We start from the raw sequence: 66,565 nt of genomic DNA, 5'->3' as shown, positions 1-66,565 counted from the left end.
TATTATGTTGCCCCAGAGTATTTTGCGCAAAACAAACTGAAAGAAAGTGCAAGAGAAAGAAAGGCAAAGAAAAATAATGTATTATTGTTCAAGTATAGGAGTATTATTGGCAAATATGAAACACCTAAATGGAATGCTGAATGCTGATGTTTGATGTTGGCAACCCCTAAGCTTGGAAGCTGTGTGGCGACACTTGCCGCAAATCAAACCGAGGCTGCAAACTGACAGAATGTTGTTCGACATTCGAGTTTCGACTGTGGCAACAATTAAGTTTCCACATGAACAGCATTTAATGTGCAACTGATTTTCAACATCTGTTTTCATTTTTCGACTTCCTCGTGCAGAAGGCAAGCCAATGAAAAGGAAATGATGTAGACGACGACGATTTTGCCTGACTCTGTTGGGTTGCCATCTAAATTTGGACTTGAAAAAGTGTCGGAAAACATAATTTTGATAGTCAGAGAGCAGAGCACGTGACGGCAGCGTCGCACTTGGCTCAGTATCTTTACAGTGGCGTTAATTAGCCACAGCCACTTGATGTCTGTCTCTCTACAGCTGCTAAGAGTGAGAGAGCGTGAAAGGGGAGCAGGGCCATCAAAATTCCCTACTTTAACAAGGCAAGGGTTACACTTTCCCCTCTCTTCCTCTCTTCACCTGTGCTCCGTTTATGAGGCACGTTTTCAGCTGCTGTTCGCTGGAAAGAAAAAAAAAACAGAAGTCATAAAGAATAACAACAACTGGCTTTTTAGGCTGGTCAGGGCTAATCCTTGATGCATGTCTGACACTTTCCACTGGCGGCAGCGACGCCAGCATCTGCGTCGACTTCGCTGTCGACGTCAACGACGGCGACAAGTCGCCAAAACACTTTGGCTGCTCATTAAAATTCATCCACGCAGATTATTAACATTTGCATCTAATTTGCATTTGTAAGATACATGGCCGACAATTATGTGGATGCCGCACATATTGAAGAAGGTGGAGGAGACAAGTGGGGCAACGGCAGGAGGCAGGAAGCAGGAAGGGAAATCCTTGAGAGGGAGGAATGGAGATGGCGACGAGTCGGCTCCAATGTGGAAACTTATTTATGCATGCGTTTCTACAAGCAAAATGTCGCCGGCAACAACAACAACAACACTGCCACTAACAGCAACACTTACACCAATACTAACACCAACACACATTCGCACACACACACACATACACACACACGCTGGCAGTTGCATAAATTATGCTTGGGGTCGACAGTGGAACGAGGCGTCGGTTCAACGAGGTTAAGTGTAATTAAATTATCAAATTATTGCCAAGTCTTAGGTTGCAGTTTATAATCTGGCACATCAGCGTTGTACCTTCCCTACCCCATTCCCCGCTCCCGATCCCTCTTTCCATCAACAAATCTTCTCCAGCTTCATCAGTCTTCAGTTCAGTTTGTTTGTGATATAAACAGGCATTAGGCAAAGTTTCAATTAGTTGGCGTTAAGTGGACTCTCAACGTCGAACGTCTCCATAACTATCGCCTCCTCCAGAGTCGATGCAGCAAAACTTTAGTTTCATAAATTCAGATAATTCAGATAGTAGAAGCAATGGGATCATCGCTTAACTTGCTAAACCACTTGAGCTAACCACATGACTGGCCAATTGTTACGGTCAAGTTGACCCCAAAGTGTTATCAGCACTTCGTTCAGCTGCCGGTTGCTTGTAGATACACCTAAAAGATACATATTCAAATTTATATTCAAAATTAATAAGAGTTAATTATAATTTAATATGCTGTTCATAATAGGCTCAAGTATTTTCTATAACTTCAAGAGACAATTAAAGCATGAATAAGGATAATACAACATTAATTAATGTCTATTGTGTTTAATATGATCTAAGTGGAACCAAAAACGTAAACGTAATCGTATTGCTAGTAAAAGGTTTGTTTTCTCACTTGCCTGTTGCACTGAATTTAATTTTGAATATAGATTTTATATATTGCTATTTGCTTCTTAACACAATTATTCATCAAATCATTTTAGGAAAGGAAGTTATGCAAAAAGGTTTCATTTCTTTGTTTTTTTTATAGTTTCAAATTGTAATTTTATAAATAGTCCTCACTTTTGGCCACCATTTTTAATCGAACGGTTTTAATATAATATTTTAGCCAAATATTTTTGCAATTAAGAAAGCTTCAGTTAAGTGTGCTCGACTATGAGATACCCACTACCAAATTAATATACCTCAAAAATATTGAAGAAGGTTACATTTGGTATATTAGTGAAGGTTATATTTGGTATATTAGCTAATTACTACATTCATAATATACCATAAAGTAGACAAATATTATAAAAAGGATGTTTTGTTTGTTTTCCATTTGTGTTCCATTTGCTATTCAAGTGTTTTTTTTTTTAATTATATATAATTATAGATGAAACAAACTACCTTATGAATACCATATATATTATATAAATTTAATACAACATCCTTTACTTTTTAACCAAATTCTTAAAAAAAAAAAATACAGACTCTTTTTAAGAAATGTTTTTTCAAAGTCGCACAAATCTTTTAGACTTTAAAGTCTTTAACAATGGGCTGAAAGTAGATTTGCAACTTCCTCACTTGACTGCGTCTCAGACAAACAAATGCAGGATTGACTGGAGTAAACGTTGCTGATTGGCCTTAAGCTCTGGCCTTTCACATAATCAACAGAAATCTGTTGAGTAACTTGAAACATTTGCAAATTTGTCTTCGACTGACCGCAGCATGAAAAGTGCGAAATAAACTGATGATTTTTGCACATTTCCCAAAGACGTAAAGCACAATAATAGATTAAGACTGTAATGAAAATTTTTGGGGCCGGATTTCGCCGGAAGGGAAAGGGGATCAGGATGTGCATAAGCACACAGACAGGACGATAGGCTTGGGAGACCAGCAATTAACACACTCGAATCTACGGATCTCGAGTGATGCAAGCAGCATAGAGTCTGGAGCATGCAACATGCTGCATGGAGCAGCCATCAGGCAGCACTTTGATAGTTAGATAAACAAATACGCAAATACAAACACAGACAGACAAAGGAAGCTAGCAAGGACGTGCGGCCGGAAACAGCATTTGATAAGGACACACACTCACAAACTAATAGTTTGCGATGAGGAGGAAGAGGAAGAGGAGGAAGATGGCAAGAGGAAGACGGAGAAGGGACAGAGATAGAATGCAATTCAATGCCAATACAAATGCAAGGTAACATGCAAATTGACAGAGAGGACACGACAACACAAACACAAACAAACTCGACACACACACAGAGGGAGGAAGAGCGATGCATAGAATGAGAGCAAGACACATGAATTGCATTAGTTGCAACGGCAACTGGGCGACAATTTGACATTTTACTCGTACTTTGTTTTTACGCATTTCGCAGAGACAAAGGGGCGGCTTCCTGCATGGGGGTGTGGCAAGGGATTGCGCTATGCAAATAGAGCCGAATCTCAAGCATTGTCTTTGGCAACGATAAACTGTCAAATTGCAGCAATTTAACGCTTGATAAGCAACTTCTGGGGGACATTGCCGAGAGTAGTTGACAACTTTTGATGATTATGCGGTGACCGAATAAATCCGGTTCTACCTATTGTTGAACTTCCCTCTCCCTCCTTTCCCTCCTGCAATGCAATGAACAAAGTCAAAAAGGGTTCGTTAAAAGGTGCATGCCATGTAAAAATAAAAAGGGGTAAGAGTTCTGTCTCATGTGCGATGCGATTTAAAACATTTCCATCACCGAACTGAATTCAGACATTTGTAATTATGAGTAGAGTTGGTTGACTGAGCTATTTAAGCGATTTGCTTTATTAAAATCCCAAAGCAGAAAAACAAACAAAACATTTTGCGAATTGCAAAGACGAGACACAAAAACCAGAACCACCACCAAAATTTATATTATACTCGTACTTTATATATATAGATGTGCTACGTGAAACAACAACCACTGAAAAATCTGCTCAGGTCGCGCACATATCGTTGACTCCAGAGCTAAAGGTCCTTTCCGTCTATTCGACTGTCTGTCTGTCTGTCAGATCGACCGACTGTCATAGCGAAAATCTGTTACTCTGTCACATTCGCAGCTTGCCGAAAATTTCATTCATTCACTCATTCATTCCATTACATTTCGTTTCGTTTCGTTTATCCCTTTTATGGCTTGTTTGGGGATTTTCATTATTACAATGACGTCGTCATCTCATACCCAAGAAGAGAGAGAGAGACAGAGAACAGAGATCCAGCCCAGTCGGGCTTTGTTGCGTTCCCCGGGATACTTTCTCCTTGTCCATGTTTATTTATAACTAGCAATTGTAATTAGGATTACTTTTTACTTATTTGCACAGTTGTTGTATCGCGCCGCATCGCGGCAGCATAAAAAACATATTTCTGCATTTTTACGTTCTGCGCATTAAAGTATTTGTCCAGACGGCTTAGTAGGCAGCCAGCTTCTAGTTAATAGGATGGCTATTATACGAGCATGAGCCACTCGACCCATTCTTTTATCATCGAATACACTGATACTCTGTGTACAATAAGCACAGCTGATGCCTTACCCAAAATGCAATGAGGATACGAGTATCATTTCAATGTAACAAAACAGTTGCCGGATACATGGGGTATTAGCGCGCATTATGCTGGATCAGCCATAGAAACTGTCTACCTTTATTCTTTATGGATTCAACTTATTCTCAACAGAGACTTGCATTGCACAAACATATTACTATACTGGCCTTGTTTATTATTATTAATTTACTTCATCAATATTAAAATGATGCCATGAATCTTAGGCTTACTTTTAGAGGTAGCAAAATCTTCAAATGTTAGTATAAGTAAAATAAATTAGTCAAGATTCTAAAAAGTATAGCATCTCATAATAAAAATATCTAATGATTTATAACTTGCAATTTTTCACAAAGAAACCATTCCTAATTTCCGGATAAGTTCATAACTACAATAACGATTTAGATAATCTTTCGAATCTTCAAAAGCAAACTCAAAAGAATCAGAAGAAATATTATCGAGATAAAGGATATTTCCTGTATGTAACAAGCTGTGCTTTTTGAACAAAATACAATATTTTTGATGGACTAGACTAGAAACTGCATCGTTGATTGTTATTTTGTTAACACTTTACTTTACCTACTTTAGAATTTAGAAATTAACGATTATATAATTATAATTTACTAAATTTATGAAGTTACATTTTAGATTATTAAGTTGACATTCTTTGTTAGTAGAATAAATATAACTTCTGCGATTTTGACTAGTTATAACAAGCAAACTAAGTTGCATCTTGGACATATTTTGATTCAATGAACATGAAACCCCACTCATACAATTGGCATAAAATTCGTCAACCGTTCATAACAGTTTAAAGTCAACTTGTGTTTATGAAAACAAAAAATACTGACATGCAGTCTCACTTCAATTAAATGAATCTGCATTACTGTTGCTAGATTCTCTAATTTTCATTGACATCTCAATTAAAGAGTACAATAATGTGTGGAACAAATGAGATAAATCTACGCATTTATTGGATAAAACATCGCTGTTGTCAAAGGCTTCTTTAATTCGCTAGGGTGAAGCCTGAGTTCGTTTAGTAATGTCCACAATTATAATTGCTTCACGGTTCTTTTTTGGCCATCACGAATTCAATCGTCAAATAAATGGAATGTATGGCGCATAAAGATATCAATCTCCTCCCCCTTGTCAACCCTTTTTCGCAATGGTCGATAAATAAAGTCAACGACAAATAACAAATTGAAAGAACGTAAAACCGAAAAGTGCAATGGAAAATAAATAGAATAAAATTGTTAAACACTCAACTCGAAAGCCAAATGACAATTGACAATGCGACGAATTGAGAGAACTTTTCCCGCATTTTTCCAAATATACGAGGAAAAAAGGAAAAAGTGAAAAGTGAAAAGAAAACACATTTCGACCATTTTGTGTTCTGTTTGGTTTGATTTTTCGTAAATGGCTTTTGAACTAATTTCCAACGCATGCCTGACATTCAGGTGAAGAGGGGGAGGTGAAGAGGTGGAGGTTGAGTTGGAGAGCTGCCTCACTCGAGTCCGGTAAATGGATTGAATGGCCTCAATGGTTTGATGGACAGGCATTGATTCATTCATTCACGCAGCCGGTGCGTCATTCAATCAGTTCAACAATCGAAAGTGTCAATTAAAAGACAGCTACAAATAGCGAACGCCAAGTGCCTTGTATTATTTTATTATATGTATTTGATTTAAACGTTTCAAAAGCGACATGTGTGAACTTTCCCTTGCACCCGCCCTGCCGCCGCCCTCTTGGCACAATTTGCGGTCGATTTTCCACATCGAATGCAATGTGTGAAATATGCGTGAATCAAAGCAGATGTTCCTGCCCTAAGGTGGTCATTGATCCCAGTTCATAGTTCGCAGTTCTGTATAAGTGCTCTGATTAAGGCCTTCGGGAACATTATATCCACGGGCCACAGTAAACATCCAATAACGATTCCTTCAGCAGGTCCCTAGAGAAATTCAAGGATGTCCAAACTCTCTTTCTCTATTTATCTTACCAAATTTCTGTTTGTACTAGAGAACTACAATTCAATTAGCAGTTTTTCCCCTTATTTATATTGCATAAAATGGAATACACTGTTTACAGATCACATTTGATATGTCGCCTAGGGAAATATTGAATTAGTAATTCTCGAAAATAGCAACCAACATTCTTATCAATAAACTCCTGCTGCCCAATTAAATGCATTCTTTGTAATCGCGATTACTCTCCCTGACCCAAATTGCATGTAAATGAAAACAAGCTTAATTTGTATTTAAATTGTTCTTTTTGTTTTGTATATTTTTATTAATTTTTTACTCTCTTGTTGTAGTTGTGTGTTTTTTGTATTTTTCTCATGAATTATTACCCATTTTTTGTTCGTTTGTTGTTGTTGTTGTTGTTGTTGTAATCTCAATTGTCATTTGTGGTTGTTTGCGTGAGTTTAGTTTAGTATTTTGTTAATATTTCAATTAATTTGCATTGTTAATTGTGTTAGCGTTATTTATAATAATTATGAATGCATTGTTTAAATTAGAACTATGCCGCATTACTTTTGTTTTCGGTTCTTGTTTTTGTTTTCGTTTTTTTTTTGTTAATACTTGCCAACAACAATCTCAGCAATCTCAGTTTGCAATTTAAATTGAATTCAAATGAGCGAGAAATAAAGAAATTCCATTGGGGTTTTGGTTTTGTTTGTTTAAATAATTTAATACTATATTTTTGCCTTGAAATTTACACATATTATTACTCGTAATAAATGCCATTAAATTAGTTTAGAAATTAAACTAGTCTATATAAATGAACTGCCAAGCAACAGCAAATGAATTAATCCATAATTCGTCTGTGCGACTTTGCGATAATTTACAAAAAAACATTACAAGTAGTTTATTTAATTTGTTTTTTACAGTGTACACTTATGCCTCGTTCTTTTTTAATTTATACAAAATGTAATTTAAACTTAATCACTAATTATTCAATTTCTCATTATCGTTTTTTATTATTATAATTTATACAAGTCTTGTAGGTAGGTTCGTGATTTTTTTTACGTTTTTTTTTTTTTCTTTATTTTCTTTGATAGTGTATCCAGTGTTGCAGAGCTGCGGAAAGTGTTCGTCAGTGTTGTTCAGTTTTCAGTGTTGGAAAACATTTTGTGCATTGGAAATTTGGAAAGTTAAAGAACTGTGCGAAAAATACAGAAATATGTACGTTTTATGTAAAATTGTATATGTATTGTATGTTATGTTTACCCTTCGGGCCTAGACAGCTTATTATAATTATATAATTTAATCATTTAATTATGTTGTGTTTAAAAATGGCTAGCTTAATGCTTACATCTGTTTCTTTATTTAATGTTCTTGCTGTTGTTCTTGTTGTTAGTTTAAAACATGTTTCAAAATTGTTGCACAAACATTTTAAATACTTTTCTCTTTTTTGTGAATGTCTCTGTGTTCCTGTTCTTGTTATTTGTTATCGTTTTGTTATTTCTGCTACTATTTTCTACTACTTTTTGCTGCACGTGATGTGTGTTTGTCTGTTGTGGGAGTGTGTTTATTTTTATTTCTATTTCTATTTTAATTTTTATGTTTTCCTTTTTTTTAACGAACTTACTTATTTTGTATTTTTATAAAATGCGGTGTTTACACTTTAATTTTTTACTTTCTGCATTACTTTTTAACTACTACGAAGCTACTACGACTTTAACGTTTAGTACTTTTGTTTTCTTGTGATAATTCGTATGCGCATTAAACTAAAAAGGAACATATACATGATTATTTATTAATTATACATATACTCGTATATAAGTAAGTATATATGTATGTGTATGTATATTATATATATGTATGTATGCATATAATTATTTATATTCATAGTATTTGTTTTTTGTTTTTATAGTCAGAGTCATTTTTGTCGGGTAGTACGATTTGCATTAAATTAAAGTTTAGCATTAAGAACTGAATATTCATTTTTTCTTTTTGTTTTCCTTTTGTTTTTTTGTTTTTATAAGTAGGTAGTTAAATATTTAATCACAAATCATTGATGAAAACTTCATTTTAATTGGTTTTAGGCGACGACGCTCTGCACGCTCTCTTGGTCCGTTAAATTCCGTTACAATTTTATCATCATCAATCAAGGTCAATCATCAATCGTTCAATCGTCGATCGTCTCTTGATTGCTCTACATAATTTTTTGACGCGGCATTTCCATCTGCTGCAGTTAGCAAACAATCTACGTTTAAGTATTGTATCTCATGGATACTTTTCTAGGTTTATACACAGAAATTTACAGTGGGGATCTCTCAAATGGGGGGGAGGTCACAGAATATATACGATAGTACAGTTATAGGATAGCATAATGTGGGGATTAGGATTGAGGATATTACAGACATTTACAGTTAGTTCTCTTCTTTTGTTTTTTTTTTTGTGTTTTTGTTTTTGTTTTGGAAAGGTACTAAAAATCAGTTGAACTTTATTATATGCTAGTTACTTCATATTCTTCAATATCTTTTGCTCATACATCGCGATTCGTTTCGTTTCGTTTTATAAACAATAAGTGTTGCTAAATGCTAGATCTTAAATTCGTTTTTTTTATTTTTTAATATATTTCTTCTTCTTACGTTTTGCTCGATTGCATTTGATCTATGAGAAACTAGTGCCCATCTTTTTCTTTTTCATTTTGTTATTTTTAAAAATTCAGCTCGCTTTTCTATCATATGCATTTTTATTTTGTTCACTACCTTTTGCATTCCGATATACTAGGTATATATTTACAGGTTGTATTTTTATAAGTTGTATCATTTCGTTGGCATATATTCGACGCTACATTTTGCTTAGATATTCGACTTTAATAATTTTCTTATTTCTCATTTTTTATGTTTACTTTTACTCTTCCGTTTTGCTCAGTGGGTTCAATTGTTCGACGCATTGTGCTCTCCGCATTTGTGGGAGGGGCGGGTTCTAATACAAATTTGCTGTATGATTACTAGTACTTAACATTTTTCATATGGTTTTTGCTTCTATATTTTTTTTTTTCTTCTTTTTTGCTATTTTTTCTGCTTTTCTATTCTGTTTGTTGTTGCACGTCCGTGTAGAGCATCAGAGCTGCAATGGGAACAAAAGATGTAAACAGTCTAAGGTTATTAAATTGGAATTTTCTATGGCAAATTTGCTAGTTAAACAGCAGTAACGTAAACAACTCTTTTTTTTGCAATTTAATTGGCTTAACTATGTTAGTAAAAAATAAAATGTTGCTATAATTTGAAAGCACTAATTAAAGTTTCTTTATTTCTGATTATGGCACTTTGAGTTGTAATTATATTAGCATATTCATTCATATGTTATAAGTAGTTACAATTATAGAGAGCAAATTAAAGTAACTTCATTTTAAACTTCTGCACATTTATTTACACATTAGACACTTGCAAAAAGGAATAACTTTGCTTTTGAGGTAATTTTAATTGTGAAACAGTTTCAGAATAAAACGTCTGCTGCATAATAATAAAAAATAAATTTGATAAAACTTTTTACTTATTTAAATGTATTAATATGCGTTATATAAACTAAACAATTCTGCGCAACACATTTATTTTAACTATAAGCAACAAATAATAAAAAGTTGCTTTAATTCTAATTTCAAAAAGATACACAATATATTTCTCAGATTCAATTGTAGTTTTAGAAATATATATTTAATTGTTTGAATTAGAGCTAAACTCACCTCAAATCCATTTAATAATGGCGTTTTCATCAATGATACCACAGCCTGTTGTTTTGTGTCCTCATAACACCGTTCGCCATTGGAGTTGCAGTTGTTGTGGCCGCATTTCCGTTTCCGTTGACATTTCCATTCGCCGTATTACCAGTCAATTTAGTTGCATTTGTTGTTGTCGATGTTGTCAAAATGCCAGAAGCTTCACCGTTGGCAGCAGCAGTGCCACTCCCATTGCCAATGCCAATGCCATTGCCCGATTTGAGGGTCAAATTTCTGCTTAGATGAATCCCAACATCCTCGGCAGGCGATAGATTCGATAGCATCGGTCGCTTGTAGTCGTTGATATCGGTGTTGCTGACGTCGCGGGTTAAACGCAACGCCTTCAGGTGTTGTCGTTGTTGCTGCTGTTGATTGTCGCGCATCGAGGTGACGTTGTTCTTGTTGCCACCACCACTTGTGGCATACTTATTGTTGTGCAGCGTCAAACTATATTTGGGCTTATTGGCATTGGCATTCGCATTGCACGTGTTATTGGCAATGCTCAGATGTTGCGGCTTCTTGGGCATTGTGGTTGCTGCACCATTGTTACGCTTGGGGGCAGCAATCAAAGGATCTGTGCCGTTGCCCGAAGTGCCAGCGCCGTTGCCCGATGTGGCAGGCTCGGCTGCCGCCAACTTAAGTGAAGCTTCGAACTAGAGATTGTCTGGATAGCTGCGGAAGTTATAAGTTCTGGCTCGCTGAAATTCCGCAGCCGCAGCAGCTGCTGCAGCACTGTTGCCACTGGTATATGGATTGATCATCGGGGCTGTCGACTGTGAGTTCATGGTGCCCATGCCATCGTCACCGTAGATGCCATTCAGTTGATCCTGATTGCTGTGGCTGCTCTTGCCGCCGCCGCTGCTGACGGTGTTGGTGTTGCTGCCGCCGCTCGATGAGCCGCCGCCGCCTTTGATGGGCTTGAATATGGCTGTGGTCGCATAATATTTCTCCATGGGCGGTGGCGGCACCGTCGGCGGTCTGGGGAATATGCTGCTCAGCGGTGGCGGCGGCGTGCGTCGCACATTCACATAGCCGCCACCGGCATTGGACATTTTCGATGCCGGCATATAGTCCTGCATGTGGGGAACCGCATAGCCACCTTCTGGCACATCTGTGTGTGTGTGTGTGTGTGTTTGTGTGTTGCCCGCAGGGGAGCGAACGTAAAAGACGTAAAAGGATTTCGCTTAGTCACAGTCACAGGCAAATGGCAAAAGTTATATATATATATGTAGTGTGTGTGTGTGGCAATCGCCGCAAAAATTTATTTGCATTAGTTGCTAGCGGCGCCATATTTTATAGCTCGCAGCGGAAATGGGTGAGCCAAGGGACTTGGGGTCTGGGCTCTATTCTCTGGGCTATGTGTGGAATGAAGGAGTGTGGAGTGTGTGTGGTGGGGGGAATTTGGGGTCAAAGTATTGGGTTTACACACCTGTATAGTCTGGCGTCATATTACATTGTAAATCATTAACCGCTGCGTAGCCGTTCACACCGCTCGTGTACATATTCACATTGAAGGGCTCGTGGTAGAGACTGTTCTTTCCAATGGAATCGTTGTCGTCGACGCTGGCCTGAAATTAAATTGCGAGATGGGGCGAAAAGAGAAAGAGAGTTGGATGAATAAAGTGCAGGAAAACGCACAAATGTTTAATATAGTGACAAGTCAGGGAATGAAGATATATCTGTGCGGCATTTAGAACCCTTAAATTATTGTGTGTCGGATGAGTTTTAGAATTCCCAAAGCAAAAACTAAACTTCTTACTCGATATAAGTCTATTGATTTTAAGTTAGCAACATTATTATAGTATTCAATTTTGAGTTGTTTTCTTATTCAATTTAGCATTACTTATTGAAACTATATTTTACTTTACAGCACTGATTGTTAACAGAAAAATATATTTTTAATAACGATAATTTCTATTGTAGACATTTAATTTCAGAAATAAAATCTAGCTTAATAGTGAGACATTTATTTCATAAATAAAATCTAGCTTTATAGTAAGAATACTTTGAAAATGATTTGCAAGTATATGATTTAATGTGTATCTTTCTTCAGCTAAGTAATACAATTTCTTCTTCCTCTGTTAAGTAGTCTACTTTGCTCTACTTTACTTTCAACACTTTTTTCAATCTAATATCCTTCATAATTTAAGTTTACTTATTATGTTCTCTTCCCTTTTAACCTATTTTCTACTACTTCCTCTTAGCAGCTTTTCCGCTTAAACTATTCAACATACTGCTTATCTCTATATATTGCTTATGATCGAGTCTTGCCTTGAATTGTTATTTTTACTGCTTATTACTTTTAGTTTAAAGCGCTTTTTCGTCAATGCTGTTGACGCTTAATGCTTTCTTGCCACTTGCAACTTTAAAGTGCCGGCACTTTCTGCACTGTTCAGCACTTAAGTTTTGGCACCCACAGCAGACTGTGGCCAGTGGCTAGCTGGCTAGCTGTGGACTTCATCGAAGAGGCTATAAAAGGAAGCCGTTGAAAAGTTCTATTAAATAAAATAAATGCCGCACGGGGGCCGTCGTCGTCGTTGTCGCTGCCGCCTGGTCAAGTGTGGCATGGTTCGAAGCACACGTCGAGGACGTGGCAGCTGCACGCAACATTGAGCAATTATGTGAAATTTGAGGCAGGAATTTCAGCTGCTGTACAAGTACTATACTATATAGTACACTATATATGTACATGTGTATCGTAGTATGTGTGTGTTCTCACCTTAATGCTATTGCCATTGGGGCGATGCTTGTCGACATTGCCGCCCAGTGTGTTGGGGTTGAAGCTGTATTGGAATGCATCGAGAACGTTGCTGCCACGGGCTCGCTTCGTGCGTGACACGATGAACAGGATAACGGCGACCAAAAGGATAATTATCGTTGTTAGAACCACAATGACAACACCAATGAAGTTCGCCTCGTTCGGCTCCTGATCAATCGGGCGTGGCGCAATTACTGCAATGAAACGATTAAAAGCAAAACAAAACACCATCAACAAAGGCGGCCTCAATTTAAATTAACATGCAAAAATCGACAAAAACCAAATTAAAAGTAAATATTGTTCAACTAAATAATTACTAGAGAGTGAGAGGGTAAAGTGTTGAGCTGCTAATTGAATTTATTCAGACTTACGCTCTGGTCCATTGTTGTAAACGCTGTTGCTGTTGCTGCTGGTGGCATCGGTGGCGCCACCGTTTGCGGCACCGCCAGCACCTCCAGACGCGCCGCCATTCATTTTGTTTTTGTTATGATTGTGCTGATAGTCGTTGCTCTGCAAAGGATATTCCCGTGTATTGCTGCCATCCTGTGCGCTGCCTGGCGAATTATTGCGCTGCTCCTGCTCATCTGTGAAATTTCCCAACGCAGGCACTGTAAATGGGCAAAAAGAAGGAGCGAAAAAGATAGTCAGAGAGTGCGGCATTTATGGACGACATCAACTCAATATCATCTTTAAAAGTTGCCGCTTCAAGTTGGAAGGCACAGCTGCGCTTCTATGATTACTTTTTTTCTTCCACATCCACACTTCACTTCTCTTCTCTGTTCTATGCATTTTACAATTTCATTTCTCAGCTCTCTTTTCTTTACACCTTTCGTTCCACTTTAAATTGTTTTGCTTTCGCTACGCTTTTCTTTTCTTCTTCTTTTTTCGTACGAAGACCTCTTAGACCTCTAACGTGTTCATTTCCTGTCAACCGTTGGTTGGGTTTTTTATTCGACTATACGGCATTACTAAATGTATACAGATGTTTGATTTCCTACGACATCTGGTAGCGTATCTAATAAATATGCATGTGAGCTACATGAGTTGGCAATAAAGAGAACACGGAATTTAATCGGAATTCCAACTGTGTGGCTTTGATTGGAAATTTTACTAGTCAGTCGAAGTCTTTTAATCCATCGATTTACGGGATAAACAAAACTGCCTGTTACGATAACAAATATTAGATCTATATCATAGACAATTTGTATCTCCTTTCTTTATTTTTATTTGACTTTTAAGTTATTCATTTTTGCCACTAAGTGATTTTTTTATAAATAATCTGTGTGTAAATTACGTGCTTAGCTATGAAAGAGATGCTTAATACTGGGAATTTTTCATGTTTACTTTAAAGTTATCAACTAAATACAACTACACCCCGCTTTGGGACATTAATTGGGTAGTTTACAAAATTGGCCGTTATGCGAAAGAAATTTGAATGCCTAAAATAAAGATTTTCATCCATCGTTGCTATTTATTAAGTCTTCACATATTATATTGTGATAGATTACATTTAATGGTAAGTCAAAATATGCCATTAAATGAATTTTGTGAAATAAAGTTTGACCGTTAAGTGCATTGCAAGTATGCCGTAAAGCGAATTATGGTCATATGATAGAAATGCTTTACAAAATACAAAATTTCATTGCTCTGCTTAAATTCTTGGCTCTAGCAACATTCCTCTGTTGAATTCAGGGAATTCCGTTGGCATTGTTGTTTATTAGCTTAGATCTGTCAAGCTGAGCCTGCAGCGCCGCGCAAACACCTGCTCATCAAGCGATTCCCTTTGATCTCAAATACCGCCAGCTTATGTGAAATCTCCGTACTCTCGTCCCCCTAGTAACTACAGCATATGGTCGCTCAGTGCGGTCCAAAGTGTTGTCATTTATCTCCGCTAACATCTTGAGGGCATAACAAAACAAAAGACAACAAAAACAACAGCAGCAATAGAAGCAACAGAAGCGGGGGCAGCTTTTTGCAGGAAGCCACCCCTGAGAATGGCCCACGGGCTAGCCGAAAAATGTGCTTCCTTGAGCTGCGAGCTGTGAGCTGTAAGCTGTGAGTGGGTGACCCCGTTTCTCAGTTTTGTCGAGACAGTAAATGGCGTAATTACTGTGTGAAGTTGCCAGGCAGTGAAAGAAAGTGAGAGAGACAGAGAGAGAGAGAGAGCGAAAGAGCGAGGGAATGAGCTGCTGTTTTGAGTTATGTCGCCTTGCCTTGGACAGGACACTCTCAGGACACGCCAGGCATGCTTCTGAAGTTTTGTTGTGCTTGGCTGCCTTTTGTTTCGGCATTGCCATTGTCCTTGTTGTCGCCGTTGTTGTTCTCCCCTTGTTGTTCTTGTTGCTTCCTACTTATATATTATAAAGGCATATCTTGCATCTCTCACTGCTCTGTGTTCAGTGCTCAGTTTCTCAGCTCGCTGTGTTCTCTGTGGTCGTCATAAAACGTTTAAAATAATTAAAATATTTCGTGCCACATTTATCACACACTCTCTTCTCTTCTGTATCGTTGCCTATTGTGTTGTAGGGAACGGGTAACTTGAATAGACATAATGCCAAATATGCCGCATATCTTTTTGCATTTTTCTGTTGTTCTGGTTGTTTTTGTTTTTTTTTATTTTTTAGCTGCCCCTTTATAACTAATTCTCTCTGTGTGTACGATTGTCCCCAGGGACAATCTCGCTCTCTCATTCTTTGTTTTTTTTTTTGTGCCTTTTGTATTTTTAGAAACCTTTAAATACAACTCCATAAAACACAACAACAGCACCGCAAGCAAATCTCACAAATTGGGGTTAAATCTCTACAGTGCCTGATAAAAATATACGCACACACACTTCAGAAAAAGATGTACGTGCGTTTCTTTTGTTTATCCTTACCCTTACCCTAGATTCACGCAGCAAACTAAATAAGTAAAAATAAAAAATACCATCTAACAGCTGGTTGCCTGCCCCACTGCCCCCCGTCTGATGCCACGCCCTCCCCCTGCCCCCTGCCCTTTGGCATCGTTGTTATTGTTGTGCGTGACAAATGCTTCGTGGTATTTGTTACTCGTCATGTAATTGCTGCCTTGGCAGGCGCAGCATGTGGTGCACAATCGAGCTCTCAGTTTGAGGTTTGAGTTTGAGCTGTCGACTGTGGTTTCTCTTAGCGCTTCCAGCAACATCCTTGGCTCAGTTGTTGAAGATGACATCCGTTTAAGGATGCCAGCTACCATTATCGCACAGAAATGTGCTTTGTAACGCTGTTGATCCGCTGATGATCTTGAGTGCGGCATCTTCAGTCTTTCAGCTTAAAGTCTTCATATCGCGATGATTCTTCAAAATGTGTTTTAAGCGGAATTTCATGTATTGTTTGTCCCCTTGTATTCTTTGAACTTTATTCCCTAGTGCATTGTAAAATTCTTTTCGGGGTAGTTGTATTATAACATACACGTATTGAAAAATATATTTCTTTATTCGCTAGCAAGCTTTTCTTCCTGTCTTTTCATTTCAACTGCCATAATTATTTGACTATGAAATCTCAGTTTGGTATGGATTTATAACCGACTTCCTGCATAAATCCATTAAGCCTATAATGTTGGCCCCTCGCTGCCTCTGCCTCTGGCACTGCCTGCCATCTGTATATCGATGAAAATCCCCTATTCATGCGGCACGCTCTATTTGACTCATCAATCAAATTGCAGTTGGCAGACTGGCAGTTTTATCCCCTAGTCATTTTCACACCTACCGCACATGGATTTTCCTATTTCGGCCAGTCAGGCAAAACGACAGAGAGAGATTCCGAACTAGAGCCACACAACCCCCAATGAATACAAATGATCTTTGGTTCAGTGACCGACCCAATCGATCCTCCGATGTTAACAGCATTGTACCCTAGACATCATCCCCTAGTCGAGAATCAATGTGCCATGAAAATATTGTCTAAATATGTCGCACATGAATGGAGGGGAGCATCAACTCCTAAATCTTTGCACTTGGTACAATTTAATCAGGACTGCGACACGCTTGGCATTCAAACGGAAATGCAATGCATACCAGAGCAATGTTGGAGGACGCTCTTCGGGGGGTGGAGGTTGCAACTACCCCTAAACTGTAGATGCTTGTTTACTTTTGCATGTTTGGGCCTGGGCATTTTATATTGACTTTAAATCTCCCCGCCCAGCCCAAAAGCGAACCCATTCACCCAGCACACGACACGGACACGAGTTGCCTACAATGCAAAAATAAAAAAAAAACAGATAGAAAAGAAAAGAAGAGAGATTTTTCCTCTCGGACCGGTTATCTCGCCTGTCTAGTTCTGCATTCTGTCTCTCTATCTATTCGCTGCATTGTTGTTGCCCAAATGTTGGAAAAATGTGTTCGAGTATTGCTTTCCCTGTTTTCCTTATATTTTTTTTTACCCCCTGTCGCACACTTGAAAGTGAAATCAAGCTGAAAAATGCATTTGCAGACACATCTGCAGTTTACTGCTTGCAATTTACTTACCAGATATAAAACTGATCTCGGATAACATAATCCATTTGACAGCAAAGTACAAATTGATTTTCAGATATTTGCCCACGCGATGATGCAGCTTAATGGTCACATCGCGAGCATGATCCATTATCGTATCGGGCATATAGGAAAACTGAACGGGTTCGCCGGAAAAGTAACGTCCACCGATGCTAAAGAAGACCTTCGCATGCACGAAGACCTAAAATAAAAGGGAAAGAAGAGTTGGGAGGGTTAATATGGTTTTAAATATACCCCAGATGTAAAGTAAATTATAATCCTCGCGAGATTCTCGCATAAATCACTCACCTGCACATCCTTGGTGTACATGTTGTTCGTATGCAAAACGATGGCACTGAAATTGCGAACCGTATCAAATTCGAACACAATTTCAACGGGTTTGCCCAACAGACCGGGCGTATCATTTCTCCAGCCAATCCATTCGTAACCTGCAATACATAAAAAAGAAAAAAAACAGAACAAATAAAAGAACCATCCATATGAAATGAAATGAAATGTAGCGCTATTTGGTTTGGAAGTTTCCCCAAAATAAAAAAAAGGAAAATAACAAAATGAGCGAAAGAGAAGTAGGAAATCAATAGACCAACCCAACGGCCGCCACATATGCAGAAGAGAAGAGTGGCATGTAAAGCTATTTAAGCCCCCCAAGTCAATGGCACTTTGGGGTGAAGTTTCATAGACCCAAAACAAACAAATGTTCACGAACGAACAACCAACAACGAACAACGAACCACCCTCCGGTGCTGCTCATAACTAGAAATTATGGCCAAAGCGACATTTAAGCCATTTCTTTCCACTGTTTTTGTTTGCATGGCCCTAATTTGCTTTCACAAAAGGTGGCGGGGAGGGCGGCGCATAAAACAAGGAGGAAGGCATTTAAGCTAGGCTGCACAAGTCATGCAATATTAACTGTGCTTCTAAATAGAAATGGAAATAGAAATGTTTAGCTCTAACCAGATATTATTACAGTTGCAAGTTAAGATGTGTAGCCACCAAAATTTTGGGGCAAAGTTGAAATCAATAGCGAAAATCGATTGCTTTTGCTTTATGCAATGCAAATAAGCCAGAATGCCAAAAAACGTAATAAACATAAAGGAGATGGCTATTCAATTGTCTGGGGGGTAATTTCGGGGCGGGGGGCGGCAGACAAACTTTGCTGCAATGCGATTGCTTTTTATGTGTCTGTCTCTCGATAAGGACCTCGACGACGACTGCATGTCTAATTGTCTAAGGGAACTTTTCTACTTAAATTCGCAGAGCGCAAACTTTTCAATAATTTCGATTATTGGCCATTTGCCAAAAGCGAGAAATAGCTAGAAAAAAAAAGAAACGCAGCCAGCCAGGGAAAAATAAGCTTAAACTTGTGAGCATCGACAAAGTTTTTGGAGCCCAGGCGCAGTTCGCAGTTCGGAAATGAATGCCAGTGTTGCCATAAATTATCAAATATGCATAATGTTTACATTTTTACAGCAGCAGCAGCAGCAGCAGAGAGCGCATAGTTTGCTGGAGCTTGGCTTTTGTATCCGGCCAAGTTTACTGCGACGCCAGCAAATAGTCCAAAGTTATTATTTATTTTGTTTATTGTGTTGTGAGGCAAATTATTTGCTAGCCAAAAACTTTTGCCTCTGCTGCCCTTTGCCTCAATGTTCAATGAAGTTGGGCATCGCCTTATGCTTTTTCTGTCGGTGAACTTTTGTAATTATTTGATGTTAATCAGTTTTTTCGATTGCCATAAATCTTTTGCGGGGCACTTTTCGCCAGTTCTCTCTCTGGCTGTTCTCGCTTTTTGCATTCGAACCAAACCCAAAATAAATGGCGAAAGTTTATATTGAGCGGAGGGGTTTTTTTCCTCGAGTGTTTTGCTCTAATGAGCGAGGTAGTCATAAGTGAAATGTACACCGCATTTGCATTCATTTGTTTATGTTTATCGAAGGCTAATTCAAGGTAAGAGTTTCAGCTTGGAAATAGGATTAGTCACCCAGAGAGAAAAGGAATAATTTTGTTTAAACATCCTTTAATATCCCTAATATACACTATAGCAATAACCCGATTATGAATTAGGAAATAATATAAGTTGCTTAAAACACCCATTTTCTCCTACATTGTTGAATTGAAACATTAAAATATGTCATAAGAGTAATGCAATTTAAATTTCAAAAATAGTATGAACTAAAGTTTCCCATCTGTATTATTGTATTTCAAAGCGACAATTGCAATAAATAATGAAATAAATATCTTAAGTCCATCCTAGCATAGAAATCGTGATTTTATTCATCGCTACGTGCACTTACCTTTGCCAAAGCCATGAATATCGGTGCGGAAATTGTCCTTGCCCTTCTGGCCATCCACCAATTGACCCAATCCATCCACGTAGCGGTCACCCTGCTCATTGCCATCGTAGGTCTTGTCCGATAAATCGACTTCCATGCCGCGCTGCACTCCCTTCGGTATGCTGTAGGAAACGATGCCTTCTGCAAATAACAAAATGAATATCACAATTTTAAATAGAGCGACAGAATTCAAGGAATACAACAACTGAGTGAACAACTGAGAACTAAACTCGAGAGTAACATGAGCCACACACACACACACACACTCATTCATCACTTCCGTCTTTTTCCCTGCTTTGTCCCTGGTTCACATCCCTTCACGTCATGTCACGTTTCGTGTCACGTGACGCAGACAAACGAGTGACAAAGCGAGTCTCGCATTTGAGTTGGTATTTGTTTTAGGTTTTTAAACTGCGGTAAATTTAAAGTTTTCCCTCCTCTTCCCAACTAACTGTGCTAAGTCGGCCGCAAGTTTTGGGCGTAAGAGGGCGGGCGAGGAGTAGAAGGGGAAGCGGTGTTCGGATATTGAGTTACTTGAAACATAATTTCGTTTTGCGGCCACTTTTGTCTTTTGTCTGCCATTTGGTTTCTGTGGTTATTTTTAGCAAAGTGTCTGCTTGGTGGGCTTCGAGAGGAGTTTCGGGGATTTGAGGTTGTTTTTGGGGGAAACTGCTGTAGTTTTTCAATGTCAAAGTCACAGAGTGTGCACACAAAACTGAGTCATGCTTTTGCGGTCTGAGTTTACAAAGTGTTTTGATGTTCCTCCTCTACTATATACAAACTCGATTCGCATATGGTAAAGTTTCGCTGGATTCAAGTTGAAGGATACTTTATATGCTGCAGTTCGGTGCTTTGGCCAAGCGAAATACAAACAAACAAACACCTGACACTAATTACCAAAACTAAGTGCGTCCACCTATAAAACAATTACATTTAGATCGAAAAACAACAACAGCAAACTGTTAGGGTTGCCAGGATACTTGAAATAATTACATACTGTGCTCAAACAAGCAGTTGTCGCTTTTGTGGCGGGAGTAGAAACTAATTTACTGCTATTTCTATTTACACAATTCGGGCACGTGGTAAACATGAAACACGAAACACGAAACATGGGAGCATAGCAACATTGATACCATTGACAGCAGAGCACAGGACAGGACAGGACAAACAGTCAAAAGAAATTTCCAATAATTACCAAAAATCACATAATTACACATAATTAAGGTGCAACCCACGCGCCACACGCAGTGGCATAGATAATTACCATACAAGCATTTCCTATGCTTCAATACGTTATATTCGAATACACAAATGTATCAATCACCTCAATCAGTCAATCAATGGGCGGCACTTTTATTATTATTATTTTATTTTTGACAGTTTACTAGCATTCTAATGATTATTTAATTTATTTATAATACCTGGTTAGCTGAGCTCCAGTTTTTGTTAAACAATAAAATAAATGTATTAATCGACATCAATCAGTCAATCACTTGAAAAAAATACCAGTTTACTTTTGTCAATTTTCTAGCAGTCTAATTATAATTTATGTTATAGTCAAACTCAACTAAGTAATACTTAAATATTATAATACACACGTGCATCAATCAACGTCAATCAATAAATCTTGAAGGAAAGTTTATTTCTGCATTAATTATTGTTAAATTTAATTACAATAATGGTTAAATATATAACACTTCAATCCATCAATCATTGACATTTCTTTATTTACAAGATTATTTTTTTCAGATTTCTAACAGGTTACTTATTTTTATGTAATGTTCAGCGGAAGTATGCGTTATTTTATACTACAGACATGTATCAATCAACCTCAATCAGTAAATCAGTAGACAATAATTTTGTCACCAAAAATTACTTTTACTTGATTAGTCTAATAATATATCATATTATATTTATTTATAACACAATGCTCGGAGGAAGTACATATTTTGTTACATGTATCAATCTGTCTCAATAAGTCAATCAATGGAAAGCTTATGGCAGTCTCATATTTAATTTATTTATAGCTATGGTCAAATATCAATCAGTCAATCAATGGACAACACTCTTATTAAAACAAGTTTATTTTTGCCAGCTTTCTAGTAGTCTAATTACATTTTAATTTATTTATAATGTGTGCACACACTCCCTACAAAAAAATATAAAAGGCAGACACTTAATTACTGAAATTAGGGCAAAGTCCTTGTCTCGGACACTTAAACAGCGAACATCAAGTCCAGAGATAAGCCCTCAATGTGCCACTACACGATATATACACGATGAGTGTGTATGTAAGTATATGGACAGTATAAATGGAATATGGGATATTTAATTAACTGCAAAGACATTTAAGGCAGCGCGTTTTACAATTGCGTTGCGACATCTTTCACGCAATGAAGGTAATGGCATCAAAAGGGGGGACACATCAGACATCAGACAACTGAGGACGACTTCCACTTAAGCCTTGTTATTCGCGTGCTCACATGCGATTTTTATTTGCGTGTCGAGCGTAAGAGACAAAATGGAAACTGCCAAAAAAAAAAAAAAACAACCAAGAAAAAAGAGCAAAACAAAGTCCTCGAAATGCGTGCAGCTGACTCAAAAACGAGGAAGAAACAAGCTCACAACTACATATGAGCAGAACATACATTCTATATAGTCTGTGGATACGTTTGGGGGCCGAGACAGAATCGGGCAGTGAGCAGTTACAATATATAAAATGTAATTTGCTTCCTTTATTTTTCTGCTTTCTTTATGGTTTTTTTTTTTTTTTTTTGTGGCCTCTTGGTCACGCGACCATTGACAGAAGAAGGGGAAGGGGAGACGCCAACGTAGTCTGCAAACTTTTGCTGATGAGTCAAATTGAGCAGCAGTTGAATGCATAAATAGATACTTAGACTTTAGGGTAAACTACATAGTTAGTTGTGAGTTATTACGTTCCGTGCAATTTCACCACATTTTCCACATCGATTTGGGGCGCACACCAAATAGAAATCAGACGGAAATAAAAGAACGAAGTTTAGAAATCAAACAGTGGCAGGAATGAGTTTGTGTGATTGAAGGCTGAATTCCAAAATCACATCAAACCATGAAGTTACCAAATAAGCGCAACAAAGGTGTGACAAGTGCTAATTCAAGTCAACATCGTGTGGGTGTTAAAAGCACACACACAATGGCCATGAAAAGCAGCCCACAGATCGATATTTAGTTAGAAGCGAACAATACTTTTCATTATAGTAGCATTTAATTTGATTTAAGCTGCAGTTTAAGCTAAGACACCTACTCAAACCCAGTCAAAACTTTAAATTTTCCACAATAATGGTAATATCTCAGCCTAAACACCCATAAATTATGCAGAGCAGTCATAAATCCAGAGCTTAACGCTAATCAGTTGTTGCATTTATAAAATGCACTTTAGCATATGCTTCCCAAGTTGAATCTGATGTCGCTAAAAATTCCAATTCCAATCCCAATTCCTATTCCAAGGGCTAAGCTGTTCGTTAAATCGAAACAAATTTGTGTTTAGCTCGGCTGTGTGTGGAAATCAGAGTGTGTCACTTGCCTCAAGATAATCTGCAGCCATGACATGACGTGACCAAAGAGTCTCTCCTCTCGCCCCAACCACAATTTATTCCTCTCTCGATTTAAGCCCTATTTGTTTATGATTGCGACTTCGACGACGGCGGCGGCGCTTCCAGAGCCAAAAGCGAACCCAAAACTGGGTGCGGTCTTTCGGTTTAGTTCCATGTAGGTGTGTCTATTGATTTGCATTTAAATGCGGGGAATCAAATGTCAAATGTCGACTCTTTGCTATGCTCTTTGACCAGTGGCTCAAATTTATGGCCACAATTTATAAACAATTATGAGTTCGGTCTCAAATTTTCCGACTGCGCATCGATGAGATTAATGTGCGGCATTAAATCGAATCCAAGTCATCAACTTGACTTCGACTCTACTATATTGATTTCTTTCGGACAGTCCTCTGTCTGTCTGGCACTTGTCTAGACCTCAGACCCATGCCATGGCATCTTATCTCTCGCTTAATTTGCATATGAAATGCGCTGTTCGTACATCTAAATTCCCCATGACATGGCGCCCCCATCACCACATTTGGTCAGTTTGCATGTCTAAACCGTCAACTACCCCCCAACATGGGGCGTGTACATAGTTTGTGGGTCCCAGACCTAGTTCCAGAATTCTATCGCACAAATGGCGCCAGTTATCGGGCCTCCCCGCAATATAACCCAACCACACATCCACATTGCGTTAATTTACGGAATAATTTCCACTTCCGCGCCTCGTTCGCTCCCAGTGGGATCCACGAAACCTACGAAAAACGGGGGGAGTTACTATGTCTGGGAATTGTTCTGGGGTCTCTCTGGTCAAACAAATTGTCATTAGGCGTGCTGCGTTCGTGTTGTTGTTGTTGCTGTTATCGCTGCTACCTGCAAATTATAGAAAAATTTGTTTGGCCAGACTAAGTTGTAGTTGTAGTTGTACTTAGTAGTTGTTGTTGCTGTTGTTACTTGACAATTGCGTGCAAACAGCGTCAGACGACAACGTGGAGGTTGTTTGCCGTTTTGCCTTGTCGTTCGTCTGCATAGTTTCTCAGGCAGTCTGGATTTCGATTTGGTTTCCTTCTGGCATACGTGTATACGTGTGTCTGCACGCGATATAATATGAGTATATAACATTTTACTTGGTTTTTCTGCTTTTATTTCAAGTACATTTCGCATGTTGCAACCGAAGAACGACAACTCCAGCTACAACTGTGACTGCGACTGCGACTGCCACTACAACAAGTCAAGCGTTGCGTGGCCAAATGTTTAGTCGGACAGGGTGAGGGGGAGGGGAAAAAGGTCGCTAAACATAGGCGCAGTCGCGTTGTTGCCATGATTGGATTATGCGGTTTGACTAATACGCTGCCCATAACGTCATGTTATTTTCAGCTGAACAACTGCGACAAGCTTGCATGCCAAGAGAATCAAATGATTGGCGAGAAAATTGCACAAGTTCACAGGAATTATTGAATAATACACTTGCGGTAAAATTCTAAAGGGGCCTAAATTTTAACTACTTTATTTAGTCGGCATTAAACTAATATATGAAGTAGTTTCCTTAATTTTATTAAGTTGAAGTCTAAAAATCTTACTTAACGACCAACAATTAAAACAATAAAATGACATTAAGCTGATCAATTTTTTTTAACCAGTTGAATAAGTTATTTTTAAGTGAGAAAGAGAAATCTCACTTACCGGCCTCAACTGGTACTTAACTAAATCACAGGACCCAAAAAGAAGAAAGGATAATGTACATATTTTTTCTTAATTTGTATTGCTTTAATTTTGAGTGGCCGTTAAGTGAGCAAACTATGCCCGTAATTTAAACTGGCTACTTAACACAGTGCATGAATTAAATGCAAGCCAAATAAAGCTTGCTTTATGCTTCCTATTGAGGAAATACCATACAATTAACTCATACTTAGTAGCCGAGCTACTTTAGTTACTAACTTAACTCAAGAGCATTCTGCAGCCATCTTGAGTTAGCCTTAAGCTATGCTAATGCATAGCGCTAAGGTTTATGGCACTTCAAGGCACGTCTGTCCACTAACTAGACACTTAAGCCGCTTTGGCTTGTCTAATAGATACACCGACCACAGAGCAGCCAAAGACTGCAGTCTCAGTCTTAGTCTCAGAGTCAGTTCCAGGTCCAGGGCACTTCTTTGTGGTCGGTGGCCGGTGGTCGGTGCTTTTGGCCCCTTGCGACTCGATGATAAATTAACGCTGACACTAAAACTCTGTTAGCCTTTCCGCGCTATCATTGCTCATGTCTAGTTTTTATCGCACTCGTTTAAATTCGCCCGCAGACAGACCGATGTATGGACGGAGGGACAGACTGAGATTAGGATGAAGATGGTGAGATGGATGGAGGAGCACTTACCTTCCCAGGGGCAACCGACGATCTCGGCACGCAGGCAGATGGTGCGATCGTATTGACCATACGGATATATGCGTATCTTTGAGGCAAATATAATCGGTTGCAATGCGTTCTCCACCTCGCTGTAAGTGTTGATGTTGCCGGGCAGAATCTGTGTATGGATTAAACAAGTTGCGAATCAAGTGTTGTAGTCGAGAGCTGCTTTTTTTTGCTTTTCTTCGCATTAATTGCTTACCTCTTTGCCTTGTGTGTTCTTCCAGCGTTGCCATTTGTCAAAGCCCGGTCGCCAATACTCAAGCACATAGGCCTCGGTGTACTCTTGACCCTGACCCTTGCCGAAGCGACCCTGTGTCCGTATGGCGGTTATCACATGCGTCTGCAGTAAATCCACTTGCAGATACTCCTTGAGCGCATTCGATACCATATGCTTGGGGCACCAGGCACCGCCATTATTATCGGTTTTCAGTCTGCAACAGAACAGAAAGGAAGAGTTGAGTGTGTGTGATATAGAAAGATGCAACGACAACTTTATTAATTAGCCACCGTTTGCGAGGTAGCTCGAGGAGATTCGCCAGAAATTTTTATAAATTAATTGACATTAAGCGTTCGGCACCACACGACGTCTACAGCCTCCAACTCAGCTGCAGCCACAACTTGAGCCTCCGGTTGAAGTCAGTGGCAGCTTCAGAGCTGTGTGGAGCATCAGCTACAGGCTTAGCTACCGCCAAAGCCACTGACATTTGTGGCCCCAAGTGTAGAAGGGGGGAAGCTGAAGCCGAAGCCGAAGCTGTTGCCGTAGCCTGCAGCTTGGAGCCTGCTCTTTCTGTCTGTCTGTCTGTCGGTCTGGCAGCTCGTCTCGTTCGTTAAGCTGTTGCGGTTTTAGACACAGCAGGATGTTGTCTATGTAATTAAGGATTAATTTAAGTTAGACACACTGGACGCCAGGATGCGTGCGTGTCTGTATGTGTGTGTGTGTTTGTATCCTTCCCCTCCTTGGACTGCTTTAATCAATTCCTGCTTGGCAGGCCTCCTTTGCTGGTATTGATATGTTAACCACTACAAATACGTTTTTCGGTTTATATTTCAATTAAGTTTTACATGCTTGATTGCATTTTGGGGCCTTAATATTTGCCCATTATTCATCGGCTGTGACTAGGCCTAGAAACCATTCTCCTTTGGCCACATCTTGACTTGGCCAGTTTTCTGCTGCTGCCTCGTCGCAAATTGCTTCATTTTGTTGCCAGCAGCAGCAGCAGCAGCTGTCTGGTTTTTTTTTTTTTTTTCTCCCCCTTCTCAGTTGGTTGCCCCAGGTGCTTGGGCTGTGCCAGCAGGTTATTGAATTTGATTGCAATATTTATTTAGTGGCCGACATGCGTTTAATGCATTTTTGCAATTTGTTATTGAGTTTTATGCGCATGGCGTGTGCACCGAGTGCAATTAGCAATGTCTTCCGCTTCAATTGCGTTATTTTTAAATATTCATTTTATATCAACGTGAGGTCCTACAAAGTGCTTGTCAAATCACCTGAATTATGATAGGGATGCAGGAATTATTTCATGATTATCTATTTTATTTTGTCACTTGCTATGGATTGTGACCCATTTGATCACCTATTTATAGGTATGCAAATACGCATATAGGATAAAATGAATATTTTATGCAACCACAGGATGCTATTATTTAAAAACTCTAAATTAATTATTATATTAATCTTTTAATAAATTAATAATCGAAAATAAAGAACTCAAATTGTATTGAATAAATCTTATGTGAGCAACATATTTATGAAGGAATATGAATCATTCATTTTCAAATAAATATGTTTACATAGCCACAAAATTAGCAACAACATTAAAATTCTATTCACTAAATCTATTCATCAGCAACCAAACAAATATTCATTGCAAAATATGTTTGTATAAACACGTAAATTGCTTTTCAGCTTAAATCATTTGGCTCAATTACAGTTAAAGAAAACATTAGAAAGTCTATTGAACGCCTTTAAGAATTGAAATTTATGCATTTCAAATTGTTTTTTATTGCCTCACTTCGTTTTGAAGACACCTTCTTTAACTATTCTGACCGCAAGCTATGTGGTCCAGTAGGGCGACGCGCACTTTCGAGGCGAACATAATAATCATTACCAACTGCAATTACTTTCAAGTGCATAGATCAAAGTTGCTTTATTAAAATAAAAACGAGGGACGCAAAGACAGAGAGAGAAAGAGAGGACGTGAGAGTCACAGACAAGTTCCCACAGGCTGGCAAAAAAGGTCAATTTAATCATCATAAAATTGCTTAGATTTCTTTTCTCTCCATTTTGCTCTGAGTATCTTTTCTGTTTCTTGGCCTCGTCGGCGTCTTCGTCGTTGCCTTACGACTTGGTCTTGGTTGCTGGGCAGTAGCCCAGTTGGAAGTGCTCCAAAAGCAAATAACCCAAAGGCAAGGCGTAGCAGGCAACAGAGCAGAGCAATGAGTGAGTGAAAAAAATCAGGAGAGATGTAAGAGAGACTGAGAAAAACGTATAAACATCATTTAAAATGCTAATATCCGCAGTTATGTGCATTTCAACTTGACTTTAATTATTGTTATTGCCAAAGTTAACAATCTGCGCCATCGTCGGCTGCTCATTTCAGCTCCACTCTGATGAACTGGCTAACTGCCATGCTGCCGGGCACTCGACTCCAACTCCAACTTGGACTTCGGTTGAGACTGGCTTTGGTTTCTAATCAAGCGCCGCCTGCTTCATGCTTAGCGTATTTTTCTGCATCGCCTTTTTTCTTGTTGCCTCCCAATTGGTTGTTTTTTTCTCCGCTGTTTTTAATATGTAAGAGGTTGTAAATTTAATGGCCTGACGGCCGTTTGCTGCTGCCTGCGAACTGCGATGCTGGGCGAGGTAATGAAAATCAAACAGCGCCAACTGTCATTAAACTAATCTTTGTAATTCAATAGCTGCAGCAGACATCAACATCACAACATCAACGTCAACATCAACATCGACATCATCAGCGTCAGCGTCAACGTTCCATGATCGCATCCTGAGGGCTGAGACACCCCCAAAGGGCCAGAGTCTCAGTCTTTTGGTCGGTAAGCAAATGCGCGTGATTTGTTTTAAGTGCATGTTTTGTGTAATGAATTACTTAAAGTTCGAGTTTCGAGAGTTTTTGGCGTCTAGTTAGCTGCCTGGTTAGCTGAGAGTTGAGTGCCGAGCACGGCAGCCACAAATTATAATGCTGCCTGCACTTTTGAACTTTGCTGCAGCTTGATTGGACTTGGTCGATGCGGAAGCAGGAGAAGAAGAAAAATAAGAGAGACAAAAGAAAGTTCCATCAAGTTTTCGTGTGCTCTGTGTGTGGCAGTCAGTGGGTTAAGTCAACATCATGAAGTTTGGCAGTTTTTGGTAAAGGTGAAAGGCTTTCGGTTTAAGTGCTCAGCACTGTTTGGCAAATTAAAGGAACTCTTTTCAGCGTTCCAAGTTGTAAACGTCAATGCAACAAGCAAGCAGATTAATATACAATCAAGCATGGAAATGTCTCCCACACTTAACTTTAACTGAACGCATTAAAGACACCTTTTTGGTGTAGCAAAGTGTGTTGTAATAATAAACATATTGACCACTAATCCATTTCATTTGCCATTAAGTTTTCAGTCACTTAGCAGCTCTCTTAGCGTACGCTCCGCACTAATCGCAAATCACCACATCGCCTGTCAATCGAAAGCACTTTGCGCAACAAAACGACAACCCCACAGCAGACAGTCGACAGTTGGCAGTCGGCAGTTGGAGAGGCCAACCACAAGAAGGAGGTAGATACTGCTTCTATATAGTATACCAGCAGAAATCGACAATCGCCCATCGACAGACACGACCTTTCAGGTGAGTCAGCCAAAGAGTCAAAGCGACTAACAACAGCCCGCAGCAGTCAAAGAAACAAAAAACAACATATCAAATGCCCCCAATCCAAACCCAAGTCCAATTCCGAATGAAGTACCCCCAGTCTTTTAGTCTTTGTCTTTAGCACAAAACAAAAAAAAAAAAAAAAAATTCCGCTTAATCTGAAGAAGAGAAAAAAGCTGTTCGTATATATATATATTTTGTTTTGTTTATCTCAACGTGCTCATCACGCATCGTTTTGTGGTTTTACTTTAGTGCCGCCATAAAGGGTTAATGTTAATGATGCCTTTGTGGTGTGTCTCACTGTCCCAGTCTTCTCTCCTCTGCTTTGGGGCTGCTGTAGATGCTGCTGATGCCAGTCAGCCCTGCACTTGAGTGTTTTTTAAGTGCATGTCTATAAACGCAGACAGACAGCAAATTATTACAGAATACTGAATACTGAATACAAAAGCGAGAAGAGATTCTCTCTGTGGCTTCGATGTTTGCATTGATTTTCGCCGTAACTCACGTGGTAATTGACATGTTTATGGTTTGAATGAGTGCTTTACTTTATTGTGTGCTTTGCTTTGCCAGCAGCAGTCGCCACTCGTGAGTATTTAGTTAACTTCAGTTCTGTGTTATTCTATACTAATTATACAGCAATCTAATAGAGTCTGATGGTGTCATCAATCACGTTTCATGAGCCAATTGCAAAACTTCCGCCCCAAAATCTCTTTGACCCGCATTTCCTCACACTTTCCTCCGCGCCATAAAAACTTCAATTCAAACGAAATACAAAATGCGTCAATAAAAAAAGTAAACAAAATAAAACTTAAACCAAAAACTAAAACTAAACTTGTCTAGCCAACAAAATGCACTCCAACCGCTGCTGCCCTTTGGTTGAACCGCCTGGCGAACCGGTTTAGTCGCTCTCTGCATTGAAATTGCATTTAATTAGTGGGGTGGGGAGGGACTGAGATGAGATGGAAAAAAAAGGGCTGCCGACTTTAGATATCGCTGTCAGAGCCATTAAACGGTTGCCCGAGCAAAGCCTCTTGCATATTCATGAACAAGATTCAGATACCGCTCGAGATTCAGATTCAGATTTCCCCTAAGAGAGTCTCGTATCTTTGAAAGGGCAGCAAACAGACTATTTTCAACGCTTCCCAACACTGATATGCAAAAAAGTTTTTCCCCCCATTAAGTTTTTGTTTCTGATTTTGGTATTTTGATGGGGCAACTGTTTGTGTCATAACATCAAACTTCTTTTCTCTTCTTTTGCTTCTTGTTTCGTTCGATTGTTTTTGTTTGTTGTTTGTTTTAGTTTTCCAATCGGTGGCTAAGATTTCGATTTTATAGACTTCGTCTTATCGCTCTAATGAAGTTGTCTATAAAATTAGCAATTAAACGAACACGCACTGCGACTTTAATGATAAGCCATCGGACCGGGGGCAACTATGGGTTAAGTGGTTGGGCTTTAGATTAAGCTGCAAACTCAAAAGCCAAAGTGGGCAGTAAAAGCTCCAGATAAGACTCGACTTCAAAGTTGCCTCCTGACCTGAGTTTCCTGCCGTTTTGAATTCCACAATTTACATTCAATTCACTCGAAATAAGTTGCAGCTGCAGACTGAATAAAATTGCAATTTCTTTCGAAAAGAAATACAAATTATGCTATATGACAATTGAGAAACTCAAGTTATTTGCAGGTATAGATTATTTAGAAATGTAATTCCTTTTAGGCATTTTAGAAGAAAAACAAAGAATGCAAATTGCATGATAATCCTCTTGGAGAATTAAACAATTTCAACATATTTTTATTTAATTATGCATGACATTTATAACGAACTGAACAAAGTTCTTGTTGTCAGTTAAACATTAAAAAATTTATTTTCAAAAATATTATAATTCTTTTATACTCTAAGAAGTATTTCAAATGCATATGATTTGCTACACAAATTGGACATTATTGTGCAATTTCTTTTGGGTTTTTATATCAAAAACTGTTTAGAAACTCTTGAACTCACCTTGCATGTTGTGGCCCAACAAATCCCGTGTCATGGGCTGAGCTTGCTGTGATTTGAGCATCTGTAATTGCGCCCGATTCCATGCCCAGTGGCACATTGCACGTAGCTGCAAATAGATCAAAATCAAAAGAGATTAATATGTATATTTATTTGGCATTTGAAGAGGGCGCAAGGCACAAAGTAAATTAAAAATTTCAAAAACGAAAAACGTTAATTAATGATGGATGTGCTCTTTGTGCAACAACATCTCTCTCTCTCTCTCTTTCGCTCGCTCAAAGTAAATTTAGAATCCCCCTGGATGCTGCTGTCGCTAGTGCAACGCCCATCAAATCTATCAAAATAAGTCAAGCGTCAGTTTGACTTTTTTGACATTTGAAATGTGGGCAGGCAGCAAAGCCCTCCCCGGGGAGGCAGGGGGTGATGCTCGAGGAAGGTGAATGGGCGTGTCTTTAGGCCTATCACTTTCTCAGGGATCTCAGAGACGACGAGTAAAATAAGGCAAACACTTAATCATTGGCAAAGTCAAGCCAAACCGGGCAGAACGTCAACTACTTTACTTAATTTATTGCCAACCGATTGCATATCCAGATGGGAGTACAACTTCGCCAGCCTTTGATATGAGTTGCAGTTGCGAACTTGGAGCACAAGTTGGAGTAGAAGTTGGAGCCCCCGCCTCGACTGTCTATCAGGACTGTCTGACTGCCTGCTGACATTTTCGCCAGAATCAACACTGATTTGACATGACTTTTGTTGCGCACAGGCACAGCATGGACCAGCTTCCAGTTGCCAGTTGCACGTTGCAAGTTGCCAATTGCCAGACGCAGAGAGTGAGAAGAGATTTGCTGCAGTTTTGTTCCTGCCTTAGGTGCGTGCATTCGTTTAGAAGTTTATAAATAAAGATACACACACACACACAGAGTGAACCTGGACGCAGCTCTTTGCATTCGCACTTGATTGGATTTGATAGCTAGCAATGCTAATGTGAACTGAAGTTGTTCTGCGACTCGAACTGAGGTTGGGCTAGAGACCCAACCTAGGGACCAGGCCCAGGCCCAGGCCCAGGCCCAGGGTCAGAAGCTGGTTGCCATCGTCTGACTTTGGCTGCATATTGCAAGTGCATTCATTTGGAAAATTGTTGCATGTTTTCCTAACTCAACTCACTCGATGTGTCTGGCACAACAGCAACAACAGCAACAACAACAACTAGAACAACAACAAGTGAGGCACTTCCTCTGCTTATTTGCTTATATGTATGTATGCCATTTTAGGCTGTGGCTGGAGGTGGAGCAGAGAATGCAAATATTGCAGTCAGAGTTTCAGTGTATCGACTGTGCAAGAAGAACTTTGCCGATGAACATGTTTATAAATTCGTATTTATGTATTTGGTTTGCTTGATTAACTATAAATATTATGGCTTAGATTTGATTTGTGGCAGACAAAGGAAAATACAAAACTCAGCGAAGAGATGACAGAGGGGAGAGAAACACTATGACAGCCGCCTGAAAGTTGCAGAAAAACTTGTGGTTGCGTCGGAGAAAATTGTATAAATAAGAGAAGCTGAGAAGCTGCAAACGAACTTCTTGGCTGCGCAAAACTTTTGCCATGCAAATTGTAATTTTTCATCATGCCAACAACAACAAAAACAACAGCAATAGTTCTTCTCAGTTTTTGCCGCTTTCCGCTCCGTCAGCCAGCGAGAACTAAACGCATTTCGAACTATGCAAATCAATTTTTGTTAAATATGAAATTAAGTTTTTGTCGTTTCTGTGAAATAAATGTTATAGATATTTCATTTATTTGCAAAATAAAATAAATCATATAAAATATTCCTTTTTAAAACAAAATAAATCGTCTTAAAACGAACCGCACAACCTTCTAACCCATTTTCTTTGTTCAACCGAAAAATCAATAGCAGCATTAACAAATCAATTTTCCACAAATGTTTTGTTTGTTCTTCGCTTTTCATATGCTTTATAAATACAATATTTGTGTGCTATTTTCCTCTCCATGTATGTTTTTTTTTTTTCTTGTTTCTTTTGAAAGTCTTCTCATGCCGCTTGCTGCTTTCTGCTTTTGTGCCGTCCATCAGGTCGGACGACAGAGAGTGTCCCCAACGGTCTGTCCTCATATCAACATAGAAATTTATGAGCCGCTGACATGCCAGAGCCATTCAAAAGTGGCCATAATCCTAAGCCAGTGCTGGCTACTGCTTGGCTGCCATGACTACACTTCAGTATGGCTTCATTAAAGCCACGTTCCAACGTCTCCACCAAACTATGGAAAATTTCTGCACAAAAGTTTAGAGACAGCATAAAAATGCCCATATGCCAATTAATGAGCTGCTGCTGATGCTGCTGCTGCTCGACCAGAGGAAAGTCACCGTCCAAAATGGAACTGAGCCACCCATGTCCAAGCGAGCTCATCGCTGCGGAATGGACCGGAGTGGAGTAGACGCCCCATGGCGACCATGGGCCACAGAGATGCCACCAACTGTGCTGGCTGTCGCTGCTCGCAGAATGATGGGACACATAAAAATGTGCTTTCAATGTCAATTAAAATAAATTTTCCTCACTGAAAGTTGCCCGCAAGTTCGATATGCCACTTGAATCAAAATGAAAATAAACATGTTGCATGCCTTCTTACTTCGTTTGCCGTCTTCGTTTTCTGTTCGTTTTTGCTTTCCAAGTTAAGACACTTTTCGACTTTAATGATGAGACTCTCTGGCAAATTGATGAATGTGCGCACCTTTTGACTTGCCGGCCAAAAGTTCATTTATTTTATTTGTGAGATAAACGAGAAATGAATGCTGCTACACTGAGCAAAAAGAATGTAGGTAGTTGAAGTTTGATTTATTTTAAAAATATTTTAAATGTTATTCCCTTGGCACATATTTAGATAACCTTTAATTTCGCGATCTCAATTCCTAATAAAGTATTTTTTCTTACAGTGTATGAGACTACTATCTATGATAAGAGCTGAAGAGCTGCCATTCTGATCACTTGACACATATTTCTAGAGGTATTTTCTTAATTTAATAATAAAGCTTTGCTATTTTTTGAAGTGTATTCTACTCACCAATATCGAAAGCCGCAATTGCTGGCGTATTGAGCATTAAACAGCCGCTGGCAATGATCAATGCCAAGAGGCTAAGGTTCCAGTTGCCGTTCCAGTTACTTGTCGGGCAGGTTAAATGCCGTCCTCGACTCTGGGATGAAGATGATGACGATGAGGATGATGATGAGCGGGGGTAGCTAGAGCGCGGGTTGGAGGTGGAAAGGCACTGGCGGGAGAACATTTTGTAGTTGGATTTTGTTGCTGTTGTTGTAGCTGTAGCTGATGATAATCTGTGCGTCATTTTGTTGTCGTTGTTGTTGTTGGCTGTGCAACTCTCCATGTGAGAATGTGGGGAGAAACTTGATTCCGTTTGAAATTGGCTTAGAAGTGAGATCTGCAAGAATAAAATGTCAATGTGAATTGATTAGTAAATGAAGTTAATAAGAAAAAGCTATGTGCCTCTCTTTGCGATTCGCATTGTATGCTTAAAGCTTTACATCAGTTGATCTGAGCTCAAAGCTCTTTTGTCTGTTGCCTGCTCAACGAATCCTTTTGCTACGACAAGCTTATTTAGTTGTGTGCGCCTCTCTATGCGCTTCACAAACATTGAACAGAGAGAGTGAAGCGCACTCTTCTATGCGCTTCTCATTGTGTGCTGCCTTCGCTTCTAATTAGTTTTGCTTAGGGTAGTCGCTGGGCTCACCCACATCGCAACTCATTAAAATTAAAAGACATCAAAAGAAATTTGCAAACTAAACACAAATAGCGGCAGCTGTAGGACGACGATGTAAGAGCCTAGAATGTCCTTTTTGTGCCTGCCGTTCATAGACGGGATGCTCCTAACCGGGCCCTGGCACGTTCACTCATCTGCTGCCGCCTTTTGTGCTACCTTTTGCCCTTTTTTCGCCGCACGCTTTGCATAAACTAAATTTTCTTGGCCGCCCGCCTTCCATAAACTGCCTTCCAGGCATGTCATAAACTGGGGCTGACTTGGATTTTCCTGCTCCTCCTCCCCCTTCGGCTGTGGGGTTGACCGTGCAGCTTCTGCTTTAAATTGCTACACCAGCTGACGTCTGACGGGTTTTCCTTATTTCTTTTTTTTTCTGTTTTCGGGTTCTATATGAAGCTTGCTGTTGTATATTGCTGTATAAGCCAGCGTTAAATTAAAGCGGAAACTGGCTTCTGCCTGGCCATTGGAAGATTTTGCAAGAGGTTAATGGAATGACAGTCGAGAAAGAGAGGAACGAAAAACCAGTGGCAAAGAGAGGAGAGGAGCAGGCAGACAACATGTTTGCTTTGGCCGCTTTCTATGTTCCACCATCCGAGTTTTGTGAGTCTGTCGCTGGCTTTTGCCACAGCAAAAATTGTTGCAAAATAATGTTAAATGAAAAGCACAGAGTCATCGAGTCAGCCACAAGAGTCGTTTGAGGACGAGAAGAGCTAGCTAGCGAGATGCTTTTGGTGTGGGCAAATGTAACAGACCACCTCATCCGCATTGTGCTCACGACTAGGCGATGCTTTGCCCCTCCTCATCCTCCTCCTCTGCGCTTCTTATTCACTCCATTGGTTCACATCCTCCGCGTCATCGTCACGCACATTCACTTTGCATTCATTCAAGTCGAAGTCGAAGTTGGAGTTGAAGTCGAAGCTGGAGTTGGAGTTGAAGTCAAAGTCGTAGACGTAGTCGAAGACAGCTGGCAACACATTTTGGCTTTTTTTTGGCATCAATTGCGGCTCAGATTCATTCACAGTTAAGCGCAAGATTGAGCAGAACATTTGGACAACCGAAGTGAAGTGAAGTGAAGAGTTAGTTAGACTCAAGTGACTGCTGACATCACTTGGCTGCCACACAAAGTCTCCCTCAGCAGCAGTTAATGATCTTTACAAGTTTGAGGAATAAAAAGGACACATTCCAGAGCTAACAAGCCTCAGCTTACCTGATGCTGCTGCTGATGTTTATCTAACAAATGTCCATACATGCTGCTGTTGCAACCTGAGAAACCCTATCGACCGCCTCCGCATGCATGCAAAAAAAAAAGGGAAACAAGAAATGGGCAACATCATGTGGCAATTTGTCACGCAAACGCAGCTGCAACGCCATCACCACCCCCAACTCTAGGACTCTCTTTGGTTTTTCCCTTGACTCGTGTCAATAACTCAGCGCCTAATTGCTCATCTTTCAACGTCGTTGCATCGAGCTCCACATGCGGCTGCCTTTGACGCTGACAACAAATTAGAAAAATTCTGTGGCAATGCCTGAGAAATAATGCTGGCTGTCATAGTTTCAACTACTCGTGCTTTATATACTCTCGTATGCACAGCGGCGATCTGAGATCTTGCGATCCTCCGCTTGCCACACAATGTAGGTTAAATTAATAGCGACACTCGAGGCAGCGCTTCGAGCGCGTGGCATGGCATCGCAAATGCCGCTGGTCAGGACTGTTCACTTGCTATGCACACCTGGCGGCGCTTTTTGCACTCGTACAGCAGCAGCGTGCCACATTTTGTGGCAAGTCGCCGCTGCAAACCAGCTTCGCTCTTGTTTGTTTTTTTTTCTTCTTTTTGCTTTTTTCGTTGCAAATATTTCATAAATTGAAATGTACAGTTAGTTAATTACACACTCAATTGCCGCTAAAAGTGGCAGCTTTTGCCGCAGAACCAGCCGAGAGACAATTTTCTGCTCGCTCCGACTGCATTTTTAATGGTTGTCATAAAAGATTTATCGCCTAATGGTCAAGCCAACTGCAGTCTCTGGCGGATAGAGGCGTTCTCCAGACTAATCACAGCCATTGCCAATGGTTGCTATTGTGATATAATCGCTGACGAAACTTCTTCCAAGTCAGTTGCAGGTGCTCGAGACAAAGGGTCATTAGCAAATAATTCAGGCGAATCAATATCATCATTATTTTTTTGGCAATACTTCAAGAAAAAGTCAAATGAAACTCTTTGTTTTAATTTATTTGTTTTCACTACTTCCTCGAAATGAAAACTTTTGCCTTTAATTGTCACCCATTCACATTTCTTTTGCTTTGCCTCTTTGCTGCGCTCTGAGAAAATAAACTATAGTTTTAAATTACGAGCAGTACTTTTTGTTTTGTCTCTTTTGCAGCATTGTTAGTCTTTGCTGAGGCCAAATGAACTCAGCAAAAGCATTGACAAGTTTCACCCAAAAAGTCTTAATTAGCTGCTCAACTTCTTTTATAAACATATAAACAATCTCCAATTTCATTGCATTATCTCTCTCTCTCTCTCAATGAGCTCAACTAGCCGGTCACAGGTCATCAATCAAAAGCATTTTCATTCTAAACTGTCAACACACACACACAACCAAGCAAACACACAGTGATTCACCTCGATTACTGGGAGTCGAAAAACTAAACAAATTGCGGACCCGCGTGCTGAAAATTTAAACATCAAACTGTGTTTTTGGCTGACTTCCTGATTAACTCGAAAATAAAAGAACTGAAAAATTCCCGCAACAAAAATACCAACAACCAAATTGATTAATTGATGAAGCTCAGCGCTTGCAGTGTTTTCATGGAAAAATCGAGAAAAATATATATAAAAAGTAGAACGAGCTGCCACACAAATACATCTATATATGCATATATATAGTATAGATGTATGTACAGTAGGCCACATGGCCCGACACAATTTGCATAAATCGAAACACAAAAAGCGAGTTGACTGCTGTTGCTGTTGCTGCTGCTGTGATGAAAATTGGGAGGCAAAAGATATTTATCTTGTGTGCTGCGTCGAGTGTTTGAATGAGTGTCAAATTAAATTGATCAATTAAGCAATTGACGTGCCGGCAGCAGCAGCAGTAGCAACGGCAGCAGCCAGAGATCTGATCCAAATGAAAAATGCAGCAAGTGCACAACGAATGCGACGAAGGGAAAAGACTTAATAGCGAGACAGAGAGACAGAGAGAGTCTTTTACGTACAACAAGTGACGCAAATTGTGGAGCAATATGGGGTTGAAATTGTAGGATTGAGATAGTATTTGAATTTAGTAGAGCACTCTAGCTAGCTAGTGACAATTTTCTGTCAATTCAGCGGCGCTAATCAAGCGAGCGAGTGTCGAGCATTTAAATACGCGCAGAGAGAGAGATAGGGAGAGAGAGAGGCATAGAAGCAAAGAGGGACAAATTGGCCAGCAGACTCTGTGGGGACTTAAAGCCAACATGCGGGTTTCAGACAGCGAACGTCATATATACGTATGTATATATAATCCATCAAGCATGCAGACAGTTGCAACGTTGCGTCGGAGACTCAACTCAACTGCGACTCAACTGGAGTCGACTCGAATTTCCCCCAGCTGTAATCAAATCAAATGACAACGCAGACAGCAAGGAAAATGCAGTAGCAACAACTTTGTTCAAGTCCAAAACGGAAGGCAACTGTCTAAGCTTCCACAACAACAACAACAACAAACAACAACATGCCACATGCAACTCTCACAGGAATACGTTGACGACTCGGAACAAGCGCGATTCCTGTGACTATTGTCACATTTGATGGCCAACACTTTTGATGATTTAATAATGGCTTTCCAACCAGCATAAGAGAGAGAGATAGAGAGAGAAGGGACAAATCCACAGCAAAGTCAGTAACAGCAACGGCAGACTAATGAAAGAGTGAAGTGTGCCTGACTGTCGACTGTCTTTATGTGTGCTCAAGTAGCCTGGCTTAAAGCCGTCTTAATGTCTGAGCAACACAAAAAAAACGAATAAGAAATAAAAAATAACTGAAAATTTGCATAGAGACAACAGTTGACAACTTTTTTTTTCATTGCTTTTTATTATTTGCAGCTAGAATGTATATCTATTATGGTGACAGGCTTGGCAGACAGACTGACTGTTGACTGTCTCTCGGCTGTCTGCTGCCACTTGAAATGGCAGGCAGGAAGCCTGCAGCTTAAAGGCACTTAAAGGACGGCGGGGGCCGTGAGTATTGATTTTCGACATGTTCCAAGTTCATTAAAGTCACATCAGTGACACGCCTCCCAACAAAAAATGCAAACAACAAATATACAAAATATCCTCTGCCCACATCTCGACCGCAAATAGACACGAGATGCGACAGCAGCAACAACAGCAACAAACAGCGCCCACAAATCAACGCCTAACCACAAAGCCAAAGGCGAGCAGCGGCGAGAACTGCCGAAAAAATAGAGAGAGAGAGACGACGACGCCATTTTGTCTGTCGCCCGGCCATTAAATATGCAAAAAGCAACATGCGAAAAAAAAGAGAAGTGAAGGCGAAAAAAAGTGTTGCATACTTTTAGTTGCTGCGTCAAACCGCAAAAAGGCAGCAGAGCAAAAAAGGCAGTAACACGAACACGAGCAGAGCAAAGTAGAGGCAGCAACAGCGACAGGAAGCCGGAAAAATAAATAAAAAGGCGAGACGAGACAACCTCCAACCTGGCCGTCGCCTCTCTCCTCTCCGCAGCCTTGACTCAACTGCTTTCGCGAGCCATTCATTAGCATAGACATAGAGAGCAATATTGAATTTCTATGCCTGTTAGCTCGTTGTGTGAGTGTATGTGTGTGTGGGTGTGTGTTTGTGAGGTCACAAGGTTGCGCAAAAAATGTTTCACGCTTTGGCAAAGTTGTGTTGAGTGCGCTGCAAATCACAGGCTGGGCAGTGAAGCGTGAAGCAAAGGCCCAAAAGGATGAGAGCTCAAGCAGCGCCTGGGGATCAAATTAGTCGAGTTTTTCTTTCGTTGCGTTTGGCATAAGGAATCCAGCGAAATATTCCAGACTGTGTGCCCACGATAAGTGGCAAGTAAAGTGTTTAAAAAGGGTTCTTCCCAGAGTTCCATGTGCAGTCGCGTCACATGTCATCGGGAGGAAGAAAAACAGGAAACGCGAGGCTATTGACAGCAGTTATAAAAGGAAAATGCCAAAAAGAGGGAGCGAGAAAGTATGCTTCGGCAACTGATAATGGTTTGATGCTGGAAAAAAGGGAACCTCATCGGAAGGTTGAATAACATGCAAAAGAGTATAATTCAGCATGTGGGGGTGGGGATTGGGATTGGGGGCTTAAGGTAGCATCCCTCAACGGCTTGTTAAAACGAAGCTGGTAAGCCCTTTGGGGCATTCACTTGTCTGTCAATTGAGTAGGCAGCTCAACAGCCACCCGGATCCATCAGACACACCACACACACACACACAACATACATTCACATCCTGTGGATTCCGCTTTGTCTGCGGTTTGTCAGCAGCTTCGACATCAACATCGACATCGTCATCGTCATCAACGTTGACGTCGCGTGTGGGCCACTGTCGGAATTTTTATGAATTATAAGCGAAGCTGCTGAAAAATATATATTCAAAAAAAAAAAAAAAAAGAAGTATTTTTGAGGATGACAACAACGACGGCAGCAGCAATAGCAACAGCAACAGCTACAGAGCTGACATTGACAATGAGGCAGTTGTAAGTGGCTGGCAGGCGAGCGCAACAACAAAGCGCTGATTGACAGGAAGGCACACAAAAGCGGGCCACGAATGACGAGACAAAATGCCAGCACACACTGCAGTGTAGAGTACAGAGAAGCCTCAGCAGAAGCTCAGACAGGGAGACGGACTCAATCGTTAGGCCGAGCAACGGAGCGTGGCCAGGACATGTGGGCTCAGACAACGCCCAACGATGATACGACGATGATGATGATGATGAGCACACGACGTTGAAGCTCTACACTCTGCATATCGATTTTCATATGGTAGTACCATCGATGAAAAGGGAAGAAAGGGGTACTCGAAAATTGCAGCTGCGGCTCAGCGGGCTCTTCTTCTTGCATTCATTGTTTTCACATGTTTTTTTTAATGATCCCCCGCATCCGCATAACCGTTAGCCAGACAAATTAGCAACGCTTGATTAATTTTTATGACACGCTCAGTAACTGAAAGACACAACACAATGTTGCAGGTGAGAGATACAAACACAAACACAAACACACCAATACATCCTAATGCACACATAGATTATGCTCTCGCATGTATGGCATAATGACCCAACATTTGTCTAATGATGTGCAATTAGGCAAATGGTTAATAATCATAGGCTTGCTATTGTTATTGTTGATGTTGAAGTTGATGTCGATGTCGATGTTGTTGCTGCAGTTGCAACTAAAGTTTGTTTTATTCTTTTATTTCACTTTTTTGGTTTGTTAACTGCACGTGCACGCCTTCGCGGGGGCGTGGCAGCGGCTTCGACCATTTGATTATAGAAATCATGTACTAGACAATTGTGACACAGTTGCCCATATGGACTCCCTCTCTCACTTGGTTGGTTGCCCCTTCTCTTCGCTTAAGCAGCCGGAAAGGCGGCATGTTGAAAACTTTTGTTTGCCCGCTTTTGCTGTTGGCCCGTTGTGGGTTTTGTGGTCATAAAATTTAACGCTTGTTTGGGCTGCTGCTGCTGCCGCTGCTGCTGTTTCTGCTGTTTTGCAGGAAGCCTTTATTAGCTGATTGTTTTTATAAGGTAATGGGCATTAAATGACTACTTTGTTGCGGTACCGTAATGCAGTTGAAACAAAACAACCCACAAAAAAAAAACTCCCTGAGGTCTGCCAGTAATTGCCAAAGCTTTTCATATTCAGACGAAACGATCTCGAAGGAAAAAAGTCACAAAATGTTATAAAAACAATGCTAACAGTCGAGTGAGTTTAGGACTTCAACAGTTGAAAACACTGCTGACATATTATTTATTTTTGGGAGTTAATTTAATATTAAAGATTATATTGTCTGACTTTTCTCCTAAATACTAAAGTCAACAAAACATACATTTCATTCAAATTTATGTTTAAAGTACTCAATGAATTTGAAGTGATTTTCTTTGTTGTTTTAAATGATCACAAAAATAGATATTGTAGAATATTCAGATTAAAATTTGAGAATGTAGAATTCCATTCTACATTAATATCTTAACAAAATAATCTAGCTTAAATAAATAACTTTCTTAAATTTGTTATTTATATTTATTTAATATTCAAAATGAAAATTGTTTGATTTGTTTACTTTATTTGTAGAACTCTCAAATAATTGCAATTGAATTGCAAAAACGCATAATGTTAATAGACCGATTTTTCTAGATTTCTTAAATATTTCTTTACATAACGAAACTTTTAATTTAATACAAAACTAGTAATGATGTAAGTGAATCCTCTAACAAAAAATAAAGTGTTTTTGTTCGAAATAAAAAATATTTTTGAGTGTACGTAAAATATTTGTAACTTGCTAACCTTTAACTTTTAATTTACTCTCAACTTCTACATTACACTTTTTCATAAATATTCATTATTAATTTAAAGTCGAAAAAACGGAAAATTTCATCGTAATTCTTGTGAAGTGAAATACATTTAACCCTCTAGAGCTATCCGAGATACAATGTTCACTCCAACAGTGGGCGCTACAACAGTTGGCACTTAACCCTCGGCACATCACTCCCTTTAATTACGCAAACATTTTGCCCATTTTGTTTAAGGAGGGGAGGAGGGGGCAACCCTCGATGAAAGTCATCACGTTGTCGGCAAATGACAAGTTCCAGTTGAAACATTTTTGACACCTGGCGTGTGGCCCATTTGATACACTTGGGAATGCATTTGCATAGGCTTAGTAGAAATATTCCCTGAACGGGGAAACTAACTGGACAGCCCCGACTCGGTATCTATATAGTTTTGGGTTAAATGAAACAAGTTTTGGACAAATGTGTGTGTTGAGTGTGTGTGAGAAATTACATTGCATGTATGACAAAACTTTTTCAAAAAGCATTCATCGAGCTGATAGCAGCAAAACAGGAAAGGAGATGGAGGAGAAGGTTCAGTGGGTGTGCTATATGGGCACAGCATTGATTAATGAGCCGAGGAGTCGCAACTCGTACTCCAAATATGCATTTGCCAACTTAGAACATAATTACCAAACCAAATTTCTCGGCTTGATGCCGAGCACTATTCCCGCATTTTGATGGATTTGTGGGTTGGGCTTTTAGCGACCCTGAAGGCGCAATTATTGCATTGAACTCAATGCAGAAGGCGGCGCTAATGACGTTTTATTGTTTTGTGATGCGTAAAATGCTGTTGTTGTCATCGTCGATGGTCTGGCTAATTTTTTGAGGCAGCGACTTGCTTGAATGCCTCTTACAAATCGAGTGAGTCTTCTGTTCTGTTTACACACACGACAAGAAGACGAAGACAAAGGCAGAGGCAGAGTCAGAGAATGCGGGAAGCAAAGGCATTCAGTAAAGTTGATGACGAGCGGCGATTCATTTCCGGCCGTTCGTCTCATCACATCACATCACATCGCATTCTAAATACAAATTTAATATGCCTTATATGCTTTTTCATAACACAACTAAGTGGCATGCCCCATGCTACGTGTGTGTCCCCTGTGCTCCTGTTCTCGGACTCCGACTCCGTCTTCGAGTCGGTCTCTTTCTCATTCTCATTTTGATTCTCGGGGAATGGTCGCAAATTTGCGCAGTGAACTGTAACCGAAAGTTAATTAGCTCAACGGAATCGTCGTCCCAATTGCACTCCCATTCCCAAGTCCGAGTCCGATTCCCAGTCTCATCTAGGGGACCATGTGACGAATTCAGTGTCTTTTCAAAGGCCATTCGCATTTACATGCATGCGAGTGCGAGTGTGTATCAGCAAACATTGATGAACCATATTATAAGGGTCGACGGCTTGTTGCTTTGATAGGCAAAGAGCATAAGAACAACAAAAAGGAAACTACACAAGAAAACGAAAAAGGAAATCATAATGTGAGAATCAAAAGGGTTTGACTTTGCTGAGAACTTGAAGTGGAATTTGAAATTGTTGCACAGCGCTGAAGATTTAGATTAAAGACACACACAAGACACATGAAATTGAGAAATGATTGATTTAACAACTGGAATTAAATTAATCCGCTTTGTCAAGCAAACTCTGAGATTATAATGGAAGTAATGGAAGACAATGGAAGTAAGTCTATTTTAAGTTGATTGTAAATAATATTATTTAATAATAGATTTTGTATGCCTGTCTTTTTTTTAGGGATTTTCAAACTGCGTGGGGTGTGTTTTCTTTTTGTGTGTTGTATTTATTTTCTTGGCAGTTACATTGCATTCATTCTATTTTCTAAGCTACGCTGACAGCTTGAAATATTTGGGATACTTTAACAGCAACTTTTAACTAATTAAGCGCCCCACACGCCACACACAACAACAGCAACAACAACAACAATAGCACACAGCTGTGTGTGGAAAACTTGAAGTTGTTGCCTTTAAGCTGCCACCAACAGCAGCAGCAGAAACACATAACAAAAAAAATGTGGCACATTTAAAAAAAAGAAACACACACAACAAAAACTGTGGAAAGAACAAGAGCAAAGCTGGCGCCAAGTCATTACATGAAAAATTCTCAACAACATGCCAAGACATAACACACACAGATACACACAGACACACAGAGATACAGTGGCTACTTTTAAGAGCCGCAACACTTGAAAATATTTCACAAGTACATGAAGACGATGTCGACGTCGACGTCGACGCTGGCAGCGACAGCGACGTTGACCGCAAGACGAACACTTCAGAGGGAGGGAAAATAATTTTCCTTTACTGCACATTTTTACAAGTTAACACACAGCATAAAAACCAGGCAAACAATAAAAACGAGAATAAAACTAAAAAACCAAAAAAAAAAACAACACAGAAGACGCTGAAGAAGACGGAGGAGTGAGTGTGAGAATATATAAGGCGGAGAGGGTGGGCGTGGTTAGCCCGAAAATGTTTTCCTTATGCTACTGTATTCGGATGCCTTGGCCATGCACGACTGCCGCAGGGGCAATTTGTGTGTGTGCCCCACACAACAGCAAAACAGCAGAAATTGTGGCACCTGTGCCATGTATATATTTTTGTATAGCATAGTGCGATGTATCTGCCGCGCCGTGCATCTGTATCTGTATCTTTGTATCTTTTGCCGACGAGCCAAACAAATAAACTGCCGGCCAAGTTATGACAGTCAGCGGGCAACTGCCAACTGGCAACTGGCAGGAAACATTATTCTTAGTTAGATGCTAATTAATTAAAGTTGCAGAGACCGCAGACAAGCCCCAGGTCCAAGCCCTAGTCCATAGGCCATTCGTTGGCCAAACACACGTACGCTCATGTGGGTAGCCGACAATGTCGAGGCAACAATGCTGGAGATGACATTACTCTCTCTGTATTGTGTTGGTGGGAGGATGTGGAGTAACGGTTAAATGAGAAAACCCATGTGGCAAGGAGAGCGACAGCTAAGCATAGCAATGAGCATTATGTTCAACTTGATCTGATTACCAACTACCAAACACTATATGATAATACCCAAAAAATCATGATACAGTCAAGTGCTTAAAGTGAGGCATTCATCACTTCAAATGAAGTTGGAATTTCACAGCGCTTAAATATTTTATGTATGCACAATTAAATTGTACAATTTCACAAATTGTCTGCTAAAATACATTTTATTGCATTAAATTTGCAAGGCTCAAAATTAATTTATACTCATGGCAAATAAGATTGAAATATTAAAGCAATTTAAATACTTCAGAATTGCTAAAATTATTATCATATAAGAATAATAAATTTTCAATTCAATATCCAAATACAAAAAACCTATAACATTTTAAATAATATTATATATTTTATGGCAAAATCAACAAGCTCAAAATTAATTTGTATTCATAGCAAATAAGATTGATATATTAAAGTAATTTCAAGACTTGAGTATTGATAATATTATCAAAATTTAGGCACATTCCAAAATGAGTTAAAGAAATATAATGAATGAAATATTCAAATATAAATTAACTTTAACTAAATTTTTAATAATTTTATATTTTCATAGCAATGTAAAAAGGCTCAAAATAAATTTATATTCATGATACTAAAATAATCAAGTAATTTGCAGACTTGACTCACATAGTATCAACAATTAAACACATTCCATAAAAAGTAGAAGAAATAATTTTCACATAGACAATTTTCGAAAATTATGAATAAAATGTAAACTAAACAAAAGTCTAAGACAAATATTTATAAATGGCATTTTAATTATTTTTTTTTTTAAAAAACCAGCTTTGAGTCGTGAGTGATTAATTAGCATTTAAATGAATGAATCCATCAGCCAATTTAATGTAAATTCCACAAAAATAATCTAAGCTAAATACGCTTCAAGTTTTCTTCGGTGGAAAGAGAAACTGCTTTTATCAGAGTTGTCCAGCACAGAAATAACAAACATGATTAGACCAAGTTTGATCATAATGCTAATAAAGTGAATCGACCACAAGAAAAAGATGAAAACTTTTTCAAGATTATTATGATGATTGCGGCTGAATGGCGCCTCAGGCCAAAGCAAGGCGGCCCCCATCTTCAAGTGGATGCGATGCGGCTGGCAACTTGTTTACATAAATTTTAATTGCTGTAATTATGATTTTTACACGAAATTAATTATGCATGCACAGTGTCTGCAATGGCAATGGGATAAAGATTCGATTTAAAGATTCTGATGGAGATTGAAATGGAGACTGAGACGGAGACACGCAACTGCTTAATTTGCTTACTAAATACACTGCACAGTGGCCAACAAAAGATATTTACGAATGCGATCAAAGATGATAATTCCACTTAATTACCTGCGAGAATAACCAAGGAAATTATGAAACTGCAGCGATGTGTGAAGTTGCCAAAGAGATAGCGAACGTTGTTGCATTTCATCTCATCTCTTAGATAAAAATCGTGTAAATTGTTTGCCCCACTCAACAGAGAAAAAGAGGAGGAAAGATCTTTCACTAGATGATAAACATTTTGAGCGCAGACGAAAAAGAAACGCAGCCACGAAATTTATTTCTAGTTTTCTCGTTTGCTGTTGTTGTAGAAATTTTTATGGCCCGCTTTTGTATATATCCATAAGATATAGCAGGTTATTTTGATTAGCTCGGCATGTTGACAGTTTGACTTTTCTTAATTTGTGTTTAATTAATGTTTACGGCGCACACTAAATTCCACAAACGCTGCCGAAGCAGCAGCTACATAAATTTATTCAAACATCTTTCAATTGTTCTCTTGTGTTGATTAATTGCTACTAGATCCGAGCTATAAAGAAACTCGTGTGTTTCACAATATTTATTGAAACAAAAGCAGACCACATTCAAAACATCTGTATCAACTTATCTTTTAATTGTTTAAACAAAACTCGTTTCGATCTATCTTCACTAATTGGCATGAAACCAAATAAAATACTCGTTTGCTCAAGTTTACGCATTTGTTTTGCCGCCCCATTATCGATTATTATTTCTGCAGTTGTTTATTTGGTTGGACATTTTTGTTTATTTGCCCTGAAACACAGTTCTGAACTGAACTGAAACTCTTTGGTGGCATACAATTTAATTGTTTTTACAGTTTTACGGCAAGTTGAATGAAATTGATATTTATCTTTTAAAACATCTACTTTGAGTTAAATTTGTTTCATTCTTAGGAGTTTATTCAAACATAAATAATTACTGCTTTAAATCGTTATTTATCGAAATATTTTATTGAATTAATTTGCAATTTATAACATTCACTTTTCCACTTTTCTATAATTCAATTAATTCATAACACAATTTCGTTCACTTACCTAATTTGAAAATATTTGTAGCATCAAATTTTTCAGTGATTTCAAAACGATTGTATCCTTAGGTCGAATGCATAAATCGCATTGTTTTTAAATATGTATTTATAGTGTATTTAAATAGGGGCTTCACACACACTTTTCCACACAAAACACTAATGCACAAATTCTCAAAACAATTTGAAATGCAAATTAAATGCAGTCGTAGCTTTGTTGCTTTATTTATTTTTATATTATTTTTGGGTTTCTTTTGGGTTTGCACTGTGTTGCACAGATGTGTTGTATCTTGTGGGTTGTTTTGATATGTTTAGCACTTGGGCCGAGATACTTTTGAACATTACATGCCGCACACTTTTTTCTCGCTGCTGCTATTGCTTTTGCTGTTGTTGGCGTTTATTTAATGGTTATTAATTTTGCCATGCATTGCTTGCGCCGGCAATTGCACAGTTGCCGCATTTTGCAGTCGCTAACTGTGAGATACTTTTCCGTTAACTGGCCGCAGTTGTATCAGTCCGTAATCAGTATCTTTTTCTTCACTCACGCGAAACTCGTAAACGCGAAACACCGAGAAACGCAAAACCGAAACCGAAACGAACAACTACACTAGAGTGCTGAGCGTTGTTGTTGCCGCCACGAGTGCTGGGATGAGACTGAAACTGAATGAGATTGCTGCCGCTGCTGCAACCACCATTGCCGCCGCCACCGTAGCGAGCGCGAGCCGAAAAAATTGTTGCAACAACGCAACGTTTTGCCACTGCCACCGCTTGTATTGCTTGCTGCTGCCGCTGCTACTGCTGTTGCTGTTGCTGCCACCGATGCTGCTGCTGTCTTTCGCTTGTTGTAACGCGCCGAACGAAGGTTGACGAGCGATTGAATTGAACGAACGTTGTAATGTTACTCTGGAGCCGCATAGCGCTCGGTCGTCCATGTAACCGAAACACAACGGCAACTGCTTTATGTGTGGAACTCAACCACAGGCTGTGAAGTCAGCGAGTGGATGACCAACGAAAGAGAAAGAGAGAGCGCAAGCGAAGAGCGTATCTTATAGTTCTTGTTTGTGGAAGCTATTTGTACTTCGATGATGAGGAGTTGTTTGTTGGTAAGAACTTAAGTTAGTTATGGTTTGAACAGCTTTAGCTTGTAATATATTTCCGCAAAATAAAAATAAATTATTTAAATAGTTAAAAAAAATATTTATATTTAGGTTTGTTGACAAACATTGTGATTAGTTTTTAATTTGATCAAATCATTATAGCCAGCTGAACGTATGACATGTTTTATAATATTATAATGTAACATAAAAATATTTTTTATTTTTTTCACACTTTATTAAAACAATATGAATATGTTAATTCAAAATTATTTGCAGAATAAGAATACATGCAATTTAAAGATATATTTTAATATAAATTAATCAAAGCAAACATATTATATATTTCGAAGCAAACAAAATATTAGGAATAATAACAAACTATTTTTATAATTTTCAATTACTTTATATCATTTTTAAAAAATAAATTCTACATTTACTTATTTTAAATACAATTTTAGGAAGAGCAGTTCACCTGTAGAACAAATCGATTTTAAAGGAAAAAATATATAAACTAGAAATATATATAATATTAATTTTTTTGCTAATAATTTTCAATTGTTTTATAAAATTTTCAAGAATTCATTTTTGCACTTATTTGCTGGTTTATTTACTTTGATTACAACTTCAAAAGAGCAGCTATTCACCTGCAAAACTATAAAAATCAACTGTTTGTTCTCTTTCACTTTTACTCTATCGCTCTCTTATGATTTTTTGTCGCTCTTTCGTGACAGCAAACAACGCTCCCTCACTGCCTCGCTCTTTATAATTTGTAGCAGAGTTTTCATTTCCATTTCGTTTCGCTTGCGGCACATTGTGGCATGCGAGTGGAACAAAACAAACAGCGCTTCTATCTGTTGATTTCTCTACAGCTATCCAAGAGATACACTTTGTATCTTTGCCATGTCCAGGGTTAAAATATTGTATTTGCTACATAACATTCTTATAGATTTATGAAATGGTCAACATTTCATGTAATGAGTGTGTGTGTGGAACGCCTGCTGTTATCAGCTATCAGTGGCAGTGGCAAGTATCGTTTGACTGATGAATTCTCCAATAATTGCCGAGCGCATTAATCAAGATATTCACACGCGCGAGATACATGCTGCTGATACAGATACAAAATGCGTAACGCGCAACACACAGCAACAGCAACGTTGCAACTTGTCATAATGAGGCATTATGATGCAGCTTAGCGCCGCCGAGATTTGCCGCCAACTCGAGAGAAGCAGCAGCAGCAGAACAACAGAGCAGCGTGCGATCTCGCCATGATTTATGACACTCTGCAGTTTTGCTGTGTGTTGCTCAGATACAAACGCTCAGATACGCGAACGAGCGAGCTGGCGAGCAAGTCTTAGACCACAGTCGACAGCTATGTGTAGGGGACCTAAAGGGGCACTTGTTGTAGATGGTATCTTGGCCCGCTTTATGGTCGCAGTTTGATTGATTGGTACGCACAACATAACACACAACATTCGAGAAGGTTGTTTGCCTTTGGCTATGGGTTTGGTTTATGATGTCGCCGGGTTGCAAGTCAACAGTTTTTACTTTCGAATAATTCGACTTGGTGACACACTTTGCGACTGCAACACAATACCCAAATGCTCAAAATGTCACAGATCAACAAACTAGATTACATTCGATCCGATCAGGTACAATTCGAGTAGGGATAATCTAGCTTAGCTGACGTACTTATGCACAATGTTCATTCTTTCAAGTCTTTGCTTAATTATTTGAAAAAAGAAAACAGAAAAATGCATTTAAAACTAAAGTTAAGTGTACTGAATTAATACAATTTTCCTTATTATTTGTAAAAGATTACAAGCACAAAAATCAAGAACGAAGCCGAATAAAAAGAAAACAAGTTTTGAACCCTAAGTAAATATAATTATGTGATATCAAGATAGTTACATATTTATTATTTTATTCGGACTTCACAGCTCATTTAAACACCTTTCAATTTCAAATGCTTTTTGAACTTCAAGGAAAATATTTTCTGTTTCTATTTATACTTCAGTTTTTACTGTAGTATATATTTAAATTTCATTTTACTTGTTATTGATTTTGAAATTGACAATTTTAACGAAAATATTTTTTCTATTTATACTTTACTTTATACTGCACTTTTATTTGAATTGTATTTGTTTTCGGTTTTTTGACAATTTTGTCATTTTTTACAAAACATATTTTTGACAAAGACAAGTTTGTCAGATTTTTGTAGAAATTCCATTTTTGTCTTGTTGACAAATTTGTCAATTTGACACTATCGATTTTGGGAATTTTTAGATTTGACAGTTTCGATTTTGATCAGGTTGTCAATGTTAAGCATTTTTTAGGTTTTAACAACTTTTCAACTTTACTATTTTTAAATGCGATTCAACTTCATTTTTGTTGCAATATTTTTATTGTTTATTTTATTTTTATTTTAAAATGTTTTTATTTGCAAAATATTCTTGCAATTAGACGATTAGCTAATTTATTTATTCAAGACTTAAGACAGCAAAAGATTTATTATTATTAGTTGCCCTTTTGCTACCATCTAATACTTCATGTCTTATCACATGTTTGCCTCTTAATGTGTATCTAGATCTGTTCACTGATTAAGCAAACCCCAAGTAAACTATAATTGTTGTACTGACTGCGACAACTTGAACGAATAACATTGTGTGTGTCTCTGACAAGCGAGTAAACAGCAAATGACAGCGAAAATATATGAAAAATTCAACATGAATGAGCTAATCGCTGATCGTCGTTGGCAGAGTGATAAATTTATCGAATAGTGTAAATATTCATTCATGATAACGCGCCAGTTGTCGTCGTCTGTTGTCGGAGCGGAGCGTTTTGTATATTTATCCTACGCGCTGATTGCATTTTTGTGTAAATTTTTTTAAGCCTGGCATTGCCATAATAATCATTCCTTGAGGCTCCTCTTCCACTTCAGCCTCCTGAATGCGACGGTTCCTTCACTCATCGCTCACTGTTTGTTTGGGACTCTTGAAGAAAGACAAACAAAGCGACGACAGCGACGCATGCGCAACAGTTTTAGGCTGAGTTATTGAATGAACCAACTGAAGTTGAAGCTAAAGTTAAAGGTACTGCTCCGCTGCCTTCTCTTCTATTCCCTACAACATGTGTGTGTATTATTATTTTGCTTGTCTGTCATTCATTTTGAGCGCATTTGTTTGCCTCGCAACCAGCCAGACAGTTGCCAGTTACCAGTTACCAGTTACCAGTTGGCCCTTGGCTTGTTTGCATAAATGATAAATTGCTAATTGATAAATTTGTTATGGTATTCTTTTTTTTTTCTTGCTTGCTGCAGACATTTGCCATTTCCTGGACTTTGACGCAACTGACCAACAGTTGCTGAAGTCTCTTCTCAAACCTGATACACTTAAAGTATCTTTATATCTTTGTATCTTTCCTTGAGCCTCTGCTTCTCTGCTTCTGCGACTCATAAATTCATTTTAACGCGTGCCAGTTACAAAGTTTTGCGACCGCACTTCAGAAACTTGCACTAGCTTCCCTCCATTCCACTTCTCTCCACTCTACTCCACTGTTCTCTTCCACTTCTCCTCTTCCGTTTACGTCAAATCAATTGCCGGCCCCAGTCGGACTTCTCGATATGCGAATCACGTACGCGTATATCAATTGTTGCTGCTGCCAGCTCTAGGCAAATGATGAGCCAACTTGGCTAACTGTCTGTCCAACCATCTCCCTTGTCTGTCCCTATCACTGTCGCTGTCGCTGCCTCTGTCGCTGTCTCTCTCTCTGGCTGCCTATCTGACAGACTGCCTGAACGATTGACGGGTTGCCAGCTCCCTCTGTCTCTATAAACTACACATACATACCGACACACACATACTTATAATATCGATTCTTTATGCATATCTGTTAATGCTCATTTACTTTGTTGCCTCAATTCGTTCTTGAACTAAAAACTGTCGATTCAGCTATTGGGGGGAAACATGCTTGACTTGAAGAACGAACTCTGATTTATCACTAAATATAGGTTCGATAACCAAACTTTACTTCTAAACTTATAAATAAATACATATTATTATTGCAACTCTTTTTCTCTTATTCAGGTTGTAATCATTTTTTGTTTTGAATAATCTGGTTTAAAATTAAGACTTGTAAGAAAAAAGAAAATGATGAATGGATTATAAGAGTTTTATGTAAGTGGTAATATGCCAAACACATTCAATAAATTTATATATCAGGATAATTCAGTAAAATAACGGTTTAAATTATATTTGAAATTGGTAATATAGCTTATAAATAAGTAAGAAAGCTACAGTCGATTGTGCTAGACTGTGAAATACCCGCTACCAAATTTCAAAAACAGCAAAAAATATAAATTACTAAATGCTGTAATTGGTATATTGATATAATAATAAACTCAAAATATACATATAAAATATACATACCAGATTTTGTTTTTAAAAACTGCTAGCAAAGTGAAGAATAATATACAGAGCAGAAAAATTTACATTTTCTATTGAAAATGTTAATTTTCAATTAACGACTCTGCAAAATATTCAACATTTTTAAATCTTTCTTTTTATCACAGAGGATCTCTCGGCTTTTATAATTATATTTCTTCGTTCTTGTGGCAGTCTAATCTAAATTATAATTTTAACGCAGTAATCTCTTTGCTTTTAACCCATTTTCCACATTTTTCAGCATGGATTTTCATATCTTTGGCATTTTTGAAAAGTGCCAATGGAATAATAGTGCAACTCAATCAATCTTCACTTTCGACTAAAAAAAAAAAAACATTTGACCGCAATGCTTAGAAGACAAACTGAAAATCGAAACCCCATCGATGGCTATGTAAAAGAGTTGAAAGCTGTTCAACAGATTTTTAACACAATTTTGAGGGCTCATCAATGGAAGAGGAAAACTGAAAAGGAGAGCCACTCCCTCCCTTCCTCTATATGTGGAGCATTTGTATCAGCTGATAATCCCTCAAGCGCATCAACAGAGCAACTGCAATATTTTGCAGCAAAGTAACTCGAAATGTTGTTCACTTTTTTTTTTTGTGTTGCTCTCTATCAGGATTTGGGGCAGCAGCAGCAGAGAGATGATGATGATGATGGGAGGTTGGTTTTTGGCTTGGTCTAACTAAGCTCGTTGATGTGTTAATTGACCAAAATTTCGTATACACTCGCTGGATGCAGACAGAGACTAACCCGCACACACACACACACACACATAGAGAGCTCACATAGGGGCAGACAGATTGTCAGACACAGAGATACAGATACTCGAACATGGATACAGATACATGAGAGAGAACGAGAGCTGTAAAACTGAAACAGCAGTTTTTGTAGCTGGCTCTCTGCTTGGATCGGCTCGCTTGTCGATATTAAATCCCAGCAAAACTTAATTAGAAATTCCATTTTTGGCTTTGGGGCGCATTACACGTGACGCGTTACCAATTATCGACTCGAGAACTGTTGCATGCTCTGCTTGCTCCTGTTGCTGTTGCTGTTACTTGCTGCAACACACACGCCAATTAAAAATGCCTTTTGATGATGACACAGGCAGAAACAAAAAAGAAAAACAAAAACCATAAAAATAGCAGCTTGCAACAAGAGTTGGAGTTTGTGTGAGAGTTGCTACAACATTTACCTGGCCTTAACGGACTAAACTGACTAACGGGAAATGGTCTAACGGCAACGCCGCACGACTGCACGTAACTGCAGCGGAAATGCGTTTGCAAAATGGCGCCGACGTGCGTGCTAATGAACGCTCAGCAAGTCCAACAAACAGCAAAATGAAAGACTGTCTGCTATTCAGTTTTAAGGGAAGGGTTTAGGTGATGATGGTTGATCCTTTCATGGGCACGCCATCAATGTTAATTCGCCAAAAGCAGCTTGGCATTGTTGCAGTCTCTATTGAAAAATCACAGGCCTGAAATTGAACACATTTTGTCCATTTTGTGGTTTGTGCCACAGCAGCAGCAACATCTGAGCAGCAGCAACAGCAGCATCAGCAGCCATAACATTTGGGCGGCTTTTGTTTAGTATTCAAGGCAGCAAAATGTTAACGTCAAATGTAAAACGCAAACGCACTGCTAAATTTGCCAACACAGACCAGCCCAACGAATGGGGCACGATGCACGGGGGCAGAATAATCACAGTCAACTGTCAAAACTTCAGATGCATGAGCAGCATGATGAGCAGCAGCAGCAGCAACAACCACAGTGGAAAGGGAGTCGCAACTGACTCCACTCGATAAGAGCAAACAGCGTAACTAAGACGCTTCAATTGACAGTGATTAACGGCAATAAATAAATATAAATAGCACAACACAAGGCTGAAATGTTAAGCAGTGCTTAAATTAATAGAAATGTCATCAAAATCAAAGGAGTCTCAATAAGAAATTGATGGAAATGACGCTAAATTCATCAGATATAAATTGAATTTATTAGAGTTGACTTTGCTGTACAGTTTAATGAATTATGCTGTTCATTATTTAATTAATAATCAATCACGGCAATTGTTTTTGACAGCACACAACAAGTTATTAAATACACGCCTCTTTAATGCGTTAAGCATTATTTAATTAATCTCCTCGTTCGATTATGAATATTAAATACATGTAGTTTATGCATTTTAATACCAAAATTAATGCGATTTAGAAAAAATCTATACTTTTATTGTGTTTTATTTCTGCAATTTATCGTTAATCTGCTAAAGGACAAATTATTTAATAAATAATACCAATAATAATAATATTTAATGTAGAAAATTATGAACAGAGTAAAATACTGAAGCAGCTACAATCTTAAATACTATACATATAACGAAAGTTTTTACTTTTATCGAAAGCTTTATTTAGTATAGAGATATATTACATTCAAAATATACTATCGTTTACAAAATAATCCAGATTGTCTGTCAAAAGCAGCTAAGACCCGTCAGCAGCAGCCACTTTTTAAATCCATATAAAACTATTTCTTGAATAATTTATCTGTTAACGCTGATCAATAATATATGTATGTATATACTTTTATGAGCCAACAGTAACATATGACTTAACTTAATAGCATTCTAAATACATTGGCTTGATTGTAAATATAATAAAATACAAAATACAATAACTAAAATGACAGTGTAATTCAATTAAATTGTACATGGATTGTATATATTAAAAATATATACATTAAAAATACTAATCCTAAGAGATATATCATAAATAAATTTAGCTTTCTGAGCATATGTATGTAAATGAAATAAAAATTAAAAAATGTGTGTAATACAACTATCAATATAAAAACCCCTTAAATGCAAAAAATGCTGTAAATGCCACCTTAAGAATTTTTGATATCTTATGCGGTATTATTACAGCATAAATCATTATGCGTGTGATAAAACAGAGAACAACGAGCACATGTTGCCCAGTTTTAGAGCTTGGTCTGATCACTTGAGTTGTGTGACGACTTCCGTTTGGGGATCCGGCTTCGGTGTCTTTTCGTGTCGTGTCGTTTATGACGGCGACGTTTGGTGTTTCTCTTAAAAAGCGAGAGAATTTCAAAATTTAAATATTATTACAGTAAAACTTGTAATGTAACGACTTGGCCGACACCTCAGTGCAACAACGTCGCTCCAAATGGTTGCCAGCTGTCGTAAAAAGCTGTGCTCGTGGAGGTTGGGGAAGTTGGGGGAAAAGAGGAACTCCCTCTCGATTACATTAATGCTTATTTTTGCAATTAAATAAAAATATCGTAAAACGGCTCACGGTTTTTACGAGTTGGCGAGTCGCGTTTTGTGCTCTTAACCCTTCTTCGATAGGTGTCAGAAATGTGCGTCGCAAGTGCCTAATTAGAAATTCATAAAAAACAGAATCTGAGTGAAACGGAACAAAAAACGTGACGCTGTAAAAATCTCGTAAAATTATTGAAAAATCCTCAAAGCTGACAGCAATTATATGTTTTAATGTTCGATACTCTATTGTTAAGTTAAACATTCCAAAACTAGTGTTTTAAAATTGCAAATTTGTTTATAGTTTGCACAGATCTTAAGAATGCACATCCCTGGTTCTTACAACTTGATTGTCAATCAATCAGAATGTCAATCAAGTAAGCACAAAGAGCTTTGCATACCAATTGCATTTCAATATAGAGTATCTTCTGGTCGAACATTCCACGCTCGTCACTCGTTTTATGATTATTATTATTATGGTATTTGCTGCGACTATTCTAAACTTTAAGGCATGGGGTCTATTGCACAATGGGTCATAAATTTAATACACAAATTGTCACTGCACGTTTCGATAATAAGCAGAGAACTGTATAAAATTGTTACGCAGGATGTCGAAATGGCAACGTAACGAGTGTCGTGGCGATGTCTTCAAGTGGCTCGCTAACAAAGAGCAGCGAATGAGAAATGAGGAATGAGGAAAGACGTAGGTCGGCTTTTAGTTAATTTTGTTTTGTTTATATTGGGACGAATGTCTTTCGATAAACAACAACAAATTGTTTTCATTTGCTGTTATTTTTGTATAATTTTTCAATTGAAGTCACTTTTGTTTATGACTTGCTTGGGTCTTTTCTTTCTTCAATTCTAAATGTAGTTGTTGTAGCTGTTGTTGCATGCCGCGTGAGGTCAGTTTCTGGGAATTGTCAAATAGCAAGTAAGTGTGCGGTTGTATGTATGTCTGGGAGTCTAAGGAGAACTAGGAAGTCGCCAGCGAAAGTTGTTTGGAATATCAGCACAAAACTTTGAGTGAGTTCTGAAATAAACAACTTCGACAGCAATGTCTGCGCAGGCACATCTTTGCTATCATACGTTTGAATAAATGAATGAATTTGAATATGAATTTTTATGAACTCATGAATGTTTGGCCCAAGTTGAACAAGGCACATAAGTTAGCTATAGCAAAAACCTAGACACTGATCTCCTGTTATGCTTAACCCAAATACTAATGTTCACTAGAAAGACATCTCTATGTATAAGACTGCACGTTTTTAATTTAACAGTTTAAGAAATTTATTATTATTATTATTATTATTATTATTATTATTATTATTATTATTATTATTATTATTATTATTATTATTATTATTATTATTATTATTATTATTATTATTATTATTATTATTATTATTATTATTATTATTATTATTATTATTATTATTATTATTATTATTATTATTATTATTATTATTATTATAAATACCAAACCCGTGGGGTCTCGGCTACAAAATCGTAACGCGCAAGCTAGGAGCGCAAAGGCCGACTCCGGAGCTCAACGAAAACGTCATGGCCAATATAGTCAACACGCTCTTCCCACAGCACGATCGACGCACCGACCCAGAGATGCCCGCCCTCGAAGAGCCTCCTTTCTTTACAGAGGATGAACTCAGATCGGCAGCAACATCTTTAAAAAACAACAAGGCACCCGGACCCGATGGGATTCCATCCGAAGCACTAAAAGCCATAGCAGACGCACGCCCGAAAATCCTGCTAAACATGTATAATGCTTGCTTGATGGAAGGAATTTTTCCAGAGGTGTGGAAGCGACAGCACCTAATGCTAATAGATAAAGGGAAAGGAGACCCAGCTACCCCAAGTGCATATCGACCGCTATGCATGCTCGACACAGCGGGGAAACTGCTAGAAAGGTTATTAAAACCTCGGCTATCTACAGCCATAGAAATGGCAGGTGGCCTATCAAATAGACAGCATGGCTTTCGACCAGGTAGATCGACAGCTGGAGCACTGCAGTGCGTCATAGAAGCGGTAAGCGATGCACAGAGAGGAAATGCCTACTCCAAAAAAATAGTGCTCCTGGCCGCCCTTGACGTTAGAAACGCCTTCAACAGTCTGCGATGGACTGACGTCATCGACGCGCTAGAAAATCGCTTCGGAACACCAGCCTACCTGATGCGCATGGTCCGCAGCTACCTAAGCAACCGAGAGCTGATATACCAGACGCAAAGTGGGACCAGGCGAAAGACCGTCACTTCGGGTGCAGCACAGGGCTCTATCCTCGGCCCGGACCTGTGGAACGCTAGCTATGACAGCATCTTCTCAATAGAAATGCCAGACGACTGCAACCTGGTCGGGTTCGCTGACGACATCGCCGCCATCATTAAGGCACGTAACATGTCGGAAGCGCAGCGGAAGCTAAACCAAGTCATGATGCGAGCAATGGCTTGGTTTGAAACCCATGGTCTAAAGCTCGCCACAGAGAAGACTGAACTAATAATTTTAACAAAACGGCACATCCCTCTCGAAGTGAACATGCACGTGAGCGACGACATAATAAAAACGAAACTATCACTAAACTACTTAGGCATCCGTATCGACCCCAGAATGACTTTCTGGACCCAAATACACCATACAGTGGAAAAAGCGTCAAGGGCAGTGGCATCACTCAGTAAGCTGATGGCAAACGTTGGTGGCCCAACTGAGGGTAAGCGTAAACTGTTGATGTCAACAGTAAACTCAATACTGCTTTACGGCTCTGAAGCATGGGCAGACACCCTGACCATAACACAAAAATGCAAAACACTGTTGGCCGTTCAGAGGACGGCGGCACTTAGAGTAACGTCCGCATACCGGACAGTGTCGACAGCAGCAGTCTTGGTGATTAGCAGCGAAATCCCCATAGATCTGAAGGCCAGAGAGCGACGGCGCACCTGGCTAAAGCGCCAAAATAACCAAGAATCTGACACCGACCCCAGAGAGGAAACTATGCAACAGTGGCAAGATCGCTGGACAAACGACGAAACCGGTAGGTGGACTGCCAAACAAAAACCTGACGTAAAAATATGGAGCAACCGAGATTTCGGTGAAGTAAACTACTATTTGACACAGCTGCTTTCTGGGCACGGATACTTCGGAAAGTACCTGCACCAAAGAGGACTACGCCAACAGCCAAGCTGCGTGTATGGCGATGCCGATATAGATGACGCAGAGCATACTTTTTTCTCATGCACTCAGTGGCAAACAGAAAGAGAGCTACTTGAATCGCAGATCGATGGAATCTGGAGACCTCAAAACGTTGCCAATCTGCTCGTAAGTAACGAGCAAAACTGGAAATTAATAACGAGACACGTCGAGAGAATCCTCCGACGCAAAAAGAGGCGCCTGGACGCAGGCGAAACGATGAGCTAAAAAACACCAGAGCGCCCAGCCTGAAGTTATGCGCATTCAATGCGGTTCCGGGCTGGGAAATTCCGCCCTGAAACAGCGAAAGGGGAGTTTTTAGCGGGTCAGCATGCATATGCGATCCCCGCACAGCCATAGTTTGAGACGTCGCTATGGTGGTGTGTAGACATTTTCTTCCCTACCTCAAAAAAAAAAAAAAAAATTATTATTATTATTATTATTATTATTATTATTATTATTATTATTATTATTATTATTATTATTATTATTATTTCTCTTGTACAAAGTCATAGAACTCATAGTTTTTTAATTACAAACTTTTAATAAACAAATCTAAATACAAATACATTTAAAATATAAATATATATAAACCAAGATACTCTACTTATAAAAATTTAAAAATATGATAACATAAATATTATTCATTTAACTATAAATGTACAATAGGAAATGTATACAAGCAAGCTCTATCAATACTACAAACTCTCAGAAGTTTAATTCATATTTTATTCCATTAAGTTACAAACTTCATGTAGTTGCCAATAAAAAAGAGCATTTGAACGTGTATGTTCCATTCTGTCCTTAATTAATTAACTAACTAACTGCACCCACTGACAGCCACAGAGGCAATGGAGCAAAGCGCCACACTCTGACAATGAGCTCTGGCGCCTAAAAGTCGACATTAAAATTTAATAGGGCAGCCGTGGGATTCTATTATTGGTGCAAAGAGAGAACGAGAGCGAAAATACACACACGGAATGAACGAAACGAAATCGAGGTAACCAGAGAATCCGAACAACACCGAAAAACAACAATGCAACCACAAAACATAATATGCAATATGTAAATGCGATGTGCGGCCATTTTCTCTTTGTAAACTAAACAAATTACAAACTAATTTTCAGACTCAAACACAATACCCCATAACAAAAAAATAACATGAAAATTAAAAACAAGCTTGTGAAATCATACTACAAAATATCCTACAGACTTTGGAAACCATAATACTTGTTGATCAACTTTAAACAAAAGAAAAGTAACATTTAGTTTGTCTTTATTCATTAGAAAATATAATTCCATATTATTTTTATGTTCACAGCATTTGTTATAGTCGCATGTCTAATGGGGATATGGGATAACATATAAAAACAACAAAAATATTTACTGATAGTTTAAATAAATATATAATTTATTTCAGGTGTTATTGCTTGAATCTTTTTAATATTTATTTCGAATATTTAATACGTGCTTGACATTCTATCAGTAATTTATTTTCTAGTGTACAAAATATCAGAAATGTATTATTAGAGGCATTTGTATGATAATTTTTAGAATAAGAACTTTAAGTAATTAAAGTGTAATTCGAAATACAAATTAAAATTACAATATATCCTATAGATATCATATACATATGTGATATATTTTAGCTATGTCATTAGAATCCAGAGTTTCAAATATTTTTTTGATTACTTACGTAATTTGTAATATGAAAATAATACAAACCATTTATAAAATAATGATTAAGAAAAACTATGACCACTTAGTATACCCCATATTAATTGTTCCTAGGTAAACAAAACCGAATAACGAAATGCAAATCCAACGATGTAGACGATCCCGAGGCCAAAGCGACCGCGTCAACACGCCAACAGCCGCAGTAACAACAATGCCCCGCCCCTCATAGTGTGACGCTTACACCTCTATGCCACCTAGTGGCAGAGGTAAAGGCAGAGGCAGCAGTTCCAGCTGCAGTTGCAGTTCATTTATTACATTCCATTTATGCAATTGCGCCAAAATCCATGTTTGCGGTTAATGGAAAAATTATTTATTTAAATAAATTTATTCGACACGGACAAAGTGCAAGGTGCGCGGCAATATGAGACAACAACACTATTCCCATGAGCATTTGTATGTGTGTCTATACATACATATGTATGTATATGTGTGTCTGTGAATGTGTTGCAAATTGCTGCTGACATCAGCGCCCACTAAATGTGGGAGTTAGTCTCCTCGGCAAAACCCATTTGTGGTCTGTTTGTGCCGCGCTTCAACTTTGCTAAGCTAGCAGGTTGCACTTAACACCTCCAGTTTAGTCATTCAATGTTATTGTATAGAGCTCAGAAACAATGTGAAATAAAGCATATTCGCTAAACAATTGTGCATGTTAGCGAGCAGTGAATCTTTTGTACTACAATTTAGAACAAAAATACTATAGAAACATTCATATTTAAAATCGATTTTATGTTACAGATGCACTGCACGTATAAGTGAACTGAATATAGGAATACTATTTTGCATACTTTCTATATCTTTAGTAAGCAGTTTACATTCCAAATAGAGACGTTCATAAGGAAAGAAAATAAATTATATGTATTTACAAAAAAAAAATTAAATATTTGTAATTATAAAAGGAGTTAAAATGATGTGGAAATAAATCAAGTTTTTGTGTTTAACTCTTTATATTATACTTAAGAAAGTTATCTATTTGGTAACGATACTACTAAAATTATTGTTAAAAACAAGTAAAAAAAACTACAGTGTGAGTATTAGCAATACAAATTAATGGACCGCAAAAATACAAAATATACCACAGACTATGTTTGGTATATTCATAGAGTATATGTTTGGTATATTCAAAATAATTTCTTAAAAAACTTCTACATTTTTTATCTGATCGGAATCAAATTTTCAGACATCATATCATAAACTATATGGTTTATAGTAATTATGGTATGTACCAAAATTACGCTGGTTAATCGACTTTTATCGATTTGTGTGGCCGCAAGTGGGCATGGTGAATATTTGAAACAAACTTGATCTGCATGCAAACATATCAAATGCTGTGGAAAAAAATATATCTCTATCTCTTATAGTTGCTGTGATGTATATACGGACTGACAGGCAGACAGACGAACTTAGCTATATCGTAGCGGCAGTTGACTCTGATCAAGAATATATATACTCCATATGGTTGAAGATGTCTGTAACATACATTTCCTGCATCCTATGGGCATCCCTATTTTTTATGGGAAGTTACAACTTTATTACCCTCTTTCCTTACAATATTTGAGTCATTAACAAATAAGCAATGCTCTTTAAGAATACATGGCACAATACAAATATTTCCTGTGATGGTTACAACAACTACACATCATCTTCAATGATGGGAAAACTTCAACTAGCTTTAACATAAATCAACTCACACATGCAAGCCTCTTTCGCTCAGCTCGAACAACAAGTAATGGAGGAAAAAGTAAAAGTAGAGGACCAGAGCTGGCTTTATTTCTTTCGCATCTCCTGTAATCTCTCTGTAATATCCAAGGCAACTTTTTACTAATTGCAAAACTTTTAAACATTTTTGTCCTATGCATAATTTGTCCACAATCTTCTTAGGGCCATTTAATCATTCCATCAAGCAAGCCAACCACAACAAAAATAACGACAACTACGAGAGGAAACAAACAAAAAAAAAAATGGCGGACGGGCAAAAAGCGTAGCATAATTTTGTGCGCATTAATAACGAAATGAAGTGAAATTAATTTGACAGCGTTGGCACAGCACAGAAAAGGCGACCTAAAACATAATGAAAACATATTATTTGACGTTAATTTTCGGCAGCGACAAGCATATTAAAAATATAAATAAGTAAATGCTAAATATGATGACAATAATCATTAGCATATGGACCCTGACAAGATTGTCTTCGCTCTTCGGCACCAGCAGCGGCTCATTACAAATTCCCACAATTATATGGGCGAGAATTTCTGTTTTTTTTTTTTTTTGGCGGGGGGAGAGGGAAGCAGCTGTTCTTCTAGGCTCGCGTTTACTGGCATCCTCAGTTGACCCATTAAAGGCGACGTTGTTGCAAATGAAGAGCTTAGTTTTAATTAAATGCTCAGCGTTGAGTAAGAACTGCGCGCAGATTTATTAGAAAGCGACGACGCTGTCTGAAAGACTCAAAAAAAAAAAAAAAAAAAAATAAAACAGACACCAGACAAACTCCCACCCAAGTTGAGCTGAGTCGTTGTCGTTGGCGTTGCCGTCGACGCCCCTTTGTCAATGTCAATTGTTGTGTTTGGCATCGTTATTCTTCATATGCAGACAGCAGCATTTTAATGAATTTGTTTTGCTCTTGCTTGAAATTATTTTCATTTTAAAGCGTTTTTCTTCTTTTGCGAATTATGAAAAATGGCCAGTTCGTTGGCATTGAGTTCTCTTGGTCAGCTGTCAAAATGATGGAATGGCGTGGGAAAAACAGAAATATTAATAATAATAATAATAATATCAGTATGTACTCAACATGTTGCTGGGAATAAAGCGACTGATAATTGTGTCAAATTTATGAAATTAATACTTGAACGTTCTCAGCATAATTAATGTGAATAATAATTCATAATTGTGAAGAACAGAATTGTCTGAGTTTTAAATATAGTTTGGGTAAAATAGTTTTTATTGCTACACCTTGAAGGTTCATTAACATTTAGCCCATTATTTGGGCAACTTTTACCCTCCCTTTACTGAGAATTTGTAACACTATTTTCTAACAAGTCAAATGTGCTCGACTGTGAGATACCCGCTACCCATTGTAAATAACTGCAAAGCAATGCGGTATTAAATTTAAAATATTTCAATTTAATACACCGCAAAATTTTTATAAAAATATACAAAAGGCAACCTGTGAAGAGCATATAATTTGATCTAAGATTTAAATAGTTTCTATTGCTTAGAACATTTAGTACATTTAACACATTCTCTTGCAAGAAATAATAATTCATATTGTAAGTTCAATCAAATTAGTGCTGAGCAAAGTTATTCAACCAGTTGCAAATTTAGTTTATAATCAAATTCCAACTGGACTTTAATTAATATTTCTACAGATTTTAGTGATTGCATTGAAATCTGATAGTTAGCCTCGAGGAAATGCAACTGCATGTTGCACGCTTTGGGGCAGATAAGGGAGGCAAGCAAGCTGTGGTAGAGATTGAATAACGCATTTTGCAGTACGTTCGTTTAACATTTGGAAGTGCTTCAGTGAAGCAGAAACAATTCGCCCGAATTCAAATTAGTCAAATATTAGAAACTTGCGTTCTACGATTCGTAGTCGTCGTTGTCGCATGTATCCGACTTTTCGAAAATGCAATCTCATGCAATCAGCCAACCGCAAAGCAACAGAAAAATGTGAGGCAACTTTAGCATGCCACACACACATCCACTCGGTGGAAAAGGGGCAGCGGGAAAGAGGTCAGACAACAAGTTGTAACTGTCAAAAATGCAGGTCCAACTCTTGGAATGCATTGACATACAAGTATTCATGCACTCGTCGGTTGTTGGCATTTACATTTGACATTTGCATAGCTCACTATGCATTTTTATTGGTTAACCTGGGCTCCCAGAACGAGAATGAGAATGAGAACGAGAAGCAGAACCCGAACTCGACTCGAATCATATATGAAAAGATTCCATTTAACAGCTTAAATTCTGTTGAGAGATTGCAACACAAATGTCAGTCAAATGTTTGCCACTCAGCCACAGAGCTGGGGCATGCCACTTTTTGGTCAGCTCTAATCTGTGATGTATAGTCAGTTAACTTGCAAATGCGAATGCGATTCCAAATACAAGTCTTGTCAGCATTTCGAATGAAATTAGTTTTGATTTTTGGACAGAACAGAACACAAAAAAAAAGTAGAAAAGGGAAAAGTGTTGCATACTTTGTTGCGGGTTTTCAGCTCACTTTGCGGCCTTTGTCATTTAGCATTGTAATTGAGAGCTGGCCTAATGATGCTGCTGCTGCTGATGCTGCTGCTCGAGAGTGAAAAAGCGGAGGTCATATACACTTCACAAATGTCAAGTTGAGTATGAAACTGGCTCTCGCTCTCGTTGTCGTTCTCATTCTCGCTCTCGACCCTCGTCTTTTTGCTGGCCATGGTCAAATGGC

General features: G+C 38.5%; 1 protein-coding gene across 1 annotated transcript; it reads right to left on the bottom strand.

The window, feature by feature from the left end:
- Positions 1 to 8,426: 8,426 nt before the first annotated feature.
- Positions 8,427 to 49,220, bottom strand: LOC117563999 (uncharacterized). The gene is given in 13 exon segments (XM_052002209.1): positions 8,427 to 9,651; positions 10,268 to 11,411; positions 11,730 to 11,868; positions 13,020 to 13,252; positions 13,430 to 13,666; positions 17,542 to 17,749; positions 17,857 to 17,996; positions 19,860 to 20,039; positions 25,839 to 25,986; positions 26,071 to 26,302; positions 31,731 to 31,836; positions 34,806 to 35,178; positions 48,424 to 49,220. Coding segments are annotated over 11 exon segments (3,057 nt in total). The 5' UTR covers positions 35,125 to 35,178; positions 48,424 to 49,220; the 3' UTR covers positions 8,427 to 9,651; positions 10,268 to 10,296.
- Positions 49,221 to 66,565: the final 17,345 nt, after the last annotated feature.

This window comes from Drosophila albomicans, chromosome 2L (genome assembly GCF_009650485.2).
Source record: "Drosophila albomicans strain 15112-1751.03 chromosome 2L, ASM965048v2, whole genome shotgun sequence".
NCBI classification, from domain to species: Eukaryota; Metazoa; Arthropoda; class Insecta; order Diptera; family Drosophilidae; genus Drosophila; species Drosophila albomicans.
Note: the sequence above shows the minus strand (reverse complement) of the source record. Positions and strands in the feature narration are given on the sequence as shown.